We start from the raw sequence: 71,718 nt of genomic DNA, 5'->3' as shown, positions 1-71,718 counted from the left end.
GGTGCGGACAAGGTGACCGTTAGCTGTTTCATGTGTCGGGGTGGTGGACGTTTCTGTTCCGGGGACGTGCCCTGGTGCCCCTGGCTGCCGGCCAGGCCGGAGCGGCGCGGAGCTGCGAGGGCCGAACGACACTGCTTGCAGCTTTAATTCTCTTTTATAATTAATTTTTTTTTTCTCAATATATAACAATATTTGATAAATATCACGATAAATATCATTCAACTGTTTGTATTTTAACATCGTCCTTGTAGTTTTATAAGCTGATAATTAAACTGAAGCAAACATCTTTACTGTGAACTAAATTTACTGTGTATCTTCATTCCTTTTACCGTCTTTTTCATTTGATTTTTCCTACTGGGAAGTTTGAATTTCGAGGAGAAATCGAACGCACCATTAGCTGATAACAATGGTGGCAATGGAAGCTAACATATCAAGCTAACGTTATCTTTAACAGTTTATTTAACTGCTGGAGCAGATTAAAACGATGATGCCTCACACTTAGATCATTGTCACTGGTTTCATTTTCACCCAATCACCCGTCGCATTTAGTAAAGTGAAGCCAAACTTTAGAGCGCGTTCATGTTCTTCTAGTCGGGAATTCGGAGTTCCGAGGAGAAAGCGAACGCACCATTAGCGAAACAGAAGCTAACACAGCAAGCTAACGTTATCTTAAACATTTTATTTACCTACCGGAGCAGATTAAGATGAGGATGTCTCACTTAGATCGTTGTCTGTCGCTGGTTTCATCATCACCCAGTTACCCATCACATTTAGTGAAGTGGACCCAAGCGTTAGCGTGCGTTCTTTCTACCATGCTGCTCTGTTTACAACTGGCTCGCAACGACCGACGACATAACGCTCTTGCGCATGCGCAGCTGTCTAGACAAGTTCTCGTTATGAAGGACGGGTACCGAAACGAGGCACCGTTTGAAATGACGTGAATCGGTGCTCGGTCGGTACCTTAAAAAGTACCGAATTCGGTACCCATCCCTACACGTACCTGACAGAGATTTGGCGGTTTGATATGTTGATGCTGCCGGTTGTAATCCTGAAGGCGCTGTAGCCAAGCCCCCTAGGCCGGTATGCTTGTGTTTAGATACGTTTTAATCCTTCATACTGGCCTGTGACTGCTTCTAAAAAGAAAATGCCCAAACACTCCCATGAGGGGTGACCTGTTTCCATGTCTGAAAATGCCAAAAGAAATGTTTCTGTTGTCTACAATTGAGCCTTTCTTACAGAAACTTAAACATTTTCTTATAATTCAGGTTCTGGAAAACGCAGAAGGAGCCAGGACGACTCCGTCTGTGGTCGCCTTCACAGCAGAAGGTGAGCGCCTGGTGGGAATGCCCGCCAAACGCCAGGCTGTCACCAACCCGAAGAACACGCTCTACGCCACAAAGAGGCTAATAGGACGGCGCTTCGAAGACCCAGAGGTCCAGAAAGACTTGTGAGTGTCTTCTCCTGGTTTTAAACATTTAAGGCTCCTAAATCTGGACTTGAAAGTTTTATTTTGAAGTGTCTCTCATTAACAGGAAGCATGTCCCATTCAAGATCGTGCGAGCCTCTAATGGCGATGCTTGGGTGGAGGCTCACGGGAAAATGTACTCCCCCAGCCAGGTTGGAGCCTTCGTCCTCATGAAGATGAAGGAAACAGCAGGTGTGACTGATGAGCCAAAGCACAACATGGCATGTGTGTGTTTGTTTCTTATAGAAACGTTTGTGTTGCAGAGAGCTACTTGGGCAACAAGGTGAAGAACGCAGTCATCACGGTTCCTGCCTACTTCAACGACTCCCAGAGACAGGTACGTGCTTCGGTCCCGACCAGAGCTAAGGCCGTTACAGCTGTGAAATGCAGACCTGGACGTGGTCCTGTTGGAGACCACGTCAGCTGCTCTTCTCTCCACGCCACGCTCACACCGATGTTTGTTTCCAGGCTACCAAAGACGCAGGTCAGATTGCTGGTTTGAATGTGCTGCGTGTCATCAACGAGCCAACAGCTGCAGCTCTGGCCTACGGCCTGGATAAAACCCAGGACAAGATGTGAGTGGGTGGAGAACCCGACGGTCTCTGGTCTTTAGATGGACGTTAAAGCACCTGTGTGTGATTTCAGCATTGCTGTATATGACCTGGGTGGTGGTACCTTTGATATCTCCGTCCTGGAGATCCAGAAGGGCGTTTTTGAGGTGAAGTCCACAAATGGAGACACATTTCTGGGAGGAGAAGACTTCGACCAGCACCTCCTCACACACATAGTGAAGGAATTCAAGAGAGAGGTGCGTTTATGTGCGACCACCTTCAGATGATCCTAAACTCGCTTCGTCTTCTGGGAGATTTTTGTTTACAGCTTGCTCTTCTCCCCAGTCTGGTGTGGACCTCATGAAAGACAACATGGCTCTTCAGAGAGTGAGAGAGGCTGCTGAGAAGGCCAAGTGTGAGCTGTCGTCTTCACTGCAGGTACTTCAGGATCCTCGTGCGTGTGTGTGTGTGTGGGTAACGGACCTCCCGCTGCCGTAAAGCTTCACGCCGTGTTTCCGCTCCCTTCCTCAGACTGATATCAACCTCCCCTACCTCACCATGGACGCCTCTGGTCCCAAACATCTGAACATGAAGCTGACTCGTGCCCAGTTCGAGGGCATCGTGGCCGACCTGATTCGCCGCACCGTGGCTCCGTGTCAGAAGGCCATGCAGGATGCCGAGGTGTCCAAAGGAGACATCGGGGAAGTGCTGCTGGTGGGAGGCATGACCCGCATGCCCAAGGTACACAGCTGGTGGTTTTTGGTCTTGGTGACGTCTCTGTTACTCGCAGCTGCGAGTTTAAAACGGGTCCGATACAGGATCAGCATCACGGAGGCTTCAGAGCAGGGGAGCCCATCCTGGTCCTGGATGTTGTAGCTCTTCCCCTGCTTCCACGCGCCGCGGTGGTTATTAGTCAAACCGGTTAAAGGTTGCTACCACAGGTACTAGGTGTCCCCGTTGGTCTGTGCAGGTTCAGCAGACGGTCCAGGACCTGTTTGGCCGAGCTCCCAGCAAGTCTGTGAACCCAGACGAGGCCGTTGCTATAGGAGCAGCCATTCAGGGCGGCGTTCTGGCTGGTGACGTCACAGACGTGCTGCTTCTAGACGTGACTCCTCTGTCTCTGGGGATCGAGACTCTGGGAGGCGTCTTCACCAAGCTCATCAACAGGAACACCACCATCCCCACCAAGAAGAGCCAGGTACGTCCGGCATCACAGCCGCTCTGCTGACAGGAAGCACAGCAAGAGTCACGGCAGCTCCCCGCTCCTCCCTGCAGGTGTTCTCCACAGCAGCTGATGGACAGACCCAGGTGGAGATCAAGGTGTGTCAGGGGGAGCGAGAGATGGCCGCAGACAACAAGGTGCTGGGCCAGTTTACGCTGGTGGGAATCCCCCCCGCTCCTCGGGGAGTCCCTCAGATCGAGGTCACCTTTGACATCGACGCCAACGGGATCGTCCACGTGTCCGCCAAGGACAAGGGGACAGGTCGCGAGCAGCAGAGTGAGTGTTGTGATGTCTGTACGGGTCAAAGTTCATGCTTGAGTTATTCTGTAACCACCGTTGTCTTCACCTCTGTCCTAGTCGTGATCCAGTCATCAGGAGGCCTCAGCAAAGATGACATCGAGAACATGATCAAGAATGCTGAGAGGTACGCCGAGGAGGACCGCAGGAGGAAGGTACTGCCTCAGTGGTGCAGAGAGCTGTCTCGGTTTGTCCATCCTGTCTCACTGATGTCTGCATGTCCACCCGTCCTGCTGTAGGAATGCGTGGAGGCTGTCAACATGGCTGAGGGCATCATCCATGACACAGAATCCAAGATGGAGGAGTTTAAGGATCAGCTGCCTGCTGACGAGGTATCACGCATCTGCTTGAGGCTTTTTATTCACCAACCTAGCTCGTAGGAATCCTGTTTCTCTGAAAGTCGGAGTAAACGGGAATCAAGTCTTGAGTTTCTCAGATCTGCTCGTAACGGCCGGGTGTCTGATATAGTGCACCAAGCTGAAGGAGGAGATCTCAAAGGTGCGGGAGCTGTTGGCCAAGAAGGACTCTGAGACGGGGGAAAACATCAAACACGCAGCCAGCAGCCTGCAGCAGGCCTCACTCAAGCTCTTTGAAATGGCCTATAAGAAGGTAGGCAGCACGTTTGCTTTAGAGCTGATGGTCAAACCACCCAAACGCAGCTCCAGCTCCAGGTGTGACCTCCTCCATGTTGACTTGTTCCTGCAGATGGCAGCAGAGCGAGAAGGCAGTAGCAGCAGCAGCAGCTCATCAGAAGGAGAGAAGAAGGAGGGCCAGCAGTAGACCTCTACACCCGTCTGTAATTTATCTGTAAATCAAACGTGAAACATTTTATAGGTTGTTTTTCTTTTTTTATATCTGAAATCTGAGTTTTAGTTTGTGTTTCCTCCCTGAGGCTCATCAGTGTGTTCAGACACCAGCCTGTCTCAGGTGTTCCTCTCACCGGTCTTCAGAAATCCACCCGCATCATCCGAGCTGACCATATAATAAAGTTATTACATAAAAGCAGCTCTAGCGTCAGTGACGGACGTGTTTGCTGCCACCTGCTGGTCATCCGTATAAGTATTTATTCTGACTAACAAGGATAGTGTTGGTCAGGTGACCCAGGAGGTTGCAGCTGGCTGGTCATGTGGCCGAGTCCCCCCCTCCCCCCGATCTGGACACCTAAACACACCTGTGTCATTCCACAGCAGGAGAAAGCGTTGCTGCCACAAACTCTTCTTCTGGTACCCCCCACCCCCCAGGGGAGCCTGCTCTGGCCAACAGGAAGTGGGTTTTTTGTGTTGTGGGGGGTGGAAGTGAGGGTGGTAGTCTGCAGTCTTTTGTAATAAAACATAAAACTGGTTTGATCTTGTTGCTCTGATCTGTTCTTCGGTAAGGTGCATCACTCACCCTGAGCTATACTACAACTTAAACCTGCCTCAGGCAGGAGCATCATACAAAAGCTGTTTCTAATCCAAGTTGACCTCATAAACGACACACACACGTTGCTGAACATTTGTTGAAATCTCCTGGAGTGTTAAGGATTTTTATAAGAGCAGTTTTCATTCCAACTAGATGTCATTTTCGTGTATTTGTTTTAAAAACCCCAGTTTGTTTCCGGGAGCCCACATTGTGGTTTTCACATTTATCTTGAAGTAAATATGTGACTCCAGACCTCGGCTGTGATCCGATGCTGCAGTATTACAGGTATGCAGTATTATCAAATTATTTAACACTTATGTTAATTTTTACATTGAATTTATTCGTTCAGGTACCCCTACATTTAATCATAGCACCACTAAAAGCAATTTCTCATTTATTTTCACTGTTTGTGCTAATTTTAAATGTAATTATAAAAAAAATCATGTTATTTTACCAACATAAATACTGCAAACCTCCCCTGACTCAAAAATGGTTTGATCCTGCTCACCTTCCCAGACCATGGACGTGTATACTGGACAAATGTCCATGGGCTCAAATTATACGCTTTTGATTTAAAATATTTTTTTATTAAGCTTTAAAATAAAGAAGAAAAGGGGCTTTTCAGAAAGAGCATAGGTGTTTTTTCTATGGGATGTTTAAAATAACCACAAGTAGATCTAAAATATTACTGGTACTTTCAGTGCCATGGATGCTGAAGTTGGTTCCTATTTCTGGTTTTTGGTTCAGAAAGGGCTGTTCCAACCAGTTTTCCCACTCTGAGCAATCTGCTGGTATGGTGGTTACCAACCTGGAGTCTGACCATCTGTGACGATACCAAGGTTGTTTGTAAAAATGACAAAATCTAAATACCGATATTAGAAGTTTGAAATTAATGATTGCTAATGGGGGGGGTATCTTGGACACAAGGAAAAAAGGCAACTGACCCAGACTTTTCAAACCTGGACCAGATTATTCTACACTGACGGCAGAATCCATTAATCATCGTTTCTGATTTGTGTAAAAAAGTCTTCCTTCACAAATATGGGAATGAAATTGTGTTAAAATGTACAAAACAGTGAAATTTATATTGTTGGCTGGGAGTTCTGCTCAGCGCTAAACCTCTGAACCTAGAATCGCCCCTGAATGTGATGGTCGGGAAAGCTTCAGAGACCTGGGAAGATCGAAAGGGCTCTGAGAGATAGGAAATTAAGATGAACCGGTTTAAATTATAGCCCTGTGTCCCGCTGCAGATGCATCGGAGTACCATGTGTTTAGGTTAGTGAGGTGTGTAGTGGCTTCGCCCCCAGATAAGGTATAGTTTTACAAAAATGTGTAAATCCAGTATAGTTGGTAAAAGCTCATCCATTGCCTGTTTCTGTGTACTTTGTACTACATTTGGGGAGATTTTTTCACATTTAGCTTGTAACGTGGGAACATCTGGCGCGGCCCCAACACCAAAAACCTTGTACTTGTTTTTAGAGGTAGTTATAGTTTAGGTTAGAAATTGAACAGTGTTGTTAGACATAATGCAGTCACTAAAGTCAGTGACCGATGCCCACAAGTGTGTGTGTGTGTATATGGGGACCCTTGCACACTTTGTGCCCAGGGGTCTCTGCCATCTTGATACGGCCCTGGCGATGCCAGAAAAACAAACGTGAGTACAACTCTTGGCTACTCCACCTGCCTCTGATCTCACTGGAGGATTCACCCCCCTCCCGGTAACTGCCTCTTCCAGCTGTTTCCACTGGGCAGAATCAGACCAATGAAACCAGAACAAACGCCTGATTCTAACCCAACAGCAATCATGGCCCTAAATCCCCAACAGAGGCCAAAACTAGACCAGTGTAATCCCGTAATTCACGGATTAGAACGATGCCTCAATACGAATAATTTTTTATCCCAATGGTTCATTGTGTAAGCCGAGTGCGTAAAGGTGATGTGAGAGGAAGTCACTGCCTCTTGCGCGAGTAAAGACATCCTGTGGTGTTAGCAAGTGAACCAGAAAAACACGAGAATGTAGAATGTTCTGGTCTGTTTTGGACTGCTGCAACAACAAACACCGCTTATAAAAGCGTTAGAAACGGGTAAATATGGATATAGCGCCTTCTAGGGTTCTACAACCCCCCAAAGCGCTTTACAAAATAAACACTCAATCACATGCTGGTGGTGGTTAACTACAATGTAGCCACAGCTGCCCTGGGGTACGCTGATGGAGGCGAGGCTGCGCCACTGGTCCCTCTGACCACCACCAGCTGGCAAGGTGAGTTAAGTGTCTTGCCCAAGGACCATGGACCCCTCACTTTTTCCAAAGGCAACTTTTGACCCCTGCACTTTTTACCATCCAAAAACAACATTACGCTATATTAAATTGACACTGGTTGAGCTCTTATAGCTGAAAGTTTTATTCTAGTTTTTTTATTTTATTATATTTTATTCTATTTTTAATCTTATTATTCATGTTCTATGTAGCACATTAGTACCGATGCAAGTTCCTAGTTTGTGAATTGTTTGTTCACTGACAATGGCAATAAACCTATTCTGATTCTCTAGGACCAAGCGGAAAACAACCGTTTGTTTTGAAGCCTGTTTCCCATTAGAGCATACTGTAAAGATACCCCCCCCCCCCCCCCACACACACACACACACACTTCTAAAGTGAAAATTACGTCCATGCCAAGGACACAACGACTGCAAAAGATGGAGCTCAAACCTGCAACCCTCCACTTGCTGGGCAGGCGCTACCGTCACCCCAAGCTTGGTACACTACATTTATCTGTATGTAGCAAGGTGGAGAAGCGAGGGCCCGGGCGGGGTCCGAACCCCAGACTCCCGGGTGAGAGTCATACGTACTAACCAGTCAGCCAAAGGGACGACTCCTTGGCCAAGCAGCCAGGACGCATGATCAATCGGGACACTGTGCCAGGACGCTCACACTGCCACATGTGATTAACTTGTGGTTAACCAAGAGTGAACTAAGAAACTCCTGCAATTAATCAGAATTAAGTTTTGGGCGATTGAAAGCAAAGTTCTTGTAAATCTGATCAAATGTGGTCCGCAGCAGAAAACAACCTGATTAAAAACAAGATCCAAGTCAATGAACTCAAATGTGAAACTCGTCTAAAGGAACAAACAGGTTTTTGTGTGTGCATCCTGCTCTGACCTACATGCTTACGTCAATGGAACTCACATTGTGAAGTTTCTGCGTATGAATGACTCACTGAGCCGTGACGCACATGACAGACCCATTGTTCGTCTCAGGACGCTGTAGGGCGTTCTTCAGCTTCCTCCTTGTTTGTGTTATTAACACTCGTCCACATATCAAAACAAACAACACTTAATAACACTGGAGAGGTTATAACCAGTTTAGGTACAAACCCAGCATGGCTCCTCAGTGAGAGCATCACGGTTGATGCTGCTGCTTCTCTCACTAGAGGATCCAGTGTCTGTTCCATTATATTAAAGGTGCCGTGGCAAATCTGGAAAACTAGCTTAAAACATTTTTTGTTGACTGGTTCCTAAAGTCCACAGCAACCTCCGCTGTCTTCTGGGTGTTGAGCACCATGTTGTTGTGGCTGCACCAGGACACCAGCCGTTCCACCTCCGTTCAGTAGGCAGACTCATCCCCGTCAGAGACGAGTCCGATGACGGTGGTGTCGTCTGCAAACTTGATAAGCTTGACAGACTGGCTGTTGGAGGTGCAGCTGTGAGTGTACAGGGAGAAGAGCAGAGGGGAGAGAACACAGCCCTGAGGGGAACCGGCGCTGATGGTCTGCGGGTCAAAGAGATTCTTCCCCAGTCTGACTTGCTGCTTCCTGTCTGTCAGGAAGTCAGAGATCTACCTGCAGATGGGGTCGGGCACGTTCATCTGGGACAGTTTGGATTGGAGGAGGTCTGGGAGGATTGTTTTGAAGGCAAAGCAGCAGAAGACCAACAGGAAACTGAGACTTCATTCACACAGGATGATCAGAACTGATCCAGAAGAGACTGAGAAAACCTTTCCTGGTCTGATGAGTCTGGTTTTCAGCTGTCGGGTCAGAAAACTAACATGAAATCATGGATCTTTCCTGCCTTGTGTCCTTCAGGCTGCTGGTCCTAGTGTCCCCTAACCCTGGTGTGAGTCTGGCGCATCTACGGTCCCACAAAAAGAAGTCCTAAATAAATCACCTGACTGTTAACACCTCCCCGTGCACGCACACTTACGAAATAATAGAGTTCTCAAGATGGTGCACAGAGCTCCGTTAATCACCAGAAGTTTTGTCACCTCCATTATCTAAAGTGATTGTTTGACCCCAGAATCATGTGACCTAAAGGCATGTCACCTGGCTGTGGACTCTTATCGCAGGTGGCAGGTTCAATCCCAGCTGTGATTTATTTATGTGAAATGCTCTGATTTGTGAAAGTTCAAAGAGGTTAGATAAAGAAAGTGGTCGTTTCTGAACTTTCACAAGTCAAATAAAGGTTTCAAAAGTCACCAACAACGTTGAAACAGCTGGACTCACTACATAATTAAAGCAGAACATAAGATGCTCATGGACTGAAATATTTTTTAAATGAACTGGAATCGGAAAATAAAAAGGTACCACTAATTTCAGCTTTTTCTGACAATTAAATATCTAATTCCTTATTAAAATAAATTACCAAGATAAATCCTTACATCTTTGGCATCATAAAGCCTCGGGGGTGAAAGCAAGCAGAGAACCAAAAGTATGAAGCGTTCGGGCTAAAACCGATAGTGGGGCATCTGTTCCCACAACGATCTTTGTAAGCGTTTCAATTTCCCATCAGCCACCGCGGCTACAGTTTATAAAGCGCCGCGGTGCGTTTTCAGGTCTTTCCGGCTGGTGGAGCTTAAGCTGTTTAGGTGAGAGGTCGAGTTAACTAACTAACTAACTAACTAACTAACTAACTAACTAACTAACTAACCAGGGTTAACTAACCTAACCCAGGTTAACTCGCTCTTCCAGGCGTTAGGGACGGACACGCGGGTGTAGCGGTAGGCGGGTCTCTGTTAGGAGAACCCGAGGCTCTGGTGAAGCGTGTTCAGGTGAACGTGTGGAGATCTGTGGAACCCGGATGTTCTCCACAAAATAACCTAAGATTAAAACAAAAACGGTATAAAGGCTTTGATGCTACGAAAATTATATAAAAGTTTTAAATTGCGCTTCTTGAGCAGCCCCGGTTCAGTGAAACGGTCACGCGGGCCTGAGAAGCGAACGGCTAGGTTAGGTCTCTGGATGGTGGGTCATGTGGCGTTAACGTGAGCCACACAAGAGCAACATGGAGTCAAATACTGCCCCTTAAAGCTAATGCTAACCACCTCCATCATCACAAGCATTGTAGTTCTAGTGAGACCATGTCCGCTCTCCTGCTGGCGTCTCCCTGGATCATCTCAACTAGGAACTCCTTTGTTCCTGAACACTGCGCCAAACTCATGCTGAACTTGCCTTCAGCTTTCAAGTTGGTTTATTTAGTAAAGGGTGAGTGCCTCAGAGGTGTGGACTCAAGTCATTAATGACTTGATAAAATCTATTAATACTTACGACTTGACTCAGACTTAACGCCAATGATTTGCGACTTGAATCGACTTGCAACTGTTGACTTGAGCATATTTAATAGGCACGACATGGACATAAATCATTCTTCGTTCTGGGTTTGATGATGTGCTAAATGCTGCAGCACTTCCAGGTTCAGTTTCTGCTTGTTTGAGCAAATAAATGAAGCTTATTGCTGGAATTTATTGTCATTAAAGTTGGGACAGGTGACTTGATTATGACTTGATAATTTAAAGTTAAGGACTTGGACTTCCAGATCTTTTACTTGGACTTGACTGGAAAGACTTGTGACTTGCAAAGCAGTGACTTGTTCACACCTCTGGAGTGACTCCGCTTAGGCTGCTGCCCCCACGACCTGATTCTGGATAAGCAGCTGAAGATGGATGGATGACTTCAATTTGAATATAAAGTTTGCAAAATCAAGGTTCAGTTCAGTTTTACTTAATCTGTGTGACTCCTCTAGCAGTTTTTTTAAAATAGACATTTTCAACCAGGTATTTTTTCTGTTTTTCTCTTGTAAACGTTTACTTTGTTTTTACTAATTTGCCGCTGGCACCGGGAACATGAAGTCCTGCTGTTTAAATGCTGTGTAGCTGCCGCACACGTCCCGATTGAATTGCAAAAGATCAAACATTACTCTATGGTCCAAGTATCTTGAGAGTTTGTTTAAACTGAATCAATGGATCACACTAAATGTGTCATGTTTGTATAGAAATGTTCACGCTCCAAAGTAAAAACTACATTTAATCCATCTGGTCTGTCACTCAGCCCTGGGGTGGATGATGCCGGGTCCTGAGGTCGATGTTGGGCCCTGGGGTGGATGATGCTGGGCCCTGGGGTGGATGATGCCAGGTCCTAGGTCCTGGGATGGATCCTGAACCTGGTAAGTACTGATCAGTGACCACCCCCACCCCAGCTCCTAGTCAGCTGACAGGCTCTGTGTCTGCTCCAGTGTTACTGAGCTGGGACAGGAAGTCTGCTCGTCGCCTCAGCAGCACAGCTCCTGTTTTAGAGCGCTGCTGCTGCTGAGCTGTTGCAGAGGGTGGCCCAGTGAGAGTGGCCTGTTCTGGTCCAAACCCAGGGCGGGCCTAGTACAGGGCCGCACATCACATTTGTTCTGGAGACAACCTGACTGCTTTCTGCTGCTCCATTCAACCTTCAGGATGTCTGGTTAAATGATTTCTGTTTTTCTGGATAGTTTCCCCCCCCCGAGGATGAGTCTGGGGGCTACGGGGTTCCTTGTCGAGTCTCCTGAGCTCCAGACAGGAAGGTGGGTCCATCAGACTGTAGGGCCAGGTTTGAAGTTGGTGCTGCTGCCTTCGACTAACTTGTGCTGATCTCCAGACTGAGTGTGGCATCAGGTGTGGTGTTCTGAGGTCCTGACATCTCAGCAGCATGGAGAGAAGCTGACCTGCACAAGTTGGAACCTTCTGGAAGTCCGGCTACAGACTGGCCTCAGGTGAGGACCTACAGGTCCAGGTTCTCTACCCTCTGGGCTTTTTCTGTGTCAGGGAAAACTGGTCCTGGAAGTCCTCTATCCAGCACGTTTTAATTTCTGTGATCCACGCTCCTGATTGAGCAGAGAAACAACTAACACACACTGGGTAGCGGACTGGGACCAGGATTGGTTATCCCTGCTTTAGCTGCCTCCCGGTTCTGAGGGGTTGGACCCAGTCAGCTGGTGACAGAACCTTTAGAAAGTGGGGTTAAAACCTGGACTTACATTAGACCCAATCATGTACTGCCATGGCAGACTCCGCCCCTCTGCTGTGGAATCATGCGATTGGAACAGAAACTCGGGACTTTGGCACAGGTTGACGTAGAACCAGTTACCAAAACCTGACTGAAGACCTGGAACACGCCGAGTCATCTGTTGTAGTAGCTTCTAACACTTGTGTCTGTGACAGGCCACTCGGACCCTGGGACCTCCTACACCATGTGACCAGGTCGGATGTTCTACTGAAACTTGTATGAAGATCATTAAAACCTCTGAAACTGGCTGACTTGGTTAATGTTTTTTTTTCCTATCCAAATGAGGTCTGGTTCTGGTTTCTCATCTGGAACCGGTGAGCAGGTTCTGGTTCTGTCAGTGATGGTCTGATGTAGGAGGAGCAGCTTGTTGAACTAAAGTAGTTTTTGAACAGAACAGGAACAGCTGGTGCAGGATGAGATGTGGGTACACCTAACCTGCCGCAGCTCCCCACACACTGCACTCTGGAGAAGGACCATCTCTTCAGGGTTGCTGTAGATGAGTTTCTGTAGTAAAGAGACCGGTCAGATCCAGTTTTGGTTCTGGTCAGAGCTGTTGGACTGAGATAACATGATAAAGATTAAATATTTAAGAACCTTTCAGACTTTATTTAGCTACGTAGGAGCCATTATTGTTTTGGTTTAGATTAGATTATGATCTAAGTTTATTTTGATAATGATTTATGTACATTTCAGTTTATTGCACTATGGTTTGTATTTCCTTTGACCACTGGTGGCACTGCAGAGCCTATAAAGGTGTTGAGGTGGCAGTGCATTGGCGTTTTGTGGGTGACGGGAGGTCACACGGTTTTTACCGCTTCATTTGGTTTCATATGCCACTTCTAATATGCCGTTATAACTTTCATCATTTACATAAACCTGGACAAGAAATAGCCATTCTGGACTCAGCTTGTGATCGTCAACATATTCATAAATGGGACAATAAACCCAAACCCGCTTTCTGCCTGGACAATATTGTTGAAGCGAGTCATTGCCTCCACCCGCACCCAAGAGTGACTAAAAGTGGGACTTGATAGTCACTACAAGCTACATAGCGTAACTGCAGCAAGCCGCTGTTCAATAGTTGCAATGCTGCTAAGAAAGAAAACTATCTTTCATGAGTCACTAGATATCAATCATGAGGTGCTTCACAGAAACATAACATTAAAAAATATGAAGAATTTTGTTAGAAATGACCAAAATAAAAATTGGGATCAAAAAATGTTAAGAGAAAATAGAGGAAATTCTGTGGATCCCTGCAAAGGCGGGATTGGTAGAGCAGAATAAGGAGGGTGGTGAAGGTTCCACCAAAGCCTGAACAGGTGAGTTTAAAGGAGACCACTGATCTCGGGGAGAAAGTTCCAGAGGCTGGGGCCACAGCAGCAAATGATCTGTCACCTTTGACCTTTAGCCTGGTGTGCTGCACAACCAGTAGGCTTTGGTCACTGGACCTCAGGGACCTGCTGGGGATATGGGGACTGAGAAGATCACCAATGTAAGACGGTGCTTGTCCACGTAAGGCCCTATAGACCAGAACCAGGATCTTGAAATGAACCCTGAAGTTGACTGGCAGCTGGAGGAGAAGCGGGGTGATGTGGGTGTGTGACTTGGTCAGAAGACGAACAGTAGTGATGGGAATTCCGTTTGGCTCAGCTCACCAAAAAGAGCCGGCTCTTTCGGCTCCCAAGTGGCTCCTCAGATTTTCTGTTAGGTAGAGTTAATTTATAACCAAAATAATGTAAAATTATTTACTTATGTAAAAAATGCTATATATCAAATATCATTTCTATGGATTTAATAACTGAACACTTTAAGAAATCTCCACTTTCCGACTGCTGGCGCTCATTTTGTCACAGTCTTCGTTACACTCTCCTTTCTCTCGCTCACCTTTTTCCTCTTTCCCTCTCGTCTCCCTCCACCTGCATGTGCTCTGCTGTGTGTCTGAGTCTTATCCTCCCTCTTCCCCGCCCTTACTGCTCTGTGTGTGGACAGTCTGGACACGCAGTTACACATGTTGACCAATCACCTGTAGCTTTCACCAAAGCAAGAGGGCAGGGGGGAGGGGACGGCTCCCAATGACGAGCCGGCTCCCGTCGTTCACTTCAAAGAGCCGGCTCGTTCGCGACCGACACATCACTAAAACTCAGGCGTTCTGAACCACCTGTAGACGGTTCAGGGAGGTTCTGCTCAGACACGTGAAGAGTTACAGTAGTCTAAGCGTGAGGAGATGAAGGTGTGGAGAACTGTCTCAAGTTCAGAGCGGGACAGAATGGGACTCAGCTTAGCAATGTTCCTGAGATGGAAGAAGGATGAGCGAACAAGAGAACTGACATGAGAATCCAGGGTGAGAGCTGGGTCAAAGGTCACGCCAAGATTCCTGACAGAAGGTTTGGTGTGAGAAGCAAGCTGACCAAGAGAGTCTCTGACTTTGGGAACCAGCTTGTCTGGGGCACAGATGAGGATCTCAGTCTTATCTTCATTCAGCTGTAGAAAGCTCCCAGCCATCCAGGTTCTGGGAGTAATGTGAGATTCAACCCGATCATCCTAATCCATCAGATTAAAGGCAATACCCAATTTCACCAGTAGGCGACACTAATGCAACGCATGTGTGTTGGCCAATATAACAGTCACCCAAAGAACTATCAAAAACCTTTAAGTGTGTGTGTGTGGCTTGTGGTTTGAGAAATAACCTTGAAGACACACTGATGTTTGCTTTAGCGGCCCTTAGTATTCCAGGGTATGATTTCTTGAATCTGAGTAGCGGTAGGGTTAACATCTGCCTCCCACATCAGGTTTCTGGGGGTGTTTCTGCCTTGTGTAGCGAAGAAGAGATCTCTATGAAACAACAGTTAAAATCAAACAGAGTCATCCGGACACGGGAACACAACAAACAACACCATTATGCTTCTTTTGATAAGATGTATTACCATGGTCCAAGAGGAAGACCAATCACCTCACCCCCAACACACACACACACACACACACACACACACACCTGGTTCAGTATTTGAGTTCATCTTAGGACAAAGACTCCAAATAAAAAGCGTGATGAGGAAAATGAAATCTTTAAAACAAAGCCCAAGATTTGTACGTTTTCTCTTTATGAACTGTTTAACGTTTTGTCTCGTCAGCTGCTGACCAGTGAAGTTAGAATAACTGACCCAAAGTCTTTAGACTGATTAAACCAAAGCTCCAGACACACAGAAACAGATTCCTCTTCTACGGATCAGAGGAAATCATTCAAGGAATCCGAAGGACCAGGGAGAAACCTGGACCGCTGTGACCTTTGACCCCTCAGACTGGGCCACATCCAGAACCGTCACTCATCCATGGATGACAGAACCACATGGAAGCTTACAGAACCCAAACCTTCATGGGCTCTGGACCTCCAGCAGTGACCTTCTGATGATTGATGATTACGGACCTTTTCAAGTGCCAGACACTGGCGGTGCATTGTGGGTAATGACATTCAGTTCATCACACCAACGTTGGAATCGTAGTTCACAGAGTGAATCTTCCTGAAAGAAAAAGAAAGGAACGGGGCTGTAAAGTAAAACGTGTTAAAATAGACAACACAAATACAAGAATACACCACATGGTGTTTTCTTGAAGAGCGGAGCAGCCATAGACCGTGCTCAGTGATGGGCTGCAGCGTATATCTGTGGTCCCTGCTTAGGAATCCCGGATCAGAGATGAGTGCGTCCTGTTATCCCAGTCTCTGGCAGCGGCAGACAACAAGCCTGATGCAGGAACACTTAGGAACCATCAACAAAATCAGATGTGAAGATCGAGTTTTATAAGCAGGAGATCAAATGTGCAACAGCTGTTACAGGTGAGGAGAGAAACCAAGACAAGTTTTCCAAATCAGTGTGACAGTGTGAGCGTCCTGTCACAATGTCCCGATTGAACATGCGCCCTGGCTACTTGGCCATGGGGGTGTCCCTTTGGCTGACTGGTTAGCGCTCGTGACTCTCACCCGGGAGTCTGGGGATCGATTCTCTCCCGAGGCTGCCAGACTCAATCTCATGTTTAATTCTACACAGAATAAGGAAGCATGGGGATGGCTGATCAGGCTACAGAATGACGGCCAGTTAGAGGAAGCAGATTCTTGATCAGGTGACATAACCCTCCCCGGCAAGTACCTCTAGGTGGCAGCACTAGGTAGGGCTGTTGACCTGACCATGATGCTTCTCACCTCAGCAGGGCTTTTTCACTCTCCCTAGGATGCTTAGTCTTCAGAGAAAAGTGCAAGCTGAGTTACTGTCAGACCCTGACACCAACCTTCCATAATGACCCAATGAAGACGTAAGGGTTTATTCCAGAAAACTCAATTCCATCTGACACATATTTATGCCCATTCTTCTCCTCATAAAAGCTCAAACTGTCGTGAGCCGGGGTGAGTACTCGCTCTCACTAAACATCTCTGAGTGTGTTTGCAGGAGAGGGAGCGGCAGCTGCACCAGATCAGCTGATTAGCGGGTCGACTACTTAAGGAGATGGTGAACACAGCTCGACGCCGGATGATTACTACGACTCGGTAGTTTCCAGCCTTCGCTCTAGTCCTCAGGTTTTCTGTTGGAAATTCTCTAGTGTGTGTGTGTGCGTGTGTGCGTGTGTGCGTGTGTGTGCGTGTGCGTGTGTGTGCGTGTGTGCGTGTGTGCGTGTGTGTGTGTGTGTGTGTGTGTATTTTTTATCGTTGTGATTTTTGTATTTTTGGCCTACCCACCTCAGGTTCTGCACACCTAGAATTACTCACTTAACTCCCATAGGACTCCTGGACTCCTCGCTCAGTCACTTCATCATCATCCTCTCTGACCAATCCACTCTCTCTCTCGACCCCACGCTCCTCTGAACATCTCCCCTCTGGATCCACCCCGGCTCTCAACCTCCCCTCATTTCCCAAACCCAATCATCCTCCGTAAGCCTCCTCTCAGCATATCCCAGCTTCCACCAGCAGCCACTCAGGAAACTCTTCTGTTTCATGAGGCTCTGGTGGACGGCATCCGAAACAAATACAGAAAAGCACGGGGGGGGGGGGGGGGGGAGAAAGGCAAATAATTGCAAAAGTACCAACAGGAAAAGTCCTTAAAAGGTACAGATTTACAACGCTTGGCTCCTAACTCATTAGGATTTTCAAAGAAAAGATGGAGGACTGATGAGAATGTCAACTACAGCTACCAACAGAAGCGGAACGACAGGGTTCCACACAGTTTGACAAGCAGAGTGAGAGCTTTCTACACAAGGGATGATGTTAGTCGTATCACAGCAGGGAAGAGGCAGACCATCACTTGGAAGAAAACTAAAAAGCAGAAACGGTTCCTTTTGGACACCATGAAAAATTTGCACATGAAGTTTTTAGCTGAAGAGCAAAGCTCCATCTCTTCTGTTTGCTTCGTCCTTTCTGGGTTGTTCATCCAACTCTGAGTGATCGGGACACATGCATGTGCACGATGCATGAGAATCTGGGTTTTATTGTGCACCACTTGAAAGTGATCAGCACTGTCAACCTGGATGATCTTGTGAAAACCATCGCATGTGACACAGAAAACATGAAGTGCATGTATGGAGAACGCTCCGAGTGCAAGAACCTATGCTGCCCATTCTCTTCCAAGTACAATCCAGAGAGTCAAGAGACATATCTCCAACGGGCAATAGTGGATAAAGAGCATAAGAATGACCCCAGTGGCAAAACATCTGAAATCACAATCAAACAAGAATCCCACGCCACACAAGAAGAACTTCTGGACCAGCTGAATCTGCTGCTGCATAGGTTTAAGAGACATTCTTACAACATGAAGAATCAGTTTACAGGGCACTGAGACAGGGCTTGAGCTCAACATGCAAGTACAGCACAGAAATACAGGCTGTCCACTTTGGAGCATCACACCAGCAGGCAACACTGCACACAGGTGTGCTTTATGTGAACACGTCCTCCCGCCCCATGTCCTTCTGCACATTGTCCCCCTCAAGACTGAAGGGTCCACCAGCAATCTGGCAGCATGTGTCACCAGTCCTTGATTATGTGCAGATGGCACATCCAGAGGTCTCCACGATCCATTTTTACAGTGACGGCCCATGCACTCAGTACAGACAGCGAGGGAATTTTTTCACGTTCTGTACTGAGCTTTTCAAACAAGGACTCACTGCTGGAACATGGAACTTCTTTGAGGCGAGCCATGAGAAGGGGCCACCGGATGGTGCAGGAGGAGCTCTAAAGAGGAGAGCCCACAGTCTGGTCAGCAAGGGGACAGGACATTCCTCATGCTGCCATATTTTTTGATGTGTTGCAAAAGACAGAAACAACAATCAAGTTGTTTTTTGTCAATGAGGAAGCAGTGGAGAAAGCTGTTCAGGAGATGCCAAATGATGTGCCATCAACTCCCTCCACAATGAGGATACATCAGGTAGTAACCCTTGCCCAAGGAGAGCTGACATACAGGGATATCAGCTGCTTGTGCACAACAAGACAAAATCTAACTTGTAAGTGCTTTAATGAAGTCTTTCACGTCGGGTCATCAACAGGCGGCACCCAGAGCCACAGAAGTCATGTGGCAAAGTTCAGACATTGTTGGCAAATGGTGTGTGGTGAAGTATGATGATGACATGTACCCAGGTGTCATCACAGATGCATCTGAAACGCATGTTGAGCTCCGATGAATGCACAAAATTGGGGTCAACAGGTTTTTCTGCTGTGATACCACTTTGAGGACATTTTGTGCATCATCCCACCCCTGAGGCAGGTCACGTCTCGCTATCTGGCGATAGAAAAGGTGGTCTGGGACCAACTGGACAGTGTGCCTTAGAAAAGGCCACACAAAGCTCACGTGTGGGGCACATGTTCCCCGTGTTCATCGTTCATTTCTGTTACTCAACTGTTTGTCTGTAAAAATGATTTAAAATGAACTTATTTTTTCAATCATATTAGTTCCATCATTTATTAAATAGTTTACTGAATTACATTAGAATAAATTTGATTAACTAGAGCCCTGTGTCTCCTTGAAATGATAAATATGGCTTTTGATCTTTTAAAAAATTACAACTTTTGTATGTTAATGTGATTTTTTTTATAACAAACATTAAATATTTGAACTTAAAACTAACCTTTTTATTAAAATGACCACTTTCTTGAGGGGAAAATGAAGGAATGAGTTGACAGTCTTGTATATGTGCTTTTTAAGGTGTCACATGAGTTTTGGTAACAGGACTGAAAATAAAGCTAACACGTTCATCTAAAAAAAACATGTAAAAATTAATTAAAGGCATTTAAGACTGACCAATGATCATTTGAAATAGTTAAATAAGTGTGTTGCTAGATTTACTTTTGAAAATTGCATTAAAAACCAGTTTAATTTGATGTACTTGCATTAAAAAATGGCACCTATTCGGTGGAATTACCCTTATATCAGTGGCAGCGCCAGGGGGGGGGGGTGCTAGGGGGTGCTATAGCTACCCCTGGATTAGTCATTGCACCCCCAAGTAAATATTAGATTTTTTTTTTTACAATTTAATTTGAATTTAACGTGTGGATGTGATAATATTTAACATACAAAACAAAAATCAGTAAATTATCAAATAGATAGTAAAAACTTAAACCAAAACAGGAAATTGATGTTAACCTTTGACCTCATTTTCCACCTGCGGTCAAGTGAAAGGTAGAGCTAGCTAGTGGTAAAATGGATCAGTTCTTGTTGCCCACATTTCCACGGGTTCAGTCAGAAATAAATGAATCTTTGGAAGTGATCTCAGACCCACAGAAACCTACGGATCTGGATGAAGAGAGTCAACCCTCAACCTTCACAGCAGTCGAGGGTTTTGCCGCTGGAAATGCTAATGCTAACGTTAGCTAACCTTGCAACACTATAGTTGGTTTTCTGTGTGGCTGTGTGTGTTTATGATTTCATGGACAAGTCAGCAATTGTTCACATGTTTATGATGTATATTAATGATTGTTTCTGGTGTTGTTGAGGTGTTGTGCACGCATGTGTATCTGCTAGTGTTGAAGGTGTTTTAGAGAACAATAGGTACGCATGACCACTTCCTTCATAGCACCCTCACTAAAAAGACTAGCTCCTTCATAGCACCTGCAGAAAAACATTTCTGGAGCCGCCACTGCCTTATAGGTGTGTGTGTTTAGTCTCACGGATTCTTGGTTCCGTTACACGGTAAGAAGGCTTTTCCCGTGTTCTTCCTGGCCAACTGCATCTGGTTCTGTTGAGCCGGTCTCAGGTGTTGGCTCAGCGCCTCGTGCTCAAAAATCCTCTTGAAGAAGCCACTCTGCAGAGCTGCAGCTGTCTGGGAAGCCCTGCTTGCATCTGTCGGCTGCGATACGCTGACTCGTTGAAGTGACCTGGGATCAGAACACACAGGAAACACACAGCAGCCTAACCTGGGAATGTCAGATATTACTTAACTAACATGACTATGAATTATTGTTTAACTAATGGTAAAATTCTCCCTTTGCATCTATCAGTGCCCACAAGTCTGAACCTTAAGACCAAACAGCTGAGGAATCGCTGAGCTGTTTCTAATCTTTTGTTGAACAATTGTGGCACAACTAGAGGTGCTGGTGTGTAATTTGTGAAAATGGCGTCTGACCCCATGGATTGTTGGTCATTCAGTTTAGAAATGGACCAGTTTGGTACCAGACATCATATCTGTTTCATCTCAGCATGCTGGAATTTTACATTACTGGTAGCTTTTATGCTTTATGAGTCTGGAGCATAAATACAAGAACTGTCACCAAACTTAGAAATAAAGCAACAAGCGGATGTTTGTGTTCACACACGCACACGCACGCACGCACGCACACACACACACACACACACACGTTTCAAGAATAAAATGTTAATGACTTCTGAATGAATTCTGACTCTGATGAACACGAACCTGCAGAAGGGCGACCTGTTCTCTCGGCGAACACAGGCTGGTTGCCATGGAGAACAGGAAGGGGAAACAATGTCTTTCAGAATAAAAGCACAGAACTGACCTGCAGCTCCAGCAAAGTTTATATCAAATAGAAACTTTGATGCTTTAATCTGATTCTGCCTGACTGCTTCCAGAACCTTCTGCGCTGTAAAAGCTCAGTCTTTAACTCCGTCTTAAATCTGCTTTTAGTTGTGGATTTAAAACATCCTGTTGTTGTTTTTTCACTTGTTTTCTTGCACAAGTTGAATTGCCTCAATAAAGGAAGTATTACATAACCACAGCTGCCCTCCCTAAACCAATCAGCTGCATTCATCGTGAGCGGGGTTGAAACGGATCTAACGTCGTGTTCCAGCATCACTTATCACTCCTACTCCAGGGAACCCTTTCCTCTGTGGGTGTGTAAGGATTAAAAACACCATTTCCTAAAGAATCATGCGTAATTCCTCAACTGTGGAAAACTCCAGATTGCTGCTTTAAGCCTTTTTCCATAAATAATCAATGAGAGACATCCTGAGACTTCAGGCTGTTTAAGTTCCTGAGTAAACAGCTGGTGACAGAGAGCAGGAACCTGAAAGCCTCACAGGCCTGAAGCTCCTGGACTTCATCCCAATCCTGCCTCCGCTCCATCCAGCTCTTCCTGCTTTGACATGCGACAGAGTGGGGAGATGGAGCTGAACCCAGAGTCCATCACAGAAGACACCGCGTTCCCGCTGCTCCGCCGCTGTCAGCTCCTGTAAACAGAGTGAGACTGGCCGTGGGTCCTGTCAGCCTGCACAGCCTCCTGCTGCTCCACTGGGACGTGGACCGGATTCCTGCTCATCCTTACACACCGGGTCAAACATCTCCTCACGAAAACTCAACAGGAGGCTAAAAGCAGAGAGAAGATGGAAAAGATGCTCTGAAATAGAACTAAAGGAAGTACAGAGGGAGGCGGAGACTCTAGGTCTGAGTCTGAGCCAATCACTGTCCGATTCGACTCCACAGGTGAAAGCTGAAAACCAGAACCTGCTGCTTGCTGCTCTTCATGTCAGTAACCTGATGAAACCAGACTCATCCAGATGTTTCAGCCTTTAGTTGTGAGAGCTTTGATGATCATGGCTGCAGCTGATGAAACCCACAAGCTCAGACAACTAGAATTTTACATGAAATCAACGAAAGAAGAATTTAAATGTCAGAACTATGAAGAAGTCTAATCATGCATTCGTACACAGAACTTGGTTTGGGCCCTTTTGCTTTTGCACCATGTTCCAGTTGCTCTAGGTTCACCTGTAGGTTCAGTGGGTTATCCATCCAATTCTACAACCAGAACCAGAACCAGGATGTGGCTCAAACACCTGCTACTGTTTCCTAAACACTGGGTTTACTCCAGCTGAAGCCGCGGTACTGAGACCACTGCGGTTCTGGTCGAGTCCAAACAGACCCCAGAGCCCCACACCGGCCTGAAAAGGATTAAAAAAAGGTGTGTGTGTGTTTGTTTGTGCACGTATGTGTGCGTCTGTGTGTGCGTGCGTGTTTGTGCACGTGTGGTTTGTGTGTGTGTGTGTGTGCATGTTTGTGCACGTATGTGTGCATCTATGTGTGTGTGTGTGTGTGTGTGTTTGTGCACGTATGTGTGCGTCTGTGTGTGCGTGTTTGTGCACGTATGTGTTTGTGTGTGTGTGTGTGCATGTTTGTGCATGTATGTGTGTGTGTGTGTGTTTGTGCACGTATGTGTGCATCTGTGCGTGCGTGTGTGTGTGTGTGTGTGGATTTATGGATCTAGGAACTAGAACTGGAACCATCTGGGCCTCCTGAGAACAGCTGAGTGTGTGTGGTGGTTTCAGCTGTAGATGGTGAATCATCTCCAAACATGTCCTTATTAAGACACGAGTCACAGGCGGAGACCCCCCCCCCCCTTCCCCAGGCCTTCATTGTCAGACAAGAACAGGAACACTCAGAACCAGCAGGTTCGTGTCATCAGGCTCCAGAACCGGCCCGGTGTGCTGCTCCTGTCAGTCTAAGCTGTCATTGATCAGTGTGCAGATGAGCAAGGCATTGTTTTAGAGGAATCTGCCTCGTGTCTGTATGGCCTGTTACCGCGGACCCCTGCCTGACCCGGTTCTGAGCTCTGCTCTTCAGGCCTCTGAAGAAAAACACCAAATTTAGAAGAAGAATGAACGATTCCTCACATGCTCCTCTTCCTGAAACCAAACTCTCGTAGACAGACACACCTCTTTTGTCCTCCCTACATCTTCCCGAGGCGCTCTCCTCCATCTCGCTCTTCCTCCTTCCTCCAGCTCTTTCCCTCTTGTTTACTCCATCCTTGCTCTCCTCCATCTTTTCTGTTTACCCCTCCAGATTCCCCAGATTTACTCTCTCGTGCAGTTTTCTTTGCCTCTTTAATTTCAGCCATATTCAGAAGGAGGGGGTCACTGGTGTAAGTCCCACCCCCATTAACCATATATGGTAACACTGGAATGCCTATCCTGGCAGTGAAGCTTCTCCATAAGAGACCCAAGCAGGAGAGAGGAGCCACTCTGATGCCCAAGCTCACTCCTGGTGTCCGTTCACTGAAGAGGTCTCAGCTGTTTCTGGCCTTCACAGCTCCAGCATCTTCTGGGTTCCTGTTCCAGACAGACCAGGCCCATTAGAACAGCAGGAACTCGAGTGGTGATGATGACCTCCAGCCCATCAGCTGCCCTGCTCCAGATGTTCAGGTATGGACTCAAAAACATCTGCTGACCTCCTGCAGTGTTCTGTCTCTAAATGCGCTGAGGGTTCTGGTTCCTCGTGACCCAACCCGAAGCATGTTTGAGGTGAACGGTGAGAATGTTCTGCTCTGAAGAGAAAATCTCACCGACGTCTCTGGAGGTTGTCCTCGTCGAGCTGCAGCTCGGGTCACAAATCAGATGTAGAGCGATACTGATGCTGAGAGATGGATCAGTGTTTAAAACTCCAGGGCTCAGAGGTCAGAGACCAAGAACTAGGGACTTCACTAACCCTCCCCTTATCTGCTCCTCAGGTGCTGCTGCAGAGGAAGAGCCTCAGACTGTAAGAGAAAAGCACACACACACACACACACGCGCACACGCACGCGTGCACACACACATTTTTGTTGCTCTCTGGTCTGGAAGCAGCTGAACCGTCAGTCCTTGTTAAACAGAAATGTTTTGCATAATCCTGCTCCAACCTGAACCACCTAATCACAGAAAAGCATATGTGCATGTGTGTGTGTGTGTGTGTGTGTGGGGGGGGGGGGGGGGTGTCACTGAGCTGACCTGTGACCTTCAGCTCAGTTGATTTTCTGTATTTTTATCCTGTTTGCATCAGACTGTCTTCTCTATCAGCTGATTCTCTCAGCTCATGGGGTGCTGATGTGATGAGCCCACCTAAAACCCAGCTAAAGACCCGGATACCAGCAGCCATGTTGCCTTCCTCACAAGGAGGAAATGCTGTATTTATTTACTCAGAGCTCTAAATTCTGAGGATTGTTCCCACAACCCTTGACACCAGCCCCCAGAACCCCCCCCCCTCCCCCCACAGCCCTTGGGACCTAAAACCACTTCCCAGGCTCGTTCTCTCAGAGAGGGGGGGGGGGGGGGGCTGTGATGGACCATAACAGTAACTTCAGACGTGTAGCTGGTGCACACATCAGGCTCCTGGTGTCTGTCTGTCTCTAAGCTGATGGATGTCCCCCTGCAGCCTCCACCCAAACGGGGTTCAACTAACAGAACGGAGTCAAAAGTCATTGAACTGACTCGTTCAGACTGATGTGTTGTAGAAATGTCAGAGAGACCAGAAGAACTCCATAGATGCTTTTATTCTCAGTTTTCCTCCAAAAATGAATGACAAGTGCTTGGGTATTAACAACCGACTGGTCTGAAAGGTCAGCTCTCTGTGTAAGTGTGTGTTCGTGTGTGTGTGAAAGAGAGAGAGAGAGAGAGAGAGAGAGAGAGAGAGAGAGAGAGAGAGAGAGAGAGAGAGAGAGAGAGAGAGGTGGTTTCCTGTGTTTGATTTAAAGAGAAACCAGAAAGGAAACCATATTAGGAAATGTTTGACATTAGAGAGGATTGTTATCATTGTCAGTGTAAACACACACACACACACACACACACACACACACACACACACACACACACACACACACACACACACACACACACACACACACTGAGATTCTGGCTCCAGACGGTCTTCATAGTCTGGAGATTCCACCTGATCCTGATTCCAGACTCTCTGGTCCAGAACAGAACCGAGCCTCCTCCGTGTTCCAAAGGAAGTCTAGTTTTCTTAGAGCTGATTGACAGAAACGCTCCAGTTCTGTGTCTTTGTTCTCCTAGAAGCTCTGTGGATCACCAACATGCATTCTGGTTCATTCAAGTCCAACTTTTAGGAATTGCTTCCAGTAAGTTTACTTTGTCTGAAAGACTGATGACAGTGACCCTGGAGCTGACCTCTAACCTCTGTTGTCTTGAGCCTTCTGTGGTGTGTGTTCAGTGGGGTACACACCCTGAAACCAAGCAGCACTTTTACTTTGACCACTCAGTCAAACTTTTATTTAATTTTGTTTTGTTTCATCCTGATCTGTAATTCTGCTCCTGGACATCAGCTGACTGGTCTCAGGTTCTCCTGCAGGCCTTCAGAATGTTCCAGGTCTGAGACAACCTGTGAAAACCAGACACACACACACACACACACAAAATGAACCTTAAATAATCTGTTTCAAGAGATTAAATATAAAAGTGGTTTTCTACTTCAGCAGCGAGGCGAGTGACAGCCGCTGGATGAAGCTGGAAGTTCAGGTTTCAGCTGGATATTCAACAGAATCACAACCGAACCAAGGACAGAACCCGGATCAAGACTGGGATCAAGACCTGGTCAGTAAACCTATCAGATGCTTTAGTTCATGAATGACTTCATAAAGACAGATTTAGAACAGCTTGTCCAGTGTGTGTGTGTGTGTGTGTGTGTGTGTGTGTGTGTGTGTGTGTGAGAGTAGCAGGTCTTTCTTCTTAATAAGGTCCGGTTCATCTCAGACGTCCTCTCAGACTGATGAAGCGCCTTCAGAGTTTCTCTTCTGACTAGAAAAGGTAATGGGGGGGGGGGGGGGGGGGCTATCAGGGGAGGCAATCACAGACTGGAGGACGGAATGTTTATCCAGAGCAACATTCCAATTTTCCACAGTCCTCCCAAAACACACATGGCTATATAAGGGAATACTGGGAACGTCCAGCAGCACACTCAGAGGTGTGTGTGTGTGTGAAAGCAGAAAATCTTTTATGTGATGTTTACATAAAAGCCTTTACTTCTCCTGTAATGGACTGATCCCAGACCCGACCAGAACCGGTCCCTAACCCGGCACCACCTCCATGACGGAGCTCTCTCAGAACCAGATGTACACACATCTGTATACTTCCTGCTATAAAGAACTCTCATATTCATTTAAAGCATTTTTCCTGTGATCAAATGTTTTCCAGAAACTTTACTGTTGTGAATCAAGAAGGACCCGCTCTGCTGCAGGAGTGACTTTATTCAGCCGAGTCATGAACCAGAACACACACACACACACACACACACACACAGGCAGGAAGTTGGTCTGCTGCAGGTCTTCTGGGGCTTTGTTTCCTGTTAGTTTGACATGAGGACGTCCCACTGTGGATGGAGCAGTGTTGTGTGAGAATCCGTCACCAGATCTGAAGCTGCTGAGCAGTCCTGTGGCCCTCGGTGCAGTGCTGCATCTCTGGTCAGCTGATAGTCTGAGATGAAGCACTGTAGCTCGGGACAGAGGTCACAATCCCAGAGGACTGCACCTGGGCCCGGTTCTGAGCCACACAACATTTCATCATCTTTATTTTATCCAACTCTCTGAAGCAGGAACGTCGTGAGAAGTTCTGACCTCTTCCTGTCCTCCAGCCTCCTTTCTGGGGTCCAGTTTTCCCAGGAATCCCTCTACTCAACAAAGGGGATTCCTGGAATTACTGATCCCGGCACAGAGGCTTGTCCCGGATGGTTTTGGTGAGACGGTGGAGTCTTCCCACCAGACTGGAACCATTCTACTTCCTTTCTATGAGAAGTGCTTTATAAACTTTGTTACTTCCTGTTTGAATCAAATCAAATAAAACACTGATCACAGCATCCATGTTTTCCTGTTTCACTTCATTTTATTGAGATAATTATAAACAAACACTTCAAACCAATGATGTCTATGAGCTGGACGCACCTGCACCAGTTCAGGTGTAGCCCCGCCCCTGGTGACCCTGGGTGCGTTTACAGGAACCAGATGGAGGAACCGGGTCGGCAAGTACAAGAAGGTTCCAGAGAAGCCTGCAGGAGTTTAGAAGGTCCTGGTCCACCCAGCGACTCCGTTGGTTCTGCCACCTGACATGTCTCACACGGGACGTCGCTCTGCTGCAGCTTCTCATCATTATTCACCACAGAACCATCAGTAACACGAGTGTTCTCCAGAATCTGATTTATTTACCCAACGTGTCAAAAACACAAGGATTCAGGCTCCAGTGCTTCTTTCTGCTGCCTGTGCAGCAGCCGGGCCTCCGCGGAAACGGGTCATTCCCGTTTTTTATTTAGGTGCTTACTTTGTTTTTACTGGTTAATAGTTTCTTTGATGCCATCGGGAGACAGAGGGGTAATTAGTTTACATTTTTGAAACTCACCTGCGTCTCCACATCCGAGGACAGATCCATCTAAGGGTGTCCACCAGCTGACGAACTTTGACACCATGCCGAGGCCCACCTCTGGAACCAGAACCTGACCAAACCATTTGAGCGGCAGACATCCTGAGGTCCAGTCCACCCTCGAGCTGAGGACTCCCACCAGTAGATGTTTCGTCATCAGCCTGCGGTAACTGCACGCCCTCTAGTGGGCAACAGCTTGGCAGGCTAAACTGACCCACAACAAGATCATAAATGGAGACAGAGGAGTGACCCTGGCTCCCATCAGACGCTACAGAAAGAGGAGGAGCCGTGGAAAACCGATGGAATCAGGCGTGGGTGAACTGGTGTTCTGCTTTTACACAAGACTGTGTTAACTGGTGGCTTCAGTCAGTAACTGTTCATGTAACAGTAAAATATCAACGTGTGTGTGTGTTTGTCGGGGGGCTCGACACAAAGATCCACGTTTCCTTATTTCATACATTACAGACGTGGACAGAACTGTTGGCACCCTTCGGTCAATCCAAGAAAACCCCACAATGGTCGCAGAAATCACGTGAATCTGACAAACGTTATTAATTAAAATTCTATTAAATTTAACCAATGAAAGTCAGAATTGCTGTTTAACCATCGTTCAACAGAATGATTTAAAAAAACTCATGGAACGGGCCTGGCCCATCTAAATTAATGTGTTGCGCAACCTTTTGAGGTACTTGTTGCAATCAAACGATCCCTGTAACTGTCACCGGGTCTTCTGCACCTCTCAGCAGGTATTTTGGCCCGCTCCTCATGAGCCAACTGCTCCAGTTGTCTCAGGTTTGAAGGGCACCTTTACCAGATGACATATTTCCGCTAAAGACGTTCAATAGGATTGAAGTCAGGGTTTGTAGGAGGCCATTTTAGAACAGTCCGATGTTTTCCTCTGAGCCATTCCTGGGTGGTTAGCCGTGGGTGTTTTGGGTCATTGTCCTGTTGCAAGACCCATGACCTGCGACTGAGACCAAGCTTTCTGACACTGGCCAGCACATTTCTCTCTAGAATAACTTGACAGTCTTCAGATCTAATTGCACCCTGCACAGATTCAAGACACCCTGCGGCAGATGCAGCAAAGCAGCCTCAGAACATAACACAGCCTCCTCCGTGTTTCACAGTAGGGACAGTGTTCTTTTCTTGATATGCTTCATTTTTCCGTCTGTGAACATAGAGCCGATGAGCCTCGGCTTAAATTCCATTATTGTCTCATCTGTCCAAAGTACATTCTCCCAGAAGCTTTGGGGCTTGTCCACATGTAGTTTGATGTATTTCAGTCTTTTTGTGATTTGTTTTCAACAATGGTGTCGTCCTTGGTCGTCCTCCATGTAGTCCACTTTGGCTCAAACGACGACGGATGGTGCGATCTGACACTGATCTTTCTTGAGCTTTAAGTCACCTTGGACCTCTTTAGAAGTTTTCCTGGGCTCTTTTGTTCCCATTCGGATCATCCGTCATCAATTTTCGTCCTGCGGCCACTTCTAGGGAAGTTGGCTACAGTTCCATGGATCTGAAACTTCTGAACAACAAGTGCAACTGTGGTCACAGGAACATCTAGCTGCTTGGAGATGGTCTCATATAAAGAGACAGCAGTAGCTCAGGAGGTAGAGCAGGTTGTCCAGCAATCAGAAGGTTGCAGGTTTGATCCCGGCTCCCACCAGAGACTTCTGCTGTTGTGTCCTTGGGCAAGACGCTTAACCTGCTTTGCCTGCTGGTGGTGGTCAGAGGGACAGGTGGCCAATGTATGGCAGGCCTTGTCTGTCAGTGCGCCCCAGGGCAGCTACACTGTAGCTCCGCCCCACCAGCATGTGACTAGGTGGATGACTGTGTCGTGCAGCGCCTTGGGGGGTTGTAGAACCAAAAGGTGCCATACAAACACAGGCTATTTAAATCCTTTACCTTTAACATGCTTGTGGGATCATTTTCTTTCTAATCTCCTGAGACAACTCTTTCCTCTGCTTCCTCTGGTCCGTGTTTAGCGTGGTACTCACCATCTCACCAAACAGCACAGTAACTACCCGGAACCCTGTATACTGGCCCACTGACTGACTACATCACTTTTGTCCAGGCCGGCTCCGTGAGTTTTGAAATTACTCCATTGAAGCCTGGTTAAAAAGCATTGTCTGACTCTCTTTGGTTAAATTTCATAGAATTTTTTTTACTTATTTGTCATATTCAAGTTATTTCTGTGACTTTAGTTTTTTTTCATTGATCGAAGGGTACCAACAATTATGTCCCCGTCGGTATATCACACTACAAGGTCAGACCGTCATTTTTACAGATTTCTGAAACAAAACAAACAAAAAAATAAATAAACCAAATACATACAAAACGCTTGAAAAGGGGAAAAATCTGGATTTCTGTATTTTTAAACACCTGCAGCAGGTTCAGATGTTCTAGCATGTTCTACGGAGGAACCTTGGTGTGGGAACTGGGGAGGTGGATTAGGAACAGATGTGAACTCGGTTGTCTGAGTTAAGTAACGTTTTTATTGGCGTTTCTGGAGAAAACCATTTTACAACAGATTTAAGTCCAAACAGGGAGAGAGCAGAAGTATCCTACCGTTAACTGCTGCCAGTTGCTCTTTATATGATCAACTGGTAAACTTTTAATCACCATAAGAAAACAAGGAGAAAACAAACAAAATCCAACATTTTTTGTAAATAAACATCCAGAGTTGCATCTTTCAAATGTCTAAGGGAAAATCAGGGTTTAAGTTTACATGTTTTACCAATTATTTGGTATAAAAAAGAAAAAAAAAAAAGAAAAAAAAAAGGGATGATTTATTTCCAATGGAAGAAACAAGTAGTCAAGTGACCATCTGAACCAGTCTCCAACGAAACCTCAAAGATGTCAAAGAAGGACAAACAGATAGGTCAAAGGGGCGTATGCATGGATGGCATCTACAGCCTCCTCACCCATAAAAAAGGGGGAGAAAAATATTTCCCAGGTGGAATTTGATTTATACACATAGGAACATATAGATAACACAACTGACCAAGCCTTGTGTAGATCTATACATTACATAGATACTTATGATGAAAGGAAAGACACAGACTTTGTTTGTCGCTTGTCCAGGAAGAGACACCTGTTGGTTCTGGTCTCCAACAGTGGATCTGGTCAGGGTGGGACCACTCAGAACCCTACAGACACACAGAGAGAGAAGAGGACCGTCTTACACCTGCTGATAGAAGCTGCTGGAAAAGAGGCAACGCACGCACAAGAAAACCTCGAAACATTACAGCGTGGTGCTAACGTTCATTCATTTCAGAAAGCAAAAGGACCTGGACCAAGAACGAGTAAACCCTTTATAGTCCTGACATTTCTCTATTGAAAACCTTGTTTTATTTATTTTATTGTCTGAGATTCTTAGTGTGGGGTCTCCATCAGCTGTACTCATCAGTCATAACAAATAAAGGCTTGGCACGGAACAAGTCTGACTCAGGTTCAGCTTCAAGCTGAATCGCTGACATGAATGAACTTTTGCACCAGAGCAGACGGGGAGGCCACGCAACCACGTCCCCCATGAGAGTCCTGTTCACACCCGGGGTCACCCAACACCCTGATTACTCCCCCCCCCCCCCCCCCCCCGATGATGTCATAGCCTGTGTCGAGGGTCGTCTGTACCCGACTCGGAAGCAGACGGAGGTGATCTGTCCGACACAAAAAGACAACGACGGGCTTGATACAGGTTAATATTTCTCTGGGAAATACATCACCCATTCACCTCATTATTATTATTATTACTATTATTATTATTGCACTTGTTTAGTTTACATTCATCTCTCCACAGACACTGGGACCAAGAAGGTATTCCTAAACCTTAATTATACGTTAACAACACACTTATCAAACGTTTATCCACCCTTAACTACAACAATCACAATCGAGGACCTCATTATTGACTTGATTACAACAAGGCTGCCACAAGAGGTCACTATAGACCAATTATGTTGAATCAGTAGATGTAACATGAGCGATTTGGGCTCAAAAACACTTGTTTCTAAAAAAGGAAGCCCAGTTACGCAGGTGCAGGCTGGACAATAAAAGCACGACCACTGAAGGATCTCTGCTCGTGTAGGGCTGACCAAAACCTTCTACCCTCGGAACAATGAACAACCAGACGATGAGTTCTCGGTTAAGTCGTGTGAAGACCACTCCTGCTGGGGGACAAAAAGGCTAAGAAGCAGCGTGAGCTGGATCCAGTCTGGATGAGAAGCTGGAAACCGAGTGACGGGTGGATTCTCTATCAGCTTAAGCCTCTTCTACGTAGCTAGCGAGCTAAACAGTGATATTAGGGCAGCTGGAGCTCCTGAAGGTGAGAGGTTGCTGGTTCAATCTCTCCTTTTTCCATATGCTAATGTAAACCATGGCCAAGCTACAGACCTGAGTGATCTGCAACACTGAAATGAATGAGTCGGGAACACACCTAAGGACAACCTGTGTGCATCAGACACCACACACAGAACGGGTTAGACACACACACACACATCCCACTAGCAGCAGCACACGAGAGGACTCGTGGCAGGGCAGTGTTCAGGGAGGAGTTAAAAGGAAGTAGAGGAGGAGTAAAACTGAGGTGAAGCAGAGTCAGAGGAGTGATCAGAGCCCATCTGGAAGCACCAGCATGAGTGGTTTTGGGTGAAAGCACGTAGTCCAGCTTTAACACAGGAACACAATCCCAAGGCAGCAAAGTTAGTAGTCAAATTCCCCAAGGACGTCTTTGCTTCAGCGAGACAGGCCAATTGAATTAAATCTGATATGCTCTAATGTTTCTGTGCACATCCATGCGGCATGCTTTGATGCCACATGGCATTAACATTCCACCAAGACACAATGTTTTCAATTTGGTGCCTTTAAAAATGCCTGACCAAAAAAAGTCACAACTTTGTTTAAACTACACATCGGTTCGCTCTACTGGACCAGAGCTGCAGCCGGAAACGGGAGCAGCGCTCCGAGGCCGTGTGGTCGTACAAGATCCACACGTTGGTCCTGAGGCTGCAGGGCTGGAGACAGAAGGACGCTCTTCCTGGTTCTGCTGGAGGGCCTTCCTGTCCGGGTCGCTGGGCCCTGCTCAGGGAGAGCCTCCGCTGGTTTCCTCAGACACGTCTGCTTCATTAATCAGGACCTGCCGAGTTCTGACTGGACGCACTTGTTGAGCAGGTCTCTGAACAGATGTTGCGTCAAGCCAGCTAAATAAGGACGTGGCTGAAAAACGGGCTGGTTCTAAAACCTAGAGGAACAGGGGTGAACTTTCCCCGGGTTCTCCGTTTGCTTCCCTAACGTGGGCGGGGCCTTTCAGGAAAACGATACCGTCACGGCTCGCCAGGATAAAACAGTGAGATGTTCAGATCCGAGCCCTGATCTTTAGATGTGCTGGAGGCAATGATGGAGGGGGCTGAGCTCAGTAAAGTCCATCTAGATGAGATAAACATGAGAATGCAGAAGACGGGTCTAAACCCCACAGCTTTGACTCAAACTCTGTGTGTCCAACAGCAGTGTGTGACTTTTTTGAGCCAGGCAGCATTCATCTCTGAAGGGATGTCATGAGTTAACCAAACGGTATCTAAGAGTCCTACGTGACCAGGCTAAATGAGCAATTTGTGTCTGTAAAAAACGTCTCTGGGCTGTTTGCTACTAACCTTTCATGTTAGGCTTGGGTTTGTCATTTTGCTTGCCTGTGGGGGTTTGTGCCTGCTGGCCCTGGCCACCCGAGGAGGCCCCCTGCTGAGCAGCTTTCTGTTTCAGCATGGTCCAGTCAAACGTGTAGTCGTACTGGTGGTTCAGAGTCCTGCAGAACACACACACACACACACACACACACACACACACACACACACACACACACACACACACACACACACACACACACACACAGAAAGACATGTATGACCAAATGCTTCAGGCCCATGCTTAAGCCTGATTCATGCTTCTCCGTCTGCGTCAGTGCGGAGACACGTAACGCCATTATCCGTCCTTGCGTAGGGCCCCAGTAGGCACGCAAGTACGTACGGAGTCGAGCCCACTCTTTTAAACATCCGTCGAACGAGACGGAGAACGCGAGCTTGTGATTGGTCAGGGCACCGCTGTTGTCTACACCGCCGCCATTGCGCCCTCAAAAACATAAAGAGAGCCGAGGATAACTAGAGGCAGACACGGAGAAGCTTGAAGAATACCTCGCGAAAAAACTAAAATATGAACGTTTAATCCCCCGTGACTGGAGGAGTGAAAAGATGCACAGCAAGCGTTTTATTTGTGGACAGAAATGACAGGAAACGTGGGTTTAGAGGTGGCGAGTGCATGAAGAGGTGGAGGAGGATGAGAGACAAATATGTCCATGTTAAAAGTCTCTTATATACAGAAAACACAATATAAACACACGATCTTGGACCGATACATGACAGGATACCACAGAACAGCGCTTCGCCCTCTGTTGTCCTGCCGGGGAATTGCTTTGCAACACTCTCCAGGAGACGGAGAAGTATGAGAGCAAAACGCTTCCGTCAATCGGTGCGTGTCTGTCCCTTGCGGAGCTGACGGAGAAGCATGAATCAGGCTTAAGGCGAGCATCCCACAGACACGTGGACTCCGACGGTTGACTACCTGAAGAGAATGCGGAACAGCTGGCGCAGGTACATGTAATCCGGAGCTTCCTCGAAGCGCAAGCCGCGACAGTAGTTCAGGTACATGGCGAACTCTGCTGGGAACCCCTGGAAACACACAAGTACAAGACACCAACTGGGTTAGTGTTAGATGTTCTGAGAGAGGCAGGGAGGCAGATGTCTGAGGGAGAAGCAGTTACTGGAGACCAGTCAGAGCTAGAGCCGCAGCTGGTATGGTATGAGGGAACTTAGTGGTATGAGCGCTGGTGTGTGTTTAGCTAAATAGGTAAACTAAGTTAACATGATGCGATTTCCCTCTGGTGGTGAGGAAAAATCTAAACAAGCTGCTGGAGATGGAAAAGATTATTAGAGGACAGCCACAGGTTTGGTCATTTACCTTACAGAGGACCTCAACAGGGGTGGACATCTTTTTTTCCGAGATCTTCTCATACTTCTGCTTTTTTGTGGCGGCCTGAATAAAAAACAATTCAGGGTTTAGTGCAGATAACCTTGCTAGGCCACCCCGCTGTGACGAGTGGTTCATCTCCATACCTTTAGTCCCTGCCATGGCAGACTTGTTCTGTTGAAGTACATCAGGACGTAGCCTAGTGACTCCATGTCATCACGGCGACTGCAGGAGGAGCAGAGCGTTAATGATGTGTTTGTTACAGAGGTGGAAACAGAGGGACTGAATGGTGGCGCTTCCTGTGAAACATCAAACTTTTTTATCTACTGAAAACATCGAGCTGGCCCTTCAGTTGTACGAACAGAAGGCGGTGGAACGTTCCACCACTAAACTGACCCTGCAGCAGAAGCATAATTTGTGTGTGTGTGCACGTGCATAAAACGTGCACGGTGTGTAAAAGTTGTCATTAAAAATATAAACCGATAGATGATTTCCAATTCATACATTTTAGTGACAAAATCAGCCAATGACCTTAGACGTCCCGACATACAACTTGTTCTTTCTGAACTTGGTGTGAAGAACAGGTTCAGACAAAGATCACACACACTTCCACTCATTGATGTCATTATCCAGACTCCTTTTATGAAAAATCACAACTACAAAGGAGGCGACACACCGACCTCTGTTCGATGCCCAGGTGTGCGTTGATGGAGGCGTAGCGCGCTGTGCCAGTCAGGTTTTTGTCTTCTCTGTACGGGATGTGTTGTCGTGTTCGGTTGTCTCTGTACTTCTTCGCCAAACCAAAGTCGATAAGGAACAACTGTAAGAAACAGAGAAAGAGTTTTTTTTATGCTTTCAGCCATCAACACTCAAAAATAGAAGTTGTTACAGTTTATTTAGAAGAAGAAAATGCCAGACTTGTAATAAAATATGGCGCACACTGGCTTTGGGAATGTAACTGACAGCATTGAAATGAAATATGTATGAGACAACACACACACACACACACGCACACGCACACACACACTACAATAGTGATATTTAGTCAAATGCCAGCACTAACGAGTCTATGGTTGACGTGCAGCAAATCTTAGTGTGTATAAAGTTGGGATGTTAAATATTATGTCTACCATTAATATCGGCCGATGTCGGCATTAATGATTTGACTGAATATCGAAAAATATCGGTGTCGGTTTTCAGGCTTCTAATGACCCAACTTTTACATACTACACATATAATACATCAAACTCTTCTGTCAATATGTCATATTAAGTTTTTGTGATTTTAGTTGATTTGATCTCATGTGTGAGAACTATGTTTGTTAGAGCTGAGAACTTCCGGATACCTCAAGATACAATATACAGTACATGAATCACGATCCCATTATATCAGAGTATGGCAATACTGTAAATATATACATATATATTTTTAATATATATAGGGGGCAGCATGGAGCTCTACAGCAAGCATCCAACACTACACCACTGTAGAAGTAGAAATTATTGTTGTTTATAACAGTTGTTAATGAAAGTTGAGAGCCAACTCAGCTCTTTTAGAATTGGTGGAGTGTTCTTGTTTCCACCAGGATCACAGCTTTTCCATTTGTTCCCCTTCCTTGCCAACACATATCAGTCCCTGATGTTTTCCAGCATTTTTAACAGCGTCCTCGTCTTTTCCGACAGTGCGAGCTATTTCTCTCCAAGAATTATTAACAACATGTTGATCACGGTGATCTCTGAGAGCTGAATCATACAAATGTCTGTATTTACAAACCTCTGCCATAACTAGTTATTGCCAGTCCGCCATGTTTTTCCGTGTTCGACCATCCAGGTGGTTAGAAAATTTCCTAGGTGCGCGGTGCGGAAAGTTTGGGCCGTGCGGAGGCCAGGTGGAGGGGCGCGGTTGCTAAAATGACGCAATTTTGCCGCACGGAGCCGTGCAAACGTCGCAGACGCGTCAAGCATAAACCAACCTTTAGGCTACCGCCCCCGCGACTTGACTCCGGATAAGCAGATGAAAATGGATGGATTAACCCTAACCCTGCTCAAGAGCAGAACTGGGTTATTGTGCACACGTTCCGCTGCTGTTTCTCACCAGTGTCAGCTGATGGAGGGCTCTAGTTTTGTTGCGCCGTTCGTGTCAGCGGACACGGTAGGGTCAGGGAGGGGGGCGGGGCATGATGCTTAGCCTGGCAGGTGGCCAAGCAAAGCCTGGTGGGCCGCCAGGCTTACAAAGCGCTGGGGGAAACCCTGACTTGTGTTCCCTCTTTTCGCTAATACCGTCACCCAGCATATTTCACTTATTTTTCTGCTCAACATCTGACTCCTTAAACCCAAAGCAGGTCTGTAAAGCCAATGTTGCACTGGTCTCCTCCACCCTGCAGGAAACAAAAGAGGTTATTTGGCTGGTTGGGGGTATGGAGTAGGGCTGGGCGATGAATCAAATCATTAGATTTTGCCGTTTAAGATTAAATTGAGAAAGTCTATTTTTTTCCACTCACAGGCTACAGTCTGAGCACCGTGTCTCTGGAAAATTCATGCTGAGCTGCTAATACTAAAACCGACAATCGTTAGCTCAGCTGTTAGCTTAATCAGCAGCTTTTGTTCCTGAAACCAGAAAATCCAGTTTATTCTGGCTAGAAAAAAAGACTAACAAAGACAGAATGAAAAGAAAACAATCTTTTCTATAGCCTCTCAAGATAAAAATCACGAGGCGCTTCACAAAAACAATTTTTTTAAATATTAACAAGATAAAAAAAATATGTTTAAAATGACAAAAAATATACGAATAAAAAAACTGTAAGGAAAGGGAGAGAGAACAAGAATAGGAAAAAGAGAAATCAGATTCCAGGAAAGGCGGAATAAGAGCAGATTAAGGAGAGAGTGGCGATGAAGGTCACGCAAAAACCAGGTTGAACAGGTGTGTTTTCACCTGTTACTCCCACGGACATCTACATCGTATTATAGGCCATAGAAATGATTTTAGAAAAATAAATTCAAAACTGCTTTTCTGACCCTTTTATGTAAAGGACATGTTTTCTTGCGAGAGCACACGCGATATTTCAGCTGTGCCGGATGGGTCATTTAGAATCATAGGATGTCCAAGGAAGATCCCATCTTTCTCATCTATGACTGGCTGGAAGGGCTCTACTACGACTGACTACTTGATTTAGCAGCAAACCGGCGTCTTCCCTCGCTAAGTGCAGACTGTTCTCCTGCCACCGTCACCAACAGGAAGCTGTTTTGGGGAGTTTTGTAAAGAAGCTGTGAACTTAGCGTGGCGAGAAAGACAGGACCTTCCTTGGACATACTACGATTGCAAATGACGTGTCCCGTCACGGTTGAAAAATAGTTTCAAAATAAAAGTTGAACCGACGTCTTTTCTGGCCGTGAATTCAATGTCTTTTGGCGTGTCTCATTTGAACGCTTAAAAATAAAAATCTGGACGTCTTTTTACTGTAAAAAATATATCATGGGAAAAAAAACTCCAAATAATCTGATAACCCAGCCTAGATCCGAACCCGGGTCCTCCACGTGTAAGTCAGGTGTCTTACTAGTTGAGCTATCCCTTTGACACATTTTCACTGAAAATATTTCTATTACCGGAAAAGGTGTTAAAACCCTGCAAACATTTGGATGCTTGATGACAGCTGAAACAACGTTAGTCAAATAAAAGTTTAATAATATGAACCATAATTACTATATTTTCAAAGACAACTAGTTCCAAAATATAAGTTGAAACAAAGTCTTTTCTGGCCATTATTTCTGGAAGCGGAGCAGTGCGGGCTATAGCGGTGTTGCTCTACACCAGTGGTTCCCAAACTTATTTAGCTGCGCACCCCCTTCTATGTCCCGACCATGTCGACGCACCCCCCCCCCCCCCCCCCCCCCCCAACATCGGGGCATGGAGTCAAGCTAAACAGAGAGGGTTAAAAAAAATTCCCCATCACTTTCATTTTTTAAATAGTAATTAATAAACATTCGATACCATTACAATTTCCTTTGATTTAATTTTAAATGAATATTTAGAGTGCCCAGGTAGCACATAAACAATGCAATTTAACGGTTTTCTTAAAGTAGGAACGTTTAACCTGTGCGGCCAGAGCGCTCTCCTTCCTTCTGCTCTGCGTAAACCTGAGCTGATCACCTACTTGTGCGTAATCAAATGTCAATAGGGGACAAGATATAGCCATGATGTTCACTTTTGCCTCAGACCGACTTATTGCTGTTTTATGGTGTGGCTGAATCTGCGATCCGCTGTCATGCTGACCGGAATAGCAAATGGTGCAGTAACAGGAGATGTGGTCAGGTTCATGAGGAGTCACAGGCTGGAGCAGACCGACTCATCCCAGAAGCTAATATCTTAATTTGACCTTGAATGAAAAATAACCTCTTAAAAGTTTTTATCATGGTGGAGGCAGCGTTCATTTCTGCCTTCAGTCTGACGGCGCGCCGGAGTTAAAGCAGCGTGTGCGCTTATTGAATCTGTGTGCGTGCGTGTGCGCGCGCGGCACAGCCGCTCAAGTCACCGCGTCTCGCGCTATTTAAACCAATGTTGTAAAATTCCTTCTGCCCAGCCCAGATGTGCTCACTTGTACACCCGTGAGCCGGTTCAGCCGGAACGCGTCTGACCTCTGACAAACGCACTCTAAACTTCAGATCGTCAGCGCGCTGTTAATAGCCTGAATGGGAATCATTTCTTGTTATTTTGTTACATCCACAATGTTCTGTGTGTAAGGTTTACAACGTCAGAACACCTGCATGAGACAGGTGTTAATTACAATCTGCCAGAATGACTCACCACCTTCAGATTTCTCCAACACCGTTAAAAATGATCAAATACGGAACATATCGGCGTGCGCAGGTCAGAGTGCTGAAGCTCGGCGCATTGTTATTATGAAGCTAGCGCACATGTGGAGGACACGCACGCGCGCGCAAAAATATACTTGTTTTCAATTACATTTATTGTGCCCACTTACTTTTTCTTTGGCCCACCCACAAATGAGTTTCTACGCTAATGGTGACATATGACAGACTTCTCTGAGCTCCGCAGCCATTACATTTTTCATCTCGCGCACCCCCTAGCGGCAGCTCGCGCACCCCTGGGGGTGCGCGCACCACACTTTGGGAATCCCTGCTCTACACTGTCCATATATGGTACTATACATTCCACCTTTGTGACGACAGTAAGGCCAGAACTCAAGATCTCATTTTGGATTACGCATGCTCGTGGGCTGGTTGAAAAAGCCAAGATTAAAAAAACGACCCAATGTTAAAAATATCGACTTTCCTGCCAGTGAAAAATCAATAGGAAGCCATTATATACACTTTCTAGTGGACAAGTCAAAATTTTGGATGAGGACTCCTTTAAAGGAGACCACTGAGTACACTGATCTCAGGCTTGGGGGGAGAGGTCCAGAGTTTGGGGGCCACAGCAGCACATGATCTGTCACCTTTGGTCTTTAGCCCGGTGCTGCATAACCAGTAGGCTTTGGTCACTGGACCTCAGGGACCTGCTGGAGGTGAAGGGACTAAAGCCGGGCGTACACTGTGCGACTTTTTCACTTTTTTGAGCCGATTTTCCACTCGTACGAGAATCCACGAGATTGGGGTGAGTTTTGCGCCAAGCGGTCGTGTAGTGTACAGGGGGTTACGAGAGGCGATTAACACCACGTGACCAGCTGCCGATCAGCAGTCGTGAGGTCGCACGGACTTCTGGCGTGTTTAATATTTCGCTCGTCCCTTGTGAGGGTATCGCACTGTTAAAGCGGTGCTGCAAGCAGCTGCGACCCAAAAAGTATCAGAACTGCTCACGACGCATGCACAATCCTGCATCAACACCGCTCGTTCGCTATTTCCCTAATAACACACGCTGTTCGTTTTTGTTTCTACATGTTTTTTTACTCACAAAGATTGTCAAAAAAGCGTGTTTGTCGTGTTCATGTCAAATTAAACTGATCACAAAACACAGATTTACTTTCTTTATTTCGTTTTCCTCATCCAACCCCCATAAATCCCTGTGTGTCCTCCTGCAGCACTCCCGAAGGACAACAGGCAAAACAAGACAAAAACGTCTGACGTGTTGAGTAAAAACTGCTATTTTTAGCATATTTTTAGGGCCGACGTGTTGCTACCAGACGTACAGTGTGAGCAGTCAGGTCGCACCCGAGAACTGGGTCATACAGTGTGAGCACATGACTCGTGAGATCTGCCCTGCGAGAAGTCGTACAGTTCGAGCTGAAGCTGAACGCTGCGAGTGAAAAAGTCGCACAGTGTACGCCCAGCTTAAGAACATCACATATGTATGATGGTGCTTGTCCATGTAAGGCCCTATAGACCAGAACCAGGATCTTGAAATGAACCCTGAAGTTGACTGGCAGCCAGTGAAGCTGGAGGAGAAGCAGGGTGATGTGGGTGTGTTTGGAGGACTTGGTCAGAAGCCGAGCACAGGCATTCTGAACCACCTGTAGACGGTTCAGGGAGGTTCTGCTCAGACACGTGAAAAGAGAGTTACATTAGTCTAAGCGTGAGGAGATGAAGGTGTGGATAACTGTCTCAAGTTCAGAGCGGGACAGAATGGGAATCAGCTTAGCAAGCATTAGTGGAGCTAGTTAACGTTTGGTTGCTAAAACACGCCGGTGTTTAAAAGTGTAGATCTATACCAACACAACACCAGCATTAGCACACCAGCTCTACAATAAACCTAACCAGACAGATAAGGGATATCCTAACTGTGTCTGACACATATGTACAAAAGCTTCTTTAGTCATTGGAAAATAGTAAATTTAACCGTTCACAAGTGTTGGTGGTATGGTGGTTAGCATATCTGCATTCTAATTATTAGCCTGATCAGAGCTCGCTTTCGGTCCATCACAGACGTTTCTAATCTGAGATGAAGGTAAATTAGTGATATGTGATCTTATACATATAAACAGATGTGTACACTGAAATAAAACTAAACCAGTGAATACTCAGTTTGAAATAATCTGACTCCCAGAATATTCTAAACTACATCAGCTACGTTCATGCCGACCAACACCCTGAAAGATCTGTTTTGTTTTGACAGAATAAAGTAAAAATAGCAATCCAGTCAGAGCAACTGGGAATAAAGAATTTTTAATGTGGCTAAATGAAACAGGTCAATCACTGGCAGTCACATTTGCACCAGAAACAACGTTTAACACCTTTTTAAAAGGATGAATGCATCAATCTTTATAATATCTTATATTACAAGCAGATTTTACGGCTCGAATTAAGTTGAACTTTGAATTTAGGTGAACTCACAATTACAACTAAGCATTCATCTATGCACTCACACGTTTCCACGAAGGGAGCTCTAACAGATTGGAAGTAGGTTTTTTAAAGAGGGAAAACTTGACAATAAAGGCTTTAAACATCAGTTCAGGATTTTAAACTGAACCCTAAAATTGACCGGGAGCCAGTGAAGGAGGCTAAGAGTGTAACATGAGACCATTTGTGTGCCTCAGTTTAAAGTAGGGCTGGGCAAAAAAAATCGAAAATATATCGTTATCGAAATTTCTGACTCTTATCGAGATAATTTTTCGCATGTCAATAAATTTGATTAAAAAAATTAAAAGATGTGTGTAGGTTGGCAACATTCATGCAACATAGGGCTGGATGATAATTCAATAGTTCAATATATCTATCGATAGACGTGTGGTGCGATAGATAAACTGGTTGATAAAACTTCGATAAAAAAAGTTTCCTTTTTTCATTATAACCTATCCGGTAGCAGCATACTAGACTCACTACTTACTCCTAACCAGTCAAATCCACAGACTCGGCACGCTACGTCACCAGGCCCTCCCCTCTCAAACCAAAAGAGAGCGACAGGCAGCCGCAGCAAATGTCTAGGGCTGCCATGATTAGTCGATTCGTCACGACAACGCCGACAAATAAAATAAACCTTATTTTATAAACAATTTTTTAAATCCAATTACAAATGATAATGATTTATCTCATCCCGCTACGTTACAGTGGAGTTTACAGACATATATATGACAACAACCATCTACCAGGCTGGTCCCACTTCACCACCATGATGGAGAAGAAGAGTTACACAACTTTTAAGGTGTGTGTGTGTGTGTGTGTGTGTGTGTGTGTGTGTGTGTGTGTGTGTGTGTGTGTGAAATAAAAAAAAAACAGTAGAATAAAATGCATTTATGATAAAATAAAAAGGTTGCTGACTGAACAATCAAGAAACTAATATTTTTAAAGCATGAAACATTTTCTTTGTGTTAAATCTTAACCTACTTTATTTGATTTAACAGAATTATTAATCTGGTAAATAAACTAACTTCAATATCTTTTATCTTTACGCTAAAGCAGACCCTCAGAGCTGTCGATGGTCCCAGACTGCTGACGTGTGGACCAGCCGTGCTACAGAGGCCTAACTTGATGTGTCCTTCTATTTCCTGAGTGAAGATTGGAAGATGAAGCGCTTCAACCTCGCCACCATGCCTCTTGTGAACACAAGTCATTTTTGGTTTCAGGTGCCTACCTCCATGTGGTTGTAGCATTTGTATCAACAGGTTACAAGTTAATTTAAGTTGTTTGCTATGCGATAATCTTGTCTTTATTATTAGATGGCCCATAGCTGATCACACTTCAGACTAGAAGCTAATGATGGTATATTAGAGCATCTTGGTGCAATAAGCTAAACTTTTATAAATGACGCGATTAGTCGACTACTAAAACAGTGGTTTGTGGCAGCCCTAAAGACGTTGCAGCGAGAAGAGGCGGAGAAAAAAATCAGAATACTAAAAATAAAATGGCCAGGGGTAGGGTTGGGCATCGTTTGATTTTGAACGATTCAGATTCCAATTCCTCGTTTTGATTCCGGTTCCTATGGATTCCCGGATCTGATTCTTTGAAGACATGACATGAGCCAGCTAACCACAGGTCCTACTTGAGGAAATAATCTTAACTTCAACATGAATTTTAATTCTATGAACAACAACATCACCTTCATTTAGACAAAAACATGTTTTGGAGAACAAAAGAAAAAGACTTGCAGCACAACCAGTGGGTTTGTTTCTGACCACAACCAAAGTCTGGAAGAAGCCTCTGGGATGAGAGGCTAAATGTCTCCAACATATCCAGGAACGTCCAGCTGTTTTCAGCTGAAACTCTCAGGATGATCATGTCCAGGATGACTGAGAACTACACCTCCATGCTGCAGCAGCGTTCAGTCACAACAGGAAGTTAAACTTAAACGTAGCTGCTGTCAGTAACAATCTAACAGATTTTAAACATTAAAACTCTCAACGGAAATAGTTCAGAAAGGAAATTAAAATGTCCACAACTTTGTGAGTGATTTATTATTATCATTATAATTATTTATTGTGGCAGAAGCTGGTGTGGTCCACAAAAGAGAAGCTTCTCTAACATGATGACTTTAATTATTCTACTTCAGCCTTCTGACGCTCACGTGTCTGACTGCTGACGCTCCGTGTGTGTGAGACAAACTCACCTCACACCGTCCAGAGTTTGTTCTTTAAAGCTTCTATTAAATCCACCGTGTTGACATATTTTAACAAGTTTCCTCTACGCTGCAGGAGTTAAAGTTTACATTAGGGAGTAAAAGTTCGGCAGACGCGTTTGTTTAGATTTGGCCGCTGCGCGCCGGGTGGGGGGAGGGGGGCTCGTGCTGCACACAGACAGTGTGATCAGCTCTGGAAAGCGCTGATCACAATTTCCACGTTTATTTTTCACGGAGATTGGCTGCGGATTCCTCTTCCGTCGGCATTCTAGGAATCGAAATTAAAAAAGTTTAGCGATTCTGGGAAAAATGAACAGTTGGAACTGGTTCCAATCAATGCTCGATGCTCAATGCCCAACCCTAGCCAGGGGTGCACGTAAAATATTTTCTACAATTTTTAAAATATTTTTCAGTAATTATGGATATCGATCAATATAAAACATTTTTTTATCCATACACTTTTTTGCTATATCAGCCAGCTAGGGCTGGGCGATATGGCAAAAATAGAATATCACGATTTTTCCAATATTTTATCATAATTTTGATTTTATCACGATCTTTTATCCATGAATAGCATAACTTCAATTGCATATTAAAGAAGAGAAACATTGAATAAACAAACATTTATTCATATTAGGGATAATCAGCACAGTGCTAACACACTTATATTTTAAACTCACACCAGAGATGATAAAAGCCCTGAGAGAAACAATTACAAAAATCAGTTTTTCTCGTTTTTCAAGTAACTTAACATAAATTAAAATCGTAAACATAAAGTGCAAACATGTCAATTGCAAACGTATTGTGCAAACATTAACTTGTTCAAAATACTATGTAGCTCCCAGTTGCTCATGTAGTGGATAGTTAAGCTCAAATACGGCTCTGATGTGCGGCTGAACCAGAGATCGCTTGTGGTAGCAAAAAACTGCGCATTCTGAATATTTTCTGCAACTCTCACTTTGCATTCAGCGTACATGCGTGGAATGGCGGTGTTCGAAAAATACTTGCGGCTGGAAAACTTGTAGCGCGGATCCAATGTTTTTATCATGTTCTTAAATCCCGCTCCTACTGTTCGCACGGGACACAAATCTTTAACCAAGTGGTACGTCACTGCATTGGTCACACTGTTCCATCGTCTGCTGTCTCTGTCGTAGGGAGTGAGTTTTGTGAGTGTTTCTGTTAGTGTTTGCTGCCTGGAAGAAGCACTAGCCGCTGCCGCTGCAGCCACAGGCTTTTTAGCTTTAGCTGCCAGCTGGCTCTCATTGTATTGTTTGGGATGCCTTCTTTTCAAGTGATTAAACAAGTTCGTGGTGTTGCCATCACTTGCCTTGACGCTCTCCTCGCAAACTTTGCAAATGACGTTTCGCTGCACTTTGTCATCTGGTGAAAAACCAAACCAGTTCCATATAATGGATATGGATGGGTACCTTTGACATTTGAATCGATCCGGTACTAATTCCCGGTACCTACGAATCGAAACCGGCACTTAACGGTACCAATTTTCGATACTTTTGAGTGTTTCATATTTTAATTCTCTTTTATAATTAAATTAGGGCTGAAACGATTCCTCGAGTACCTCGAATAATTCGAGTACAAAAAATCCTCGAGTCAAATTCTCTGCCTCGAGGATTCGTTTAATTCATATTTAATTAATTCGTGGCTTTGCAGTCGCCCGTGGTCATGTTTCACCCGGACTGAAATAAGTGACGCACATGCCCACTGGACTGCACACGCGAGTAGCGAATACAACTTAACTTTCTCTTAAGCCATGGCGGACAACGTGGACCCCGGTGGAGTGCGAAAAAGACAGAAAATGTCAAGATGTGGGACCATTTTTCACGTCGTTAGGCGGAAAACGTAGTCCAGTGTAAATACTGTAAAATGGATTTAGCCTAGCACAACACCACATCCTCCATGCTGCAGCACCTGTAAATGTCACTTCTGCAAGCGGACTCTGAGCCTCTACAAGATAATGCATTTTAGCCTGTATTTCCATATATTCTGCAGACGCTGTGCGACTTTTTCGTTTGTAGCACTCAGTTTCAGCTCACACCGTACGTCTGGTAGCAACACGTCGGACTTAAAATGTGCTAAAAAATAGCATTTTTACACAAAACGTCGGACTTTTTATTGTGTTATTGATGTTTGTTGTCCCTCGGGATTGCTGCAGGAGGACACGGGTATTTATGAGAGGAAAACGAAAGAAAGTAAATAAATGTTTTGTGATCAGTATAATTTGACATAACCACAGCAAACATGCTTTCTCGACAATCCTTGTTATTGTGTGAGTAAAAAAGTGTTGAAATTAAAACGGACGTGTGTTAATAGGGAAACAGCCGGCGAGCTGTTTGCGCATGCACCATGAGCGGTTCCGGTTCTGTTTGGGCCGCAGCCGCTCGCAGCGCTACTTCAACAGTTATCCTCCTAGTTTCTGTCTGGCTTGCAGGCTAGCATATTCTCGCACGAGGGGAAAATCGGCTCAGGTTGTGTACTTATTTTTTGCACAGCCATTTGTTTACTGTGAAGTAAAGTTGAAGTGCTGAAGTTTTGAAAACTAATTTTGAATAAAACTTGAATAACTGGCAATTGCTTGCTCATTTTAACAGGTCTTTCATAATTATAACATGCTATTTGATATAATGGTTTACAAATACAAAAGGGTAATTTATTAGAGTACTCGATTAATCGAAAAAAAGATTCGATAGAGTACTCGATTATAAAAATATTCGATAGCTGCAGCCCTAAATTAAATATATATTTTTCTCAATATATAACCATATTTGGTAAATATCACGATAAATAACATACAACTGTTTGTATTTCAACATCGTCCTTGTAGTTTTATAAGCTGATAATTAAACTGAAGCAAACATCTTTACTGTGAACTAAATTTACTGTGTATCTTCATTCCTTTTGCCGTCTTTTTTCATTTGATTTTTCCTACTGGGAAGTTAGAATTTCCAAGGAGAAAGCGAACGCACCGTTAGCTGATAACAATTGTGGCAATGGAAGCCAATTTATCAAGCTAACGTTATCTTAAACAGTTTATTTAACTGCTGGAGCAGATTTAAACGATGATGCCTCAAACTTAGATCGTTGTCACTGGTTTCATGTTCACCCAATCACCCGCCGCATTTAGTAAAGTGAAGCCAAACTTTAGAGCGCGTTCATGTTCTTCTAGTCGGGAATTCGGAGTTCCGAGGAGAAAGCGAATGCACCATTAGCGAAAAAGAAGCTAACATATCAAGCTAATTTTATTTACCTACCGGAGCAGATTAAGATGAGGATGTCTCACTTAGATCGTTGTCGCTGGTTTCATCATCACCCAGTTACCCATCACATTTAGTTAAGTGGACCCAAGCTTTAGCATGTGTTCTTTCTACCATGCTGCTCTGTTTACAACTGGCTCACAGCGAGCGACGACATAACGCTCTTGCGTATGCACAGCTTTCTTGGCAAGTTCTCGTTATGAAGGACGGGTACCGAAACGAGGCACCGTTTGAAATGACGTGAATCGGTGCTTGGTCAGTACTATAGAAAAGGCGTTCCTCTTCGGAACGAAAACCTCGTTGTCGCTCTCAGCCGCGGCCGAAGCCATGTTTGTTCACACACACAGGTGAAAACAAGCGGGGCACTAATATATTACTATGACTCACTCTGATTGGTTAAGGGTCAAACAAAGGCGTGTCATTCGACTGGGGTAAGTTCCCTTTTCATTCAAAGGCAGAAATTCAACAGCAGAGCTGTGAATCGTGATAAAAAGGTCTCTCAAAAATGACAGACCGTCAGATGTGTAGATAGTAAAACGGTCTAAAATCGTCATATCGCCCAGCCCTAGGTCCAGCCCTAATTCATGTCCCTTTAAGAAGCTGTACCACTTGACACATAAAAATGTGACTCTACGTAATACATGTGACAGCTCCATCTAGTGGACAACCTTTGTTTCTGCACATATTGTGCATCGTGATATTGATTTTAGGCCGTATCACCCAGCCCTAGTTTAAAGCCTTGCAGAAGGATTTTGCATAAACTGCAATCAATCCTGTTTCTTCTGGAAAACTTTGCTGTCAATTTGCCACAACTCCGCGCCGGCATCAGAGACCCTTAGGCTGTTTATAAATGGTCTGATCGTGGCAGTTATGTGGAGCAATCAATTCATTTTTACAAAAGATTGTGTGATGGTAGTATAAAGAGGGTATGTGGCAGTCTCCGCACTGCCGCGGACTTCCATTCATCTTGGACGTAACTTGCTTTTTATTGCGATCAAAGCTGCGCTCATCAAGTTTTTTCAACAAGCCGCTCCTAAAGTTGGCTGTGACTCAGTCCCCATGAAGTCTCTGATGAACTGACCTCCAGCTCTAAAGGAGAGAAGCTTCTGGAGTTCTGCATTTCTCCAGTTTATCATCTCAGCTGGTTCGGTTTACAAAAGTAAAATTCACTGACTGTTTTTACTTTCCTTTTCAAAATAATTGCCAGCCGGAGCACGGCAGTAACTTCCCACACGATAATGACGCCTTTCTGTTGCTTCAAGCGTGGCGGCACGAATGCCGCAACGTTCCCAAAACATCATGCCACCACAACGCGTTCATAAGACATATCATGGCGGCAGTGTTATGTTGATTTGCTGGCATGGTGTGTCTTCTAGAAAAGACTTGCGTTAAACCAGTTAAAAAGCTATTATAGTAGTCAAGGTGTGAGGAGGCAAGTGCGTGGACGATCATTTCAATTGAATTCAATTCAAAAATACTTTATTTTTGAATAAAGTATTAACCAAGCTCAACCTTCAATACAAGGGCCTTTAATTTGGAGATGTTTCTAAGGTGGAAGCATTCTTTACTGCTGTTTGAAGGACATTGCTGTGTCAAACACATTTTGTACAAATGGCTTGACAAAACTAACCAGAGATCCAAAAAAAAACTGATTTCTACTGGGGATATTTTGAGGTAAATTTAGGGTAAATTTGAGGACCTCCGTCTTATGAGTTTAGGCTTAAATATTTTTTGTTTTAACCATTGCATGGTGTCCGACAAGCAACTTGTTTAGGTACTCATTTGGACCAAAAGAGCAGTAAAGTTGAATTTCATCAGCATAGCAGTGAATGGATAGCTCTCTTTATTCACCAAGGATCTGTTTACCATAAGGATACTACTAGAGATGCCTGTAATAACGCATTTTCTGTTAAGTGCTTTTAACGAAAAACTGATTGCTAATAACCCAAAATTTTTTTATTTTTAAACGTTTCGTCCCAAAAAATAATATTCTTTTTGGACGAAATAATTTAGCTTATGTTTCCCCTCAGAAGCTTTGATTACAAAGACATCTTAAAGATGGGTTTGAAATTTTCTGGCTGTGTTGGTTAGGGCTGCAACAAACGATTATTTGGATAATCGATTAATCGGATGGGGTCTCGACACGATTAATCGATTAATCGGATTACATGGGGAAATTTTTAAAAACTGCTAGGGAAACGTTATTTCTCTCCTTCCTTCACTTTATTTAACACAACATTATTAGAAAACAGTTCAATAGCAGAAAAACAACATGCCATCACCTAAATTGTCTTATAAGGTGTATAGACAGAGACCCTAAGCTACATCTATCTGTGACCTAAAATGCTTGGTCCAAGTTAAACAGCTTAAGGGCAATTCTCATCTGTTTTGTTTGATCTCATCTGTTAATATTTATTTTAAATGTAATTAAACATAGGCTGTGAATTAATCAAAATTGATCACTATTTCCAAAACTGACTGAAAAAATACCAAATAAAACAAAAGTAAATGAATGCCATCCTCCTTGCGATGATGCCCTGGGCAACTGCCATAAAGTCACATCAAGAAATGCTGCTGATCATTCCAATGATCCCAAATAGACTCACATTAGGCCACATGAAAGCAACTGAACCCAAAAATATATTAACCAGTATATAACTGCACTCTCACACAACACGCCTGCAGCAACAGTTAGGACTCCTCCCTCCCTTTTAAAAGCGTTTTTGCTTCCGAGGACATTGTGGTTGTAAAACCACACGCTAGTAGTCTGGCCCCGGTGTGATCAACCAGTTTCTGCGGGAATGTGACGGCGGAACCAGGGCCAGATTAACACTTTGTTGTACCCTGGGCAACAATATTCAAGGGCTCCATCATCACGACCCAAGGATCACCATAATGTGGTCACATATAGAATATTTTACTGTAATATGCAGTAAATATACTCAATACTTGAATGCCTGACAACACGTAACCCGCCCAGAGTAACCTTTGACCCACCTCGTGTGGACTGACCAATGAGGAGAGGGTCTTAACTTGAGGCCCTCTCTTCATTGGTCAGTCTGCATGAAAATGATTCTCAACTGACGTTCAGTCGTAGGAAGCGAAGCGTCTCTGTGCAGCGCAAAAGCCCTGGTGGACAGTTTGTTAAATGTAGGGTGACCATATTTCCATTTCCAAACAAGAGGACAGGGGATCTGTGCCTATGACGTCACACTATGGCAACGCCACACAAACCATGTTGGGACCCATTTTTTGTAAGAACTAAATTAATATCAGATTCTGCCAATAAAAGGGCTCCAAAACAATTCATATGTAAATATTTTGCATATTTAATGCAAAATCTCATTTTTATGCTTTAGTGCTGCAACAAGGTTTTATTAATAATAAATTATTATACCTTTTGTTTTACTACAGCATCGGTAAGCTTCCTGTGCACAGATTATTAAGGATGCTTGTTTCAGCTGTGAGATTAGACGATAGGATCAATGAAAAAATAAGTTGTCACACACTCCATGGAAACTTTCAGAGAATCCACAAATAGTGGCTTTCAAATAGTTTTGTTACTTTTTGCAAGTTTTTAAAAGAAGCAGATGAGACAGCATGTCTGATAATTTAGTTTTTCATCTGATAATATTAGAACATGTCAGTAATGTCTGAGGGGCTTTTATAAACACTGTATAACTAACACTCCTGGAGAGGGCATGAATTACACAGAGGCTTCTGGGGAGCCCAGTTATGGGGGGGGGGGGGCATTTTGCCTTGGCCCCCAAAATGTCTTGAAACGGCCCTGGGTGTGTGACTGAGTTTTGAAGGTGATCTGAATTGTATCAGATGTGTAAATATGACATGTGTATAACTTATTGTTTTTTACTGGTAAAAACGTGTTGTGGAGATAAATCTACCTACATTTGACTTTTCAACACTTTGTTTTGTTTTCTTGTTTTTATTTAACCATTTTCCTGTCCTGTCTGTCTCTCATCTTCCTGCATCTCCTCTTAATTCTCCAGAAAATCTGTTGCCTGGATTCTTACCTTTTCACCTCATCAGTTACTTTTGAGCAGATCAAAGGGATCTCCTGACCGAAAAGCGCAGAGCGCGTTTTCGATGCTGCGTGAGGTGAAATCACCACAGCACAGGTGATGAGCTCCGCAGTAGCGAGCTTCAGGCACAAATAAGACAGAAAATAGAGAAAATGTGCGGACATGAACGATCGTGTGCTAATTATAGTTTTTTGGTTGCGCCACTTTGAGAATGGACCGTGCGCTGGAAGCAGCTGCCTGGATCGCTGCGCGACAATGCGGAACCGGTTCGCAGCAGCGCAAGTCTGCCGGCTCTCCCTCGCGCTGATCTGCCGGTACTGGCTCTCCCTCACGCTGATCTGCGGCTCTCCCTCGCGCTGATCTGACTTGCTCTGGTCTGCGCGCAACGGCGGGCGGGAAGGGGGGGAGGGGCGCTTTTGGAAGAGTTGTGCGACACAACGAATCGATGACGCAATTCGTTGCCAACGCTTTTAGTAATCGATTTCCATCGAATTTATCGATTCATTGTTGCAGCCCTAGTGTTGGTTCAAAATTGTTTTTTGGTTTTGTTTTTTTCACCAAACAGGCTTAACACCTGCCATCTTAAATGAGGCAGAGACAATACCAAACACAAGTGACGAAATAAAAATATCTATTACACAGGGACCAATAAGATGCTCTACTTCGCTAGCCTGGCAAATCATCATATATAACCACAGCACAGACAGAACCAAGTCTTGGGGTGGAAACAGCAAAACAAACATGACGCATTTATCACCACGGAAATCAACCACACAGCGGAAAGAAAGAAGCAAATACATTATTTCTGACACAAAAGCACCTCTATCTGCTCACGTCTCAATAGTATAAAGTTGATGCCTAAGCTGTTTCAAAGCTGCTAATGCTAAGCATTAGGGTTAGGAATCGAAAACCGTTTCTTGTTGAGAACCGGTTCCCATTGGTTCAATTCCTGGGAATCGTTTGCCACTTTTTCAAACGATTCCCCTCATCAATTCCGGTTGGCGCAAATAACGTCACCGCGCACGTTGCGTAGCTTACAAAAGCAGGAAACGTGGCGTCTAAGCGGCACACATGCTCGAAAGTTTGGTTATACTTTACAAGAAAGCATGACAACAGGCCAGGGTAACTTGCAATAATTGCAAAGTAGATATTTCATCAAGGGAGGAAGTATTACGAATATACAAAAGCCTTTGGAAGCAAAATACACTAAAACTAGAGTTAATGAGGTGTTTTGACCCACTCCGGACAAGTGAACATCAATGCAGCAGCGTTGTGACGTTCACATCTCCTCTACTGTTAATACTGCAGTTAACTAATCAACTAACACTGTTATCATGTTAGCGTCATTAGCTGTATATATACAGACCTCCACACCAGCAGACTCCAGTGACAAAGGTCTGACCTGTGGGGAGATATTTCCCACTCTACAAAAGCTACAGCAACACTGCACCAAACAAGATTACTCTGCCTTCACAGGGAGCAGAAAGGAGAGCATATGGAAAGACATTTCCAACCGATAGAGGTACGACTGATTATTTATCATAAAGAAACTGACCGTTATAATGTAGGAGCTGTGCAGTTAGTTTTCTGCCACCTGTTTAGGGTTGTCACGATACTAAAATTTCAAACTCGATTCGATACTTGAAAAAAAACTTGATACTCGATTTCGATGCCATTTAAAAACACCAATTTATTGAACAAGTTTATTCAAAAAATAGCATTCCTCAATTTATATTGCAAAAATTAAATGTTAAGAATTAAGTGTATAAAGTGCTTAAACCTTTTAAGTATTAGCATTTTTTAAAACGTGCAAACAAAAACTGGCGAAAGTTAACGCTTTAAATCATGAATTGTCTCACTATATACACACTATTTGCAGAGTGATGTTTTGCTGCTTAAACTCTGTTTAAGGTGCATTTTTGTCATAAGATGTAATGCCATATGTTTTGTTCTGTACTTTTGAACAACTCTGTTGGTCAATAAAGGGAGAAAACAAATTTCTCCACAGTAGGACAAAGGTACATCTACCGGTGGTCTTACTAAAAACAGATTGGCGCACGGCAGTGATGTCATTAAAAGCGCCGGTTAATTAGCCGCAGCTAGTCTGTTTACGCCTAGAAATCCCAGACTCGCTCCAAACGAACAGGGGAATCACGTTAATGATTCCTAACAAAACCTTTCAACATGAAGATGTTTTGGTGCAGATAATGTCTTATTTCGAGGCTGCACCATGGGCGCCCGTCCGCACCCGTTATATGGATATACGCTGATGGCGATTCGCCAATGGATCTAAATACCCCGGGGAATCCAAGTAGCACCAAAGTTGTCAGCGTGAGTAAACAAACGTACTACAAGCTAGAAATTAAGTCCGGGTTGCAATAAACGGGAGTTTCCTTTAAGCACATAAGCGTGAATATACAACTATGTGTCGGACTTGGTATGATAATTAAGTTGGGCTGTGAAGCGCCTCCTAAATTCGCTGTTTATGTTTTTGTTTGTTTATTTGGCAGAAAAAACTTGGATCGGAGACAACTCGCGTGGGAAATTGCAATGTAGCCATGCGGCGTCTTCTTCTTCTGTTTGTCTGGGAGGCGGAGACTGCTTTACGGCATCTGGCTGTCGTGCGTGCCGGTGTACTCGAAGAAGGCTGTGTATAATAGTCCATAATATTGATACCACAGGGATGGAATATCTAATTTAGATACCACTTTTAGTATCGATTTATATCTAGGTATCGATTTTTTTGACAACACTAACACCTGTTTAACTACTCTGGAATTGATATGGGAATTGGATCGATACACAATCGACAATGCCATTGATATCAATAAAAACTTATCAATTCCCATCCCTACTAAGCATAGCAGATATCTTTCTATAGAGTGCTGTGATTGGCTAACTGTTCAATCCAAAGTAGGGTTGCAACGATTATAAATTTTGGTGGTACGAATATAGTCTGAAAAATAATCATGGTCTCACGATTACCATGATTACGTCACGTGAATAGATTTAACATCTTTATTAACCTATATAAATCTCTCTCTCTCACACACACGCACGCACACACACACACACACACACACACACACACACACACACACACACACACACTTTCTATAAATTATTGGTAAACGGCATGTTTACATTCTATAAAGGTTTTGAACACCAGAAATATCTATTGTTCCTTTTCAGAGACTTTGCTTAGAAAAAAATCACTCTATGTACGCTTTTCTTTTTTTTTTTTTTTTTTTTAGTAATCTGGAAAAGTGACCGTCTGTGACATGATATAGGTAATATCTCTTTTTGTTGTTGCTAAGGCCAGCCCCATCCCATAGAGCTCCATGCTATATTAACTGAGCGCCGGTCAGCATTAAGCCACACAGCTTACATAAAGATGTTAATGACAAAGTGTGCTCCAGCATTTGAGGATGTGCCTCAGCTGATGGAAAGTTGGCAACCTTACACAACATAACATGAGCATGATTGTAAAACGATGTGTTCTAGCTCTGTTTTGTCGGCTAGAGGAGTGCATTTATGAACGAGAGGCATGGCATTTGGCTGTAAATATGGAAGTGAAAACCACGGCTTTGTGCGATACACTTGTCTGCCACTAGTTGGTGCCATCAGATTAAAAAATAATAATAATCCAGAGTTTTGCTTCAACTTGGCAAAAAAATGGATGCCTCAAGATTTTTTCCCCACTTTATCCTCACCTGTGCTACATCCACTCTGTTTACCAGAATAGCTTAGCTTTGCACACAAGCATAAAAACACAGGATATCCTGGACTTCACAGGGGTTTAGAGCACAATATGGGAGTAGTGTGTGTGTGTTGGTAATTCTTAGGGATATTTTCATCATCAGAGACTTTTTTCCTCAAACGACAAGTCGCACTGGTGCGACCTGAAACTTTTTCTCATGTGCAACATTAAAAAGTTAGGTCGCATTTACACTCAGGACTTTACATCAGTGTTGAAGCTACCACGCCGTCAGCAGCATCTTTTAAAATGCAGACTGAATTTAAGGCATATTTAGTTTACACTGCCTGCTCAGTGTGCTAAAAAACAAACAGGAATCAGGTTTTGTTTGGTTTGATAAGAAGTGTGCTGGGAACATACTTATTTCTTCTAACAAGTTCTAACGTTAGACAAGTCTTGGCTTTTTAGTCACTTTTCAGTCACTCAGCTCCTCCGTTGTATTTTACGAGATGTTTCTAAAGATCAAAGTGAACTGCATCAACATATGAGTTCCTTTTGGACAAACAAAGAAGTCGATCTGTATTTGTACACAAAAAGGAATTCCACTTTTCAGACCAGATTACACCCAGATGGTAAAAAAATCTACTAGTTTAATTTGATGTGTAAACTCTGCAGCAAAAGGGATGAGCATTTATTTTTATTATAGCTTGAGTTCATTTCTAACTGTTCAACTAAAATCAACTTTATACCACTAGTCAATGCTAGGTCCAGGTACTGAACAATAATCTCAAACAAATAAAGACAGTAGGCAGGAAGTTGCAGAACAAAAGAAGCCAAATGAACATTGACTGTGACAGTATTTAGGTGGGGATCTGAGCCGTAAACCAGTAGCTAATGAGATAGCAGTCCTCTTCTGTTCTAACAAAGTGATGAAGTGCATGTATCAAGTTTAATGCAGGCAAAAGATGGTGCCAATGGACTGATTTACTTCAAACCAACTGATAATCGCAAAGCGACAATGCTGTAGTGAGGCAGCTGATGTTGTGGTACATGTCACACCTGGTTTAATCCTGAGAAAGATGGGTCCTGTGAAGAGCTAACAGCCAAGCTTCTTTTCCTCTTCCCCACTGACGAGTCTAAACACTAGGGCAGACAGTAGAGGGGCAGGGGTCAAAATTACACAACCTCTATCCATCTTTAATCAAAAGAAAATGAGCACAACAGACACTTCTGCTTGTACCCACATAGTTTTTTTCCCCTGTGTGCAACAACCACTGTTCTGTGCACAAAGGGCTGCAGCTATAATTCTGATGATTAGAATCAGTAGTTTAGATAATCTGCAAAATAGATTTAGCCAATAAAATCCACAAACACAATGCAGAAATACTTAAACTTTTCCATTAGCTTAGTTCCTGTTCATTTACACTCGTGTTTTTACTATTATTAAGTTTTTTTTTGTTAGATTATGTTCTAAAAGTCACATTTTCATTTGTCTATTCTTATTTTTATTGCATACATACTATTTTCAATCATATAACTAGTTTAGTGAATTATTTTGTTTCCATCCATCTAATCATTGGTTTAAGATTAGAGTTATTATGCTTCAGTGTAGTAGCTTTCAGTTCTAACTAAGTGTTTACCCTCAGCATCAGTCCTCAAGTAGGGTTTGGGCTGTGATATGGAAGGCCATAGTATACAGATTAGTGCTGGTATGGCTTTGATGTTTGTCCTTAAAAACTCAGCAAAGATGTTTAACCTGTGCATTAGTGGGTGTGAAGAGTGCACTTCCTCTAACAGTCTCCCTGGTGCAATTTCTGCTAGTATTTATCCAGTTTCAAGCTGGAACTACAGGAAGAGTAAAGAGTAGTAGTTTATGCCTTTCTGCATAGAACAATAACTTCTACCATATCTATTCCTTCACATATTGACGAGCAAGATTTGTCATTAACTGGTTGATTTTGTAGCCTGATAAAATGAAGCGTCTTTAATTTCAGATGTTTAATCTACACAAGTCAACCAAATATTTTACCATCATCTAAGGATTTCCCAATAGTGCAGAGGCAGTCGGAGGCTGAAGAGAAGAAGCATTGGATACCAGAACCTAAACATGTATTAGTGTCTTATTTTAAATAAAGACAGGTGCAGCAGAGGGACACATCAAAAAGTACAAGCAGAAGTGTGTCTAGCTTGGTTGTTATAAAATCTGTGAGCCAATATCACCTATTTCCAGTATTACTCCACTTTTCTTAGAAGAGTCTGCTCTTTGGCCTGTGGTCTCCATTTAGTTCCCCATGAACATCTTCTGGAGATGTATCTTTGTTTTCTTTGATCTGTTGATCGAACACTTTCGTGGTCTACTTTTTCAGCAGCAACTGTCAAAGTTTAAACACAGTGCTGAGATACACAAACCTGTCACGCTTTGAACCACATGCACATACTACTGCATTCAACTCTAAACTAGCACCAAGTCAATCATTTCTGCACATCTTCAATGCGTTTCCATCTTGTCAGCCCTTAGCACCACTACATATAAGTTTAACAACCAATACGGTTCCATTACATGTAGGACTTTGTCCTTTGCTATCACTGTCAAAAACTCAGATCCATTTTATACTGCAGGGTAGATAGCATGATTAAGCAATCCCAAGGGACACTCAGCACTGTCCACCACCTCACACAGGTTATGTTAATACAGCTTACACAGACAGAAAGTTTTCATCACTGCTTACAGCTGATCAAGAGTCAGAGTTTGGTCCGCTTTTGCTTTCCTCCTTATGGCAACGGTCTGCATTCCACGTATTGAGTCTTATGTGTATTGTTCAGCCAATCCTCTCAGCACTGCACTTGTTTTATGGGCCAAATTCTGCCTTCCAAAATGAGTTCATCAGAGGAGAACAGTCACCAGGGAGGGGCCCTTGCAGGTTGACAATGATCAGTGTCCAAGAAGATGAAACAATGAAAGAGCCAAACCTTGGTGAACTGTCACAACGAGTCTCAAACAGTGTTGTTGATGCCAGTGTAAAGTGGATTACCAAATTCAATGGAAACAGTATGCTAGTGTAATGTATTCAGAGGACATCATGGTGAAGTCTACCAAATGTGTAAGATGCACAAATGTCATGTGGACAGTTTTGTTCTTTTGGCATGAATCATATTTTGTAGCTGCAACTATCTGGAAACAGAAATAATATAAGTTCAAAAATGTCCACAGTGCAGGACAGATGGCTGGTGTTTTGAGCATTAGATATGTCCCCCCTTGCTTTTCCACATGGACATCACTTTACTCGACAGCAATGCAGGCAGGGCAGCTTGTTGTTTGGCCTTTTGGCTGAAATATTTGGCGAGGATCGAAGCACCCTGGTCATTGAAATGCTTGCAAATCTATGTTGGGATGTTGTTGGGTTTGGCAGCTTTGCGGTTTTAGTTTTCAGGACAGCTGCTGCTTTACTTTTAGAGAAGGGTAGCTTTTGGAGTGTGCCACAAGTTGCATCACCTATGCGAACTTTTGAGCAGATAATTTTTTTTAAGTTTGCAACAGACCCATCCTTCTTATTTGGGCAGATCAGAGTAAAGTTGCTCACAACTACCAGTTGCCATAGTTACTGCAAATTTCACACTTAATTTGAGTGTTTTGTTCTATTGATAGTCCTTTATGTCGCATGATTAGTCATTCCTTGAACATTTACTTCCTTGCTGGATTGTGTATTTCAAGTATGATGTTTGCTTATCAATGAAACGCTTCATATTCTAAAACACTGGCCAGATTGCATGAGCTGAATGGTTGTTTCAAGCAGCAGGCACCGGTCCAGGTCTGCTAACCCTAGCCCATGAGAGGACTCAGACATAGCAGGAGGCTCAACCTGCACTACAGTGATTACAACCATTTGACTTTCTCTATTGTCATTTAGGTTTGATGATTGAGCAATTTTATTATTATTATTATTAAAATGAAAGCATGCAGCATCCTCAACCAACTCCTGTGGAATAACAATGACCTAAGAGGACTTTCTAAACTTTCAGACAGTATACACTGACACAAATTAAAGAGGAATTAGTATTGTAAAATGGCTAAAATAAAATAGAACAAAACAGCCTTTAGCAGGAACCTTCACACTGCTGCAGCAATACAGAGACGAAAGAAAATATATTAAAAAACACAGTACAGCTGAACAGGAATGCAAAAAAAAAAAAAAAAAAAAAGAAATGTTGATGCATAAAACACACACACTCAACTCAAATGTTGCATTAATGCAATGACAGAACATAAGACTTTGCAGCCTAAACAAAATTATAGCAAATGTGTTACTTTATTCCTGCAGCCCAATAAGATTAATGTTATACCTAACTGCCAATAAAAACACAAAGAAGCTCCTATTTAAAACACTAAAGGAAGAAGTCCTTCTATTAGGTGGGCATGAAACAGAAGCTTAACTTTGGAGATTTAACATGACAATCGGCATAAGACAAATCACAGGAGGACACAGTTTAACATGTTGGTTAAAGCACACGCTAATCAACTAAACACACTTGGGATATTATACCCACACAAAAAGTACAACTACAACAAAAAAGCTTTTACTGTTTGAAAATGCTAATGCATGATATTTAAAGGAGAAATTAATTTCCTCTGAAATTCTGTGGTATTGCCTGAAAGCCCACGATCAACGTCTGATGAAAAGAATCAAAGTGTCAAGCATCATAATGCCTGTAGGTGGACCAAAGTCCTTAGAAAATTACCGATATACAGATAAGTTGAGGTTCCAGCTTTATTGGTCAGAAAGCACCATCTGAGGTTGAATATATATTGAAACTTAAAGGAACTATAAGGAAGTTTAACAACCAGTAAATGTATAGAAATGTAAAATGTCTTCCTCATACATAACCTGCAATGCCCTGGTTCTGTAGAACGATCCCTGGCATTTTTACTGTGATTGCTTCTGTTTTCCTGTAAAATCACAGAGAAAGCGCATGTTGGGGTCGAACAAGCCTACTTCCCCAGTGCCTTCCAGAGGCAGCGTAATGCGTGATGTCATTCGCTTCACGCTCAGGCATAGCTCGTAGCGTTTGCTATCTGTGGCTTAGCGGCAGAGCGAAAGGCAGTGTTGCAAACTCAGCGACTTTGTTGCTATTCCTAACAACTTTTCAACCACCCTCAACAAATTATTTTTTGAAAAAGCGCCTAGCGAAAAACTTAAGCAACGTTTCTGAAGACTCTTTGCTACTTTCTGTAGAACTTTCTTGAAGATATTCCCTGCATATTAGCAGCAACAACAAAAATTTGTGCTCTGAACCGTTCTTCTGGGAGCAAGGAAAGAGAATGATGATCTGTGCATGTGCACGAGGACTGACCAATCATAAACCTTTCTAAGACAGCCGGGGGACTTCCGTGTATGATAGTTGGAACATTTTTTAGGCTGCTTGTCTAGCGTGTCTACATCAGAGTACAATGTCTGTCTAATTTATTAGAATTGTGTAGAACAGTCTAAACCTGTACATTGCACCGGTACGGTATTGACTCAGTTGTTGTTTTCATTCAGGAGCATGCACGTACAGCATGCGTGTCTCACGCACGTACAGCATGCGTGTCTCACGCACGTACAGCATGCGTGTCTCACGCACGTACAGCATGCGTGTCTCACGCACGTACAGCATGCGTGTCTCACGCACGTACAGCATGCGTGTCTCATGCACGAGCTTACTAATGAAGCTGCAGTTACGTGTTTTGCCTGAGGGGGCAGCATAAAAATGTCAAACTCCTTATAGTCCCTTTAAGAAATTTATAAAGTTTATTGCACTAAATCACACACAGCTCACCAGCTAAAATCAAAGGCTTCTGTACCTTTCAGAATGAGGCCTCTGTCACTTAAATGCATCCAAACCACTTTAATACTACTCAAGCAGCTAACGCGCTGCTTTAACTTTGGTACAAAATGAGCGCTAGACACAACGATCAAGTGTTTCAAACTCCTTTTACTGTCCTAAAATAACTACTGCCCACAGAAATCTACCAGTTTTATCAGCCTAAAACTACTCAGTGTCTCCCCTAGGAATTTTTCCAGCTGTGGTGGTGTGGCCGGTGTGGGTGCAGAGTGGAGCCAACCCATAGAAGCACTGATTTGATCTCATTTCAGAGACAAATAGAACAGGTCAGATGCACCTAATAAATAAAATTACTAACCAACTCAGGAATCTGTTTCTTTGCTTCACTGTTCTGGTGCTGAGAATATCACTAATGCGGATCAAAGGAGATACACAGATTAATGCACCTCTTATTTATTATTTGGAGACTGCATTTACTGCAGCTGGCAGAGGCAGAAATTTTTTCTATTGATACACGGATTTACAGAATCATTTTAAATTTTAATAGGGGAAGACTGCAGGAGGGAGTGGTAAAACACAGGGGCTCTCCAGCAAAAACAAGAAACTTTACGAGTCTGATGAAACCTGCTGGTTTTCCATCAGGCAGTCACGGGGCAGCTCCAACGACCCAGTGGCTGTGCTGGGTCAATGTTATCGAGCCCAGTCCGGCTCGGCAGAGGGTGAACAAGTCGAGGCGACGTCGTGCTCTGCTTAAGAAGAAGTGTCATTTTCCCGCTTCAGAAGAAGCGTCCAATGTGTTTTTACGCTTTCTCCGAGACAAGTCACGTCGCTAAGTTGTTAGCGCCGCACGCTAACACGACCTCTCAGGCTGCTCACACATCGATCTTAAGTTGTCACTGTTGCGCTCACGCCATAACACAGTATTAGATGCGGTTAAAGTCAGACATGAAAAAATAAATTTTACATGAATAAGTGATGATAAGCCTGGTGGGGGGAGGAAACCCTGTCAAGATTGTCAACACTCGTTTATCTTAATGCTATTGAAACATGTAAACCACAAAGCATTATATCCACTGCTACTTTTCTAATTTTAAACTCAGTAACTTAAGCTGTAACTTCACCTTGCCTTGCCTGCTCCTCCTTGCTGCCTGCCGGATGTGATCACAAGCGACAACATAGTAGTTCCCGCTGCTTCTTTGAGAAACAGCGCCAAAAAAAAAAAAAACAAAAAAAAAAAAAAAAACTTGGGATTTTGTAGCCGTGGCGGGCTGCCACGGCTACGCCTTTGTGAGGGAAACCCTGTTACTGTTTGGACAGTCTGAATGGGGTCCTGTAAAACAGTCATTACCAGAAAGTAAAACTTTGGTCAGCGAGGCCTGGACCAGGTGTGAAAAACCTGCCCCCACGTGGCCAAGTCGTGTTTAGGAAGACTACTCAGGAGTCTGAACATGGCCAAGGGCATGGGAAGGCCCTGCTAAAGTGGCACGAAGAAGTCTGTGGTGTCATTCCTAACTGCCACAAGTTACTGTACAAAAGCGGGAGTGAGCAGTGTTGCTTTTGGAGACACTGAAATTAACCACACAGCTTCCTACTCTTCTCACTGGGCAGCAGTGCTGCAATGGGATCCTCTCCCATTCATAAGCGCTGATAGACTGTCAGTCCTAGTGCTGCCTCTTCAGATCTGGTCCAAACTACAGTCAGAGAAGATATTTACCCCACTGGATCGAACTTGCTAATGAACCGAGCATAAAGGAAGTCGCCGCTGGCTGATTCCACCCATGCCAATCAGGGGCTCTGACTAGTAGGTATAGGCGTGAGAGTGACATAACTTCAACTGGCCAATAAGTCTTTAGTTGGGTTTGTATGGTCTGCTCAGCACAAAACAAACCGTAGGGAAGCAGGGTCGACATAAGCAGCCAGCTTTGCAAGAACACACAGGCAACGCCAATGTAGATGCAACAAGCTTACCCAGCCCAGACCAAGCTGACCGTAGTGTAAATGAGCCAAAACAGAACTGAGCTCTCTCTACAAAAAGCGACAATTTCCTTTACTCTTCAAACAAATGACACCAACTTCTGTGTAGTACACAGGTGAATCATCCATTCCAACACTACAGACTCCACTTCAACAACCCCTTAACACGATCAACAGTGGTCACTCTTGTTTCCCGACTTTACTGCTCTAGTTTGTTTAAGTAGTATGCCACGTGCAGCTGAATTTAGGGGACTATATTGAAGTCAAGATTGAATCTAATCTGTTAGTTTTAGGGCAACTTGGAGAAATAAAAGACATTATCCACTCAATCTGATTTTATTACAACCATGTTTACTGCATACAACCGGATTTGTTGTCCTTAGCTTGAATGTGTGGCCGTTTTCAGAGTTCTTTGGAATGATTTTGGTTGTACATTTGTGTCATAAGTACAATCTGAATTGAAAGTATAGGGTTGTTTGGGATTTATGTTGATTTTTCTAGTGCCTATTCAGTTACCTAGTGCACATTTTAATTTTGAGTTGGGTAAAAAGATACAAAATGTAATCTACATTTGGTTTTAAAGCATTATGTTATTACGCGTTAGTGTGTTTGCACAAATACCCCAACGCCAGTCATTGAGTCACAAACATTATTCCAATTCCTGGTGAGTGAGTGACATTTTTTCCTTTGCTTTTGATTTAAGGCTTAAAAACAACATCTAATTTGGCCAAGGTTGGAATTCAGTCTAAAAGTCATTCAAGGGAGAAGTGATGAGTGTGCAACTAGCATTGGATGACTTAAGTTGATAACTACAGCTGGTGCATTTCTACTTAAATCACATTGAATACAGATCACAATACAGTGTTCATTGTTATTTAAAACGACGTGAACTTTAGACAGAGCTCTGTGTCTATGAACTTTATGAACCAATCCTAGTGACCACATATGGGTCTTTGGAGCCTTACCTTGTTACAGTGACGCCCAATGCCCATGAGAAAGTTGTCCGGTTTGATGTCTCTATGAATGAAGTTCTTCGTGTGTACATACTCAATTCTGCTGATCATCTGATGAAAGTGATAAAAACAATATGGGTAATTCACTGGTCAATAGTTAACTCACTTATACCAAGGAAAATTACTAACTGATTGATTCTACGTGGATCAGCAAACTCTGGTAGACTGGAAAATGTGAGTGATTAATTATAATCTTTTCACTCCAGACACTTCCAGTAGGAGAGCAACCCCAGAGTTAATGCAAAAGCATGAAGGAAAACGGTGCTCCATTAGCTGTCCACTGTAGCGGCTACGATGGATTCTGAAGCTACTTTTTCATTTTTGAATCATTTGCATTAAAAAATTGTCTACTCTAAATATGTTTGGGGTAAGTAGGAAGAGCAGGGAGGAATTACAGTTCAGAGACTGATCCAGTCCAGATAAACCCAGAAAGCCACTTTTTGCTGAGACTAAAAAGTTCTTGTATTTAGTAAACATTTGTATAAATGAAGCAAAACGATGTGTGAAAAACGTTATTACCTGGTCTGCCAGCATAAGAACGGTTTTCATGGTAAAACGACGAGAGCAGAAGTTAAACAGGTCCTCCAAACTGGGTCCGAGCAGGTCCATGACTAGGACATTGTAGTCCTTCTCTTGACCATACCATCTGATGACAAAACAGAGTTGCATGTCAAAAGTAAATACACATACACACACATTCACTTGGTGGTGCTAAACGAAAATCAGACACTGAATAAATCAAGAATCATTAAAAACTTTATGAAAGATATGACAGTCACACCAACGTCCTTAGCTTAGTGATTTCGTCAGGAAAAATAAGAGCACTCCTCCTTTTGAGTGAACGATAGAAAATGACATGTCCAAAATGAAAAGAACATATCTCAGTTACTACAAGGTTTAGTTGTATAGTTCTGGTACCACAATCCAGAGTTCTGAAAATCACAACTCCTGTTACTGGGTGAGATTTAATTCGTAATTAATACACAGCAGAAATGCATTCACATTGATAACATGAATGTTCTGTTGACAGTGTGCGGTTGCAATCCAAAATACCTGGCAAATCACACTAATGGGCTCGACACACGGGAGCCGACATCGCCTCTCCTCCATTCGTTTTCAATGAGACATGCGCGACAAAGCGATAATCGCGGGTCTCCCTCCTATTAAGCGTAACGCGAAAAACGTGCGTGTGAAATTTTGCGCTCGTGCACGTGTCGTGCACGGGCGACCCAGCGACGCGATCCCAGTAAGTTGAAATATTTTCAACTTTTCATTGCTGTCCCTCGGACGAGGACCAATCAACGGAGGTTTCATTCACTGACCAATGAGCGGACAGGATGCTCCGTACACCTCCGAGCAAACATGGAGGAGAAGTTGATTATTATTATGTTTTATAGTAAAATAAGAAGTAAGATTTCACATAACTCTAGCAGCACCTTGTAAAACATCATATCTACCACTTTTTTAACTCTGAACCGCTTAAATAACCTTAATTCCCTCCAACCTGACACAGCCAAACAAAACAACGGAAGTTTCCATTTCGCCATGGAACAGAACGCGTAGACGACTTCGCCGCTGGCCGCGGATCGCCTCCCGTGTGTCAGGTAATAAAAGCGACAGCGACAAATTTCGCTGATAGCGGTCGTTTGTCGCCTCCCGTGTGTCGAGCCCATTAGTTTGTTTTTTTTACCTCCACTTAAATCACACCATAGCTATATTACGTCTAATGACAATAGTTTTGTGGGCTGTTTGGGGAAAATCCAACTAGAAATAAATTAAAATAAAAAGTAAAGCTCTTTCACATCCCTAAAAACTCCTTAACTCATTAACTGCCAATGATGATTAAAGTGGTCATTTGCATTTTTTTTTACTGTTTGGGCATCAGGACGAGCCCCCGCGCCGTGAGAACAAACATCTCCGCTCTAAAGCCGATCTACATCCGCGTATGTCACGTGATCAGGAAGCAGAAAATCCATGTGTTAGATCATTTTGGGCCGCTGCTGTAAAAAAAAAGGTGAGGCGCCAACCGGAAAAGCTTCTGCCGATCACAATTCCACAACGGATTATAAAAGAAGGGATAAAGCTCAAAACACGCAGATTCTTCCTGATTTAAGAGGTGAGTCTCCTCTTTGTTTTGTTAGTTTTGGTGTTGACATCATCCTAGCACACAACGTTCTGTGACTCAAAAAAAAAAAAAAAAAAAACAGTAAAAACGCTGAAAAATGCTGGCAGCGAAGGGCTTTTTTGATCAAGAAACAGCCGGCAGTGAACGAGTTAAAGTCAAGCATATTATTTTCAAGCACCCATAGATCGTCTGTGAAGGGGTGAGATTTTTAATTTATACATTTTATGGTAATAACTTCCAAAACGTCTGAATTGTCTAAAAGAGAAAAAATCATGACGAAATCGTGATTTTACAAAAACAAAATTGTGATATGATTTTCTTTCCATATCGCCCACCCCTTCTCTCTATTTCACACAACAGAAGGAGCTATATGGGACTTACACATGAGGGTCAGTACGGTCGGGTACCAGACCGGAACGTAGAATAGAATAGCTTTTACGGTCGTCGTACCGGGTACAACCAAATTGGAGTACCACTCCCTTTGGTGCAAAATGTACAAGAATACAAACAAATAATATAAATGTAAAATCAACAGTAATATAACTACGCTAAAATCATATTTGGTTCGGTTCAGTGCTTTGAAGAGCTGGGTTCGATTAATTTTTGGTATATCGTTATTATAGTCACAAGCTGCTGGTCTAGCATGATGTCTTTAATTATTTCACACAAAAATAAGGCACGGAGGAAGCTTGTTATTTAATATGAGTTTTAAAGAAGAAACTCCGGGCGGTGTGAGGTGTGTTTTTAAGGCTCGCTGCAGAAATAAAAACACGGAGCATCAACAGTCAAACATACTTGTCTGTATGAATGTGACACTCATAGCTGCACAAATAACCTGTGAAATAATTAAAGACATGCTAGATTAGTAGCCTGAGATTAAACCTGGTTCTGTTCAGTATAGGAGCTGCTTTAGATATTAAATAAATAAATATAATAATACCAATAATAATAAAAATATACAGAAAATTGATAGAACCGAGCTCTTCAAAACACTAACCGAACACGATTTTAGCGTACGTTACACCCCTACACATTATATTTCACAACATGTCCTATAGGTTATAAATTGTAAGTTGCTTTGGATAAAAGCATCTGCCAAATAAATAAACATAAATTGAAGTATGACGAATGTGCGATCCAGGGCATAAGGCAAATCAGATTAGAAAAAAGCTCTTATAACCCCGTGGACTTGCATTCCTTTTTTCGCTCTTCCGGACACCGGAGAGGGAGGAGACTTGGACTCTCTACATAAAATACAGGGTATTTACCATTGGTCGGCCCCACAACAGTGTTGAATGGCGGAAATCCCACCGACACCGCGGTTTCCCTCACTCCCATTGAGTTCTTTGTAAAAAGGTTTTCGTTCATTGAGATCAAACATGCATCTAGTCCTTTTTATACTGCGAGGTGCTCGGTAAAAATCCGTACTCCTTCTAATTTCAGTTGCATCGGGGAAAAACCAAAGTATTGAAGTTGCAGTTACCTAAAAAACAGCTTATATTTATTTTATACATTTTTATGTAATCTGAAAAGATTTAGTTGGAGAATTTACTGCAAGTAAAGTTTTGTTTTAAACATCATTAAAACTGTACCCGTTTACACAAAAGACATTTGTCCCCATTGATTTCCTCTCACTGTGCCAGAAGTTAGCCAAACAGTGACGTGAAAACCAAAGTACGTACCGAACCAGGATTTTTGGGCCTGCTGTTACACGCCTATAAAGTGGTATATTTAGTCAGTAGGAGTAACTTGGACCTAGGGCTGCTCGATTATGACGAAAATGATAATCACGATTATTTAGACTAAAATTGAGATATAGTCCTTTTAACACAATATTTAATTAGTATTGACAACAAATACTTCTAATACTGACAACAAAACATAACTACACAGTGCTAACATTTGTAATGTAAAAAGACAAATATATAAACTTCTATGATGTAGTGAATGTTCACAACCTGCTACATAATAATCATTTTGTGCCGTCTAGCAGCGTCATAGGGTAGTGTGTACAGCAGCTCCATAACTGGAGATGTATGGTGAAAGTTTATGAAGACAGTAAGATGTGTGTCTGACCTCTCCGTGTGAGACTGGGCGTTTTGCTAACCTGCAGGGAATATTGACAACAAAGTAATACAGGAAGTACCTAAGGGTCCTCAGAAATGTCGCTAGGTTGTTCGCTAGGTGCTTTTGGGAAAGACAAGTCAAGAACTGGTCTGAAATGTTGTTAGAAATAGCGACAAGGTTGCTAAGTTGGCAACACTGTGTGGGAGGTGTGCTTGATTTGTAACTCGGAGCAGCGAGAGAGTAAACTGCGAGAAAGGAGCAAATAATCATCTTATGTTGTTTTTATAATCATTCAAATCCCAGATTGTAGACCGCTCTGAAATGTATATATAACCTATTTAACGAATAGGTTTCTTAAGCGTTGTTGTGAATAAGAGCCATTTTGTAGTTTATTTTTCTCTTCATCTATCTTGAGTGTAACTGAAAACATCGCCTTTATAAAGCTGGCTCACGTACAAATCTGTGAAATGTGCTCGAGTCATTTTCCACACACGTTATGGTTTATAAACTAAAACAAATTCACATTTAAGGCTCAGCAGAATGGAAACAGTGTTTTGTTTTTGTTTAAAATCATCAATATTCCTTAAACTTTTGATAATGCTATATTAAATGGAAGAAATGTTATTGACCTACTTGGTAATAAAACACTTTTCTAGGAGGAAAAATCTAATCAGAAACTCAAATCAGGTTTCAACTCAATCTGTGATCTTTCCTCAGAACGTGTCATGTTTCTTATCAAAGTTTGGTAGCTTTTCTAAAATGAAAACATGTTTGATTTGTCCTAACGCAAAACAAAAGACAAATGTAAATTAATTTATAGATGTTTGCATCAGTCAGTCCACATTTTACATTAGAAACATCATATTTTGGAAGACAGTATTTTAATGACTTGTGACTAATTCTGCGTTCACATGTACTATATTAACTTTAAAAGGCCAAAAAACCGTAAACACCTACAGTAAAAATCCCTCTGAAAGGCTGCCTCTCGTCTGCACAAGTTCAGCTGATGAACAGCACGAACCTCGTCTGCGTTTCTAATGTTAGCATTGATATTTAACGTTTCCCATCGGACAGGACTCTGGCTCTTCCTCCTGTTTGCCCCATTTGTTTGTTATTTTTATTAACAGAGCTGTTTTAGACAGCAGCTGTGTTTGCTGCTGAGCTGCTCCGCCATTTTCTGACAGACATGTTGGGAGCTAGCACAACAAAAGAGGAGCGGCCATTTCCAACGCCAGAGCTTTTCCTCGCCCTGTCAGCTGTTTCTGGGTCCAAGTACGAAACCAAGGCCTGGGCGCACACCAGACGACAAACTAGTGTCGAGTCCACATGCTCTGTTGTCTGAAGCACAAAGTTAGGAGCTACAATAATAAAATGTTACGCTTATTAGCACCAGTAAAAGTCAGGAAGCACGAACGCGGTGAGAGCAACAGCAAACCAGGTTACCTGATGTGTGGGATCCCGACACCTCCTTGAAGGATCTTGTACAGCTTACTTTCGTACAACAGCTGCGGGTGTCTGGCTTTTTGTGATTCCAGTTTTACAGCTACCTCCTGAGAACCACACAAAGAAATGTTTCTGAATACACACAACTCCGACCACTGCGCCGCTTAATGGCGACAGGAATACCATTGCAAGTAAATACATTGTGTAACAACAGGAACTCGAAACAAAACGAACTGAGAAGCTTCTTAGTTGTCGTTTTACTAACAATCAGAGCTATCGATGTTGCAATCAGCCTACTGTGGGAAGTTACCTATGTGTTTGGTGCGTAAGCTAGCCATTAAACCCCATAAAAACATCGAAACACACTCTTACCTCTCCATTTGTGATGTTGATTGCCAGGTATATATCACCAAAAGATCCTGATCCAATTTTTCTGACGAGTTTGTACTTTCCACCGACTATGAATTCGGCTTTAGAGCCGCTGCTACTCGCCATTATTTCCTCTAAAGTTCGACTAACAACCGAGTATCTTTAGGAAACGTTGTTCGGCCTAGCCCAGTTTTCAGTAGGACATAGAGTCGTCTGTTCCGATCGCGATGTTTGAAGGAAATGAAGGACTAGCTCGAACTAGAGACAGTCTGCTGAAAAATAAACAGAATTGACAAGTCTCCTTGGCTTTTGGTCTTTTAATCTTCTGGTCAAAATTTGGTTCGATAAATTACAGCGGCCGAGTGAAAGATGACGCGTCAGTGACAGATACATCCGAGGCTAAATCCCATCAAGTTTACGGCCTAGCTCTTAACAGCTAAGTTAGGCACGGCATCAAGCTAACGCTGTCGCTCGAACACCTCTGAAAATCGTTCCAGTCTTCTCCTACTCGAAGGGCAAATCTTCTCTTTCTACGATACTGCTGCCTTTACAATCCCTCGGGAGCGTTTAGACTATATTTAAAGGTCGGAACCGTCCGTTCACAGCGCAGCCCACTCACTCCGCCATCTTGTCTTCTCTACCCTTCCTCAGTTCCGCTGGAGGCGATTAGCGAAGGTCTCATGACTCCTTCAAGTGCTGTCGGAAATCTTAGAACTAACTAACGGGAAGAAATCACGCAGACAACCAAAACAGACACGCCGCAGTAAACAAAGCTAGTGTGTGTGTGTGTGTGTGTATGTGTGTGTGTGGTGTGTGTTGGGGGGGGGGGGGATATTGCATTGAATAAAGTTAGTTACTAATTTGGTCGTTTTATTAATTTTTCAAAATCTTGTACAGTGGTGTGTTAGTATGGTTAGTATTTATTATTTATTTAGAACTTAATTATTAAAACTGTAATATTACAACTAACATAACTATGAACCTAACATAATAATGTACAAAAATAATTATTTTGTACTATTACCCAGAGGCAAGACAAGATCTGTAAATTTGACCACAAGGTTGTTCTTCAATCATAGCTCATGTTGTGCAAGTGTGGCCTTGACCACCAGGAGGCTCCACTCACACCCAGAGAACAGGATGTCCTGACATGTCCGGCGTTCTCTTGTCTTCTGTTCTGAGCGGTTCTGAGTTTGAGTTGATGTCGAGTAAAGGATGTAAATAAACCTTGTGATGTAATTTCAGACCCACAATTTAGTTGTGCAGCGTTGTGGTCTGCCATAGCAGTCAGTCTGGGAGTTGATGTCCTGTGCACCATCGCTTGCTATTCGCGGGCTAATGGGTTGTGTGAGCAGTTTCACTGATCCTTGAAGCCTGCTCTCCGAGTTGCACTGTTGGATGCCAATTGGATCGACTGCCTGCCTTGGGTCATGCTAAGCCTCCTTTCTGGGGTTAGGGAGGACCTCAATGAATTCCCAGCTGAATTAATTTTTGGCCAACCTGTGCACATCCTGGGCAAGTTTTTCTCCGAGTTACTCCACAGTTTGGTCCCA

General features: G+C 43.8%; 2 protein-coding genes and 1 long non-coding RNA gene across 7 annotated transcripts in view; 2 read left to right on the top strand and 1 right to left on the bottom strand.

Annotated features, from left to right (window-relative positions):
• Nucleotides 1–4,876, top strand: part of hspa9 (heat shock protein 9) — a 13,410-nt gene extending 8,534 nt beyond the window's left edge. The window contains exons 4-17 of one of the 2 annotated variants that reach the window (XM_015962713.3): nucleotides 1,266–1,447; nucleotides 1,533–1,657; nucleotides 1,729–1,802; nucleotides 1,934–2,040; nucleotides 2,111–2,273; nucleotides 2,362–2,454; nucleotides 2,548–2,757; nucleotides 2,987–3,214; nucleotides 3,292–3,514; nucleotides 3,596–3,690; nucleotides 3,775–3,867; nucleotides 4,004–4,144; nucleotides 4,241–4,342; nucleotides 4,428–4,489. In XM_015962713.3, the coding sequence (XP_015818199.1) occupies nucleotides 1,266–1,447; nucleotides 1,533–1,657; nucleotides 1,729–1,802; nucleotides 1,934–2,040; nucleotides 2,111–2,273; nucleotides 2,362–2,454; nucleotides 2,548–2,757; nucleotides 2,987–3,214; nucleotides 3,292–3,514; nucleotides 3,596–3,690; nucleotides 3,775–3,867; nucleotides 4,004–4,144; nucleotides 4,241–4,315 (1,809 nt within the window). In that variant the 3' untranslated portion in view covers nucleotides 4,316–4,342; nucleotides 4,428–4,489. Of the gene's footprint in view, nucleotides 1–1,265; nucleotides 1,448–1,532; nucleotides 1,658–1,728; nucleotides 1,803–1,933; nucleotides 2,041–2,110; nucleotides 2,274–2,361; nucleotides 2,455–2,547; nucleotides 2,758–2,986; nucleotides 3,215–3,291; nucleotides 3,515–3,595; nucleotides 3,691–3,774; nucleotides 3,868–4,003; nucleotides 4,145–4,240 lie in introns of both variants that reach the window. The other variant, XM_015962642.3, reaches the window with a different exon arrangement.
• A 4,832-nt stretch (nucleotides 4,877–9,708) lies between these two features.
• LOC107387685 (uncharacterized) lies at nucleotides 9,709–12,488 on the top strand. The gene is made up of 5 exons (XR_001573237.3): nucleotides 9,709–9,797; nucleotides 11,257–11,371; nucleotides 11,687–11,758; nucleotides 11,833–11,947; nucleotides 12,396–12,488. It is a non-coding gene; the product is annotated as an uncharacterized lncRNA (long non-coding RNA).
• Nucleotides 12,489–30,305: 17,817 nt separating this feature from the next.
• Nucleotides 30,306–70,808, bottom strand: csnk1a1 (casein kinase 1, alpha 1). Of its 4 annotated transcripts, none has more exons than XM_015963163.3 (11): nucleotides 70,169–70,808; nucleotides 69,797–69,903; nucleotides 64,681–64,807; nucleotides 64,114–64,212; nucleotides 56,414–56,497; nucleotides 35,528–35,667; nucleotides 34,994–35,072; nucleotides 34,839–34,913; nucleotides 34,443–34,549; nucleotides 33,482–33,630; nucleotides 30,306–30,982 (listed from the first exon to the last, which is right to left on the bottom strand). In XM_015963163.3, exons 1-11 carry the CDS (start codon nucleotides 70,289–70,291, stop codon nucleotides 30,975–30,977), a joined length of 1,098 nt encoding a protein of 365 aa, XP_015818649.1. In that variant the 5' UTR covers nucleotides 70,292–70,808; the 3' UTR covers nucleotides 30,306–30,974. The 4 variants fall into 4 exon arrangements, with proteins under 4 accessions (XP_015818649.1, XP_015818809.1, XP_015818892.1 ...); XM_015963323.3 differs by having other exon boundaries at nucleotides 33,518–33,630; XM_015963406.3 differs by lacking the exon at nucleotides 56,414–56,497.
• Nucleotides 70,809–71,718: the final 910 nt, after the last annotated feature.

This window comes from Nothobranchius furzeri, chromosome 1, assembly GCF_043380555.1.
Source record: "Nothobranchius furzeri strain GRZ-AD chromosome 1, NfurGRZ-RIMD1, whole genome shotgun sequence".
NCBI lineage: Eukaryota > Metazoa > Chordata > Actinopteri > Cyprinodontiformes > Nothobranchiidae > Nothobranchius > Nothobranchius furzeri.
This window is presented reverse-complemented; position numbering and strand designations above follow the sequence as displayed.

What these genes read in the sequence shown, in the direction of transcription:
- csnk1a1 (XM_015963163.3), bottom strand. Translation starts at nt 70,291, where the DNA reads ATGGCGAGTAGCAGCGGCTCTAAAGCCGAATTCATAGTCGGTGGAAAG. An exon ending in CACCTGGGCATCGAACAGAG is followed by an intron (nt 35,073 to 35,527) that starts GTCGGTGTGTCG and finishes CTCCTCCTGCAG; the next exon opens with TCGCCGTGATGACATGGAGT. An exon ending in CTGTTGAGGTCCTCTGTAAG is followed by an intron (nt 34,550 to 34,838) that starts GTAAATGACCAA and finishes GTGTGTTTCCAG; the next exon opens with GGGTTCCCAGCAGAGTTCGC.